The 72,089-nt window shown below is 32.8% G+C and overlaps 2 protein-coding genes and 1 non-coding gene across 3 annotated transcripts; all 3 read left to right on the top strand.

Annotated features, from left to right (window-relative positions):
• Positions 1-11,927: 11,927 nt before the first annotated feature.
• On the top strand, positions 11,928-12,034 carry LOC128041419 (small nucleolar RNA R71). The gene has a single exon (XR_008196440.1). It is a non-coding gene; the product is annotated as a small nucleolar RNA R71 (small nucleolar RNA).
• Positions 12,035-42,963: 30,929 nt separating this feature from the next.
• On the top strand, positions 42,964-55,732 carry LOC128041100 (ervatamin-B-like). The gene is made up of 2 exons (XM_052630428.1): positions 42,964-43,327; positions 55,146-55,732. The coding sequence occupies exons 1-2, from the start codon at positions 42,964-42,966 to the stop codon at positions 55,730-55,732; spliced, it is 951 nt and encodes a 316-aa protein (XP_052486388.1).
• A 1,813-nt stretch (positions 55,733-57,545) lies between these two features.
• LOC105766318 (ervatamin-B) lies at positions 57,546-59,967 on the top strand. Its single transcript, XM_052629973.1, has 2 exons — positions 57,546-57,971; positions 59,271-59,967. Exons 1-2 carry the CDS (start codon positions 57,548-57,550, stop codon positions 59,861-59,863), a joined length of 1,017 nt encoding a protein of 338 aa, XP_052485933.1. The 5' UTR covers positions 57,546-57,547; the 3' UTR covers positions 59,864-59,967.
• The last annotated feature ends 12,122 nt before the right edge of the window (positions 59,968-72,089 follow it).

Genomic DNA, 72,089 nt, shown 5'->3' with positions numbered 1-72,089 from the left:
TAGAAAATGCCGCGAAAATTCAAGATCTTTAGCAGCACTTTTTTATAAAGCGCCGCTATAAGTCATGGCACTTTGCGACGCATTTTTTGAAAATGCCGCTATAGTTCGTGGTCTTTAGCGGCGCTTTTTTTTACAAACGCCACTAATTTGGACAAATTTGCAGTATACATTTTTCATCAATATCCAACTCTTCCTGTATGAAATCCAACCAGAAACAGCAAATATTTTTGCGAAAATCCAACCAAAAACAACAAATCTAGATGATAGAAAATTATATGAAAGATATATGATATAAATTATAATTGAAATATAATTCAAAATATTCTTACAATAATGTTAAAAGTTAGAAGAAAACAAATGTCTAAGATGGCGGCATTTGCGACTGCTGGAACATCTTCATCATAGTCTGAAGCTGTTGCTGGAGTTCATCGTACTTTCTGTTTTGCTCTGCTTCCCTCGCTACTGCCTCCACTCTAAGTTGAGAATTTTCCTCAACTGTGCTAGCTTGCATCTGGGTTATCTGCTCTATTAACCTCTGAACTTCAACTTGAGCTTGACTCCCGGAAGGCATGTATTGCTACGAGCTAGATCCAAAATATTGGGTCAGGGTAACACTAGATCCTTGAAATCAAACTTGACCATACCTTTCAGGACCCAAAACTTCATTAATAATTATGTTATCGATGTCCTCAAAATTAACAGAACTATTAGTTGAAGCAATCACTTCATACTCCGCCTTCTTATCTTTTAGTTTCTCCTAATAAATCAATTAAAGAGTTAGAAACGAAATATATTATAAAAAGGAATGCAACATAACTTAACATTATTTAAAACTACTAACGAAGAATTAAACCATTATAATTAAACATTATAAATATTTACAATAAATCAAATTTTATTAAGTAAATATACCATAATTTCTCCAGCTTCGGATGTCATCGGAGATCTATCTTTCTTCCTATGCGTAATGTCAAAAAGCTGAAGGTGTCCAACTTTTTGACCAGACAAGACTTCCTACAATATAGTAGTAAAAATATAATTTAATAGTAGAAAGTGATTAATATTTGACAGAATTAATAAATTCATAATACCTCGGCCTCAACTACACAAGCAAAACTTCTCGACCTTGCCATATGCGTGAATTTTTGTTTTTGCCTGCTACTTGTTCCAACTCACTCACGGTCCTACATAATAAAATTATTATTACGTATATAGTAAATACTATAAACCGAAAAGTTTATAAGAGTTTGGAAGTACGTAATACCTGTCATTTCTTTGAATTCCATAATCTAACTGCATCTTCCCATTGGTACCTCAGCCTTCTCGGCGGGACATTTCGCAATTTTTCTTCTAGGCTTATGTCTTTCTTAAAATATTCTTTTTTCAAAGTGCTCTTATGGTCTCTCCATTTTTTACCCAATGCCTTCTTGATATAGGCATCCGAGACCTATAAAGCAAATCTCTCCTAATAAACAAAAGTTTAGAAAGTAAATATAAATGAAACTTAAACCAAAGTATTATAAATTACATTCACATTTTGTTACCTTAATATTATCGAGAGCTTGATTTTTGTTGCTATCAGGCATGTGATGCCATGATTCGTAGTTGATGGGCAACATATTGGCATTTCATGCTATAATGCCCAAATAGCCTGCTAAAATTCGAGCTTCTAATCCAACAGGCTGACCATGACTGTTTCTTCTTACTTTGACATGCTCGACAGGATTTAATCCGTATAAATCTTTAAGTAGCGTACGTCCTCAACCTCTACGCGTCCCACCACTTTTAGCTGGAAAATAATATATTATTATATTGAAATTGAGAAATACGAGCAATAATAAAAGTCAACACACATGTAAAATAAACTTAACATTACTTTGAAATTCTGCAGGCTCGTCAAGTGTCTCCGGCACATTCGAAGATCCAATAGCTGTCTGCTGTTCACTATTTCCTTATTCCGAATTTGGAGTATCCTGGACAATACTTAAATTTCGTAATCTTCTTCTACTCATTTTTCCTGCAATACACATAAAATAGTTGAAATTTTAGTAACAAATAACAACAATAATAGTACATGCAAAATAGTTAAATTATATAACATGAGCAATATTAAAATTATAATATTACATATATTTAAAAAATCGTAAAATCTTACTACTTCATAATTCATAAATATCTTCATAATCGTAATATCTTCGTTCATAAATAGTTATGAAATTTGATCTCTAAATTATGTAAGTTATGTAAATTATGTAAGTTATGAAATTTGATCTTTAAATTATGTAAGTTATGTAATTTATGTAAGTTATGAAATTTGAACTTTAAATTATGTAGTAAATTTGAACTTTAAAATAAATTAAAATATTTGAAAAAATTTCCGTCATTAAAATTAAATAAAATATTTAAAATATAACTTTAAATACAAATTATTGCAAATTAACAAGCTCAAATAGTGCAACTAAATGATTGCTTGTAATTGAATAAAATGCACAACTTCAAAATGTACAGTAATAAAATAAAATAGAAGATTTAAAATAAAACTTTAAATACAATTTAATTGAATTAGGTAATTTAAAAATAGATCATAGATTCGACCTTGCAAATTCTGGACAAGATTAGCTATACTGGCTTTCCTCCTTCACTTCATTATGACTAATACGAACGAGCTGAAATTCCAAGTGATCTATCAGTTCATACTATCAAAATCCTGCATAAAAAGTATCAATTAAATGTTATTTGGCTGGAGAATCAAATGTTATTTGGACTTCAGCCCTATGTTGATTAAACTAGGCTGATTTACTTAACATGTGTCAATGGATGAAAGAAAAAATAGGAAGGAGATGGTTTAAAAATGGGTGCTATCGTTGAATGAGGGTCACTGTCCCTCTCTAACGATATATGATAACTAGGGCATGCATGTAACATGTTTGTTTGTAGGCAGGCTATGGGCGTGTATGCATGAGAAATAAATTAAAGATTGCCCACTTTGCTTTGAAAAAGAACCCACATTGCAATGTTCGTAGATCCACCGCATAGATTTTATATTCATCGCCAACTTTAGATCTCCCTGCCACGGACCCAATTTCAAAAAATTTATCAAACATTTTCACCTGTACAGAGGAGTCTTATTTTTATTCATCTTATTAAAGACATATATTAGATTATGGTGAATTTTTAATATGACAAAATAATAATATTTATACAACAACAAAAACAATTCAAAAGATATATAATTTCTCAATAAAATAATCAGATTTGATAAAAAATTTGTAATTACCAACAAAAAAAGAACTTCATATTTAGGTATATTATATTCTGTAAAAAAAAAAGGTTAAAAGTAGAGGATCAATGAACAGGAATTTCCTGTAGCTTTGTTTATCAATAAGTCAGTGTTTGCATCTGTAGCTTTGTTGTTTTAATTTCCTTGGGGGAGATTGAAACCAAATAATAAATCTAATACTTTTCAATCAAGTGTTTTCTACCAAGCAGTACAGGCAAATTTCATAGCAGTCAAAAAAAAATTTTAAAGGCCTATCATCAATTTACCTATGGTTGCGGCAGCAGAGACCGACGGTGATGGAGATGCAGTAGAGGAGACGGCAACGCAGCAGGTGGTCGGCTTGGAATCTTCAACGGCAGATGGAATGCTTGATTTTTTGACGGGGAAAATGAAAGGGTTAGGGGAAATGTTAGGGATTTGGGGAAATTTGGAATTGGGGGAAATGGGGAAAATTTGGGGATTTCGGGTTTAAGTTTGGATAATATGGATGGAAAAAAAACGACGCCGTTTTCGTATAAAAATTAAACCATTTGCTGCGTTTATAAACAAAACGCCACTAACTATAAATACAAAACGCAGTCGTTTCTAAACAATTAACTCAAATTTGTGGCATTTTCATCTAAAACGCCACTAATAACATGGACAAAACGGTGACGTTTTAAGATATCTTAAAACATATTTGCGGCGTTTTAAGAAAAGCGCCGGTAATAACAATAGAAAACGGTGCCGTTTCTTGAACTCCTAATACATATTTGCGGTGTTTTTTAAAAGCGCCACTAAAAGCAAAGCACAAAATAGTGCCGTTTTGCTAACACTTAAAGAATATTTGCAGCGTTTCTACAAAAAAACGCCGGTAATACATCACCTATTGCGGCGTTTCTGGTAAAGCGCCGCCATTGCTACTACAATCACCACAAAAAAACGACGCCATTTTATATTAACATGAAATTGCTTTTTGCGGCCTTTTTTACATAAACATTGCTAATGCCTTTCATACCAATAAATATTTAAAAATTCAACAAAATTTAAAAATTTTGTAATTTATTTTAAATTATATCTACAAGAGAAAATATTAACTAATAAAAAAGGAGAATAATGCATTTTTAAAAAATAAATACACATTTTAAAAAATAAATACATCAATATATTTTTATATTGAATAAATATAAATATTTATGTATGCAATATATAAATAAAAAATGATGTTATTTATATCAATAATTGTGTTAATATTTTACAAGATCTCCATCAAATTAATTAAAAGTTCACGTATACAATTGAACATTAAACCATTGTTCATGTATGCTTTTGGGATTTAACCCATTTTGATGTATATATTTTTTAAATAATAATTTATATTTATATTATTTAGATTTATATTCTAAATAATCCAAGATTAAACCCTAAACCCTAAACATTAAACCCATAGACCACCAAACCCCAAAATCCAAACCCCAATATACCATATATAAACCTTAAACCCATAAACCACAAACACCAACCACTAAACCCCAAAATCCAATCCCCAATATTCTCTAAACCCTTAAACCATAAATCTTAAATTATAAAACCCAAACCCTAAACTCTAAACCATAAACCCTAAATCATAATCCTAAACCATATCTTTGGGAATTCGTGTGGCCAATGTTAGTGTAGTACAAAACATATATTTTATATTCTTATATTAAATAATATAGGTGTAGTACAAAATGGCATGAATCCCAGTAATTAAAATCCAAATGTTATTCTTCAGTTTTCAAATAGTATCCTTAAACCTTAAACCCCTAACCCAAACTCTAAAACATAAACCCTTAACCCAAAATAATAAACATTATACCATAAACCCTAAAAATCTAAACCATAGGCATTAAATCTTAAATTCTAAATCCTAAAGCCTAAAATAAAATAATTTTATTGCGGTGTTTTTATCTAAAACGCCACTAAAGCTCCACAAAACGAAGTCATTTTGCTCAACATTTTGTGGCGTTTTTTGCAAAACACCGTTAATTCTCGACATATATATAGCAGCGCTTTTGCATAAGCGCCGCTAATACCACTAAGCTCAAGATAGAACGGTGCGTTTTGATCAACATTTTTTGCGATGTTTTTATAAAAGCGCCGCTAAATCTCGATCTATAGTGGCGTTTTTGCATAAGCACCACCGCTAATGCCATTAAGCTCAAGATAGAACAATGTGCTTTGATTAACATTTTTTGCGGCATTTTTAGAAAACCGCCGCTAATTCTTGACCTATAGCGGCATTTTGCATAAAAGTCGCTAATTCCACTAAGCTCAAGATAGAACAATGCATTTTGATTAACATTTTTTGCGGCATTTTTAGAAAAGCGCCGCTAATGCTCGACCTATAACGGTGTTTTTGCATAAGCACCACTAATGCCACTAGGCTCAAGATAGAACGATGCGTTTTGATTAACATTTTTACGGCGTTTTTGGAAAAGCGCCGCTAATGCTTGAACTATTGCGGCGTTTCTCTCATAAACACTGCTAATGCTGATCTTTTGCGGCATTTTTAACACAAACACCACTATAGCTCTATCCTTTTGCGGCGTTTGTTCGCTTGCACCACTAACGTACAACTTTTGCGACGTTTTTGGTCTAAATGCCGCTAAAAATGCCGCTAAAAGTCTATTTTCCTGTAGTGTTTGAGTTATTGAACTAATAATTAAAGATAAAAAATAAGTTAATTAAAAGTTGAATATTAAAAATAATGAAAATCAATTCTTAGCAAACTTCCAATCCAGAGGTGTAAGTTCCATCCAATTGTAATTCTGATCATAGACTTAAAAATCAATTTCTCATACCCAAATGCTTAGTCTACATATTCGAAAAAGTCACAAAAAGAATAATTCTCCTGATATAATTTATTCAAACCAAGCATTTAAATTAAAGCGTACCATTAAATAGCTGGGCACAATAGCATTCCATATTAAACTCAATGATAGCATTAAGAATCATGAGGACAAACCAAAATCACTTAATTCAGATAGCTACAATAAAATTAATCTTGTACTTTTATTTCCCTAGAGTCTATCATGCAGGCTATGAAATTGAGGAAGCCACAACAACACACATAAGTCAACTCCTTGGCACTTATATAATTCATTTATGACAATTCAATTTGAAAAGAAAAAGAAATAAAAACTAATTGTTTTTTTCCTCCCTCGACTACTCCCTCAACATACATATATATACTAAAAATAAACCTAATAATAGTAAAGTAATCCTAACGAAACAAAACAAGTTTGTCGCATATAACGTTTGAGTGAAATTCAAATTCAAATTTTCATAATTACCATCTTAGTCCTTCCCAAATTCAGACCTCCTTAATTAGGTCCATAAAGTTGATAGCTACCAAATTGGCTCACGTCACAAGTCCACTATTAAGTTTAAAATTCCCTTGATACACCGATTTAACTAAAATTTAGCAATTTAGTAATTAAGTTTAATATTTGCAGCTCCTACATCAAAATAAACACAATTTCCACAATTAAGCACTCAATATAACTAGAATATAAGGGAATTAAACACAGCAAAGTATATATAATTATAATCTATCACAAAAATCATAATTTTTGTTATGCTATGATATAAAAATGGAAAGATGACAAGGACTATGTGAAAAAAGATATTGAACATGTGAGGTCTAAGAACCTTCTATTATGAAATTAAATCAATATGACACTTTTTAGGGAATGTTATGGGTGTAATGAACCATAAACCATTGTTATGAACATTTAAGTCTTTGTAAGCTTGGTAGAAAGGTTAGGATACGGTTAGCATGCCAATTAGAGTCTCATGTTTATGTTTCATTGGAGTTTTTTACTGGAGATATGTGGGCTTTGGATTTATGTGATATGTTCTTGGAGTTTTGTTGTGTTACCTTTGGTCGAGTATTTTTTTTGACCATTCAACTCATGTTACCTCTTCGAAGGCCCTTATGATATATGGAGCTTTATGTCGCCTTCGACCATAGGACCTCGGTGCTCTTTGGTGCATATGGATTTCCAGTAGTGTATGTTTATTTTTTTATTGTTAGTACAGCGGGCGTCAATCGAAGATATGATAAGAATTAATAGTGGAATGGAAAAATATGGTTATATGGTGGTGATCTAAGTAAGCTATAAAGAAATTGATATGGGTAAATTTGTTTCTATTAATATTATGGCAATTTAGAATCTTGCATGCCTTAGTAAAATAAATGGAAATGAAATTTATGTATGTATGTATGTCCACATATATGTATGAAAATGTTAGGAACTATGCTTTAAAAGAACCTGTGTTGGGTTAAACGCTATATGAATCATTCATGATAGTTTTAAACTTGAATTTCATAATGCGATAGGCTAACAAACCTTAAAAATGTATATTGAGCTATATAAGTCAATTAACTTAAATGAATCCATTAGTAACATTAAAATGTGGCATGAATGAAATGGTGTAACAACCCATTTTTTAGTGGTATAAAAAACGATGGTTTGGGAATCCTGTTTTTTGATGATTAAGTCAGTAAATATTATTAATTAATATTTATAAGTCTATTATAGTGTTAAATTGATTTTTGGTCCTGTAATTTTATTGAATGGATAGTTGAGTAAGGTACAAGTGTAATGACCCTAAAGTTCGTGGTGTCAAAAATTAAGATATCGGGACCTCATTTTTATAAAATTGAACCCGTAATATTTTTATTAAATATTTATGAATTGATTATATAGGTAAATTGAATTTTGGATAGGTAGTTTTGTCGAATTAGTGACTGATTAAGGTATAAGGGCTAAATCGTAAAAATAGTAAAAATTATTTGCTATAGATTTCTAGTTACTAAAAGACTTAATTAGTAATTAAATGAAGGTTGAAATGGTAAATAGATAATTTTCTAATGTGGTGGACGGTTAATATATGTAATTAGCATGATTTTTATAGAAATTATATTAAAATTAAAATTAAAATATGAAAATAAGTAAAATAAAGAAAACTAGTAAAAGATTAAACTAGGTGGAATGAGAAAACTTTTTTTCTCATTTCATCTTCTCCACCAAAAAGTGCATTTTTGAGGAGAAAGAATTCAACCTTGGAGTCCCAAGCTTAAGTCCCTCAATTGGTGAGCTCAATTTAGTCATTTTCATGTAATTTTATGTTTTTGAAGTCTTATGAGCTTGTTTAGCTAACTCGTTTGTTAACTTTTTGAAATTGTTAAAGTTTATAAATGATTCCATTGATTAATGCTTGAAACTTTAGTGTTAAATAGTTAGATTTTAAGCTTAGATATGAAAAATAATGACTTTGTAAAGTGAAAATTGTTAGTTTTGAATGTAGGGACTAATGTGTAAATATTTAAAATTGACATGAAATTTTTATAAATATAGATAAAATAAGGTTATAGAAGGATGAAATTGAAATTGGATTGAAAAACATAGCTTAAATGTGGAAGTTATGTTTATTTCAGTTTTAGGGACTAAATTGAATAAAATAAAAACTATTAGAAACATTAAAAAATAAAATTAAGTTAATATATGCTTAAAATAGACTGTTATAAGAGGTTTGGAATTGATAAATTGAAATGAATTATCATATATATCGGGAATTAAATCAAGTAGAAGATAATTGGAGAAAAGAAAAAATTGTGGATTAGTCTCTGACGTCTTGTTTGCTTGTTGTTTTTCCAGGTAAGTTCATACGGGACTTAATTTATTAATTCATAATATGTTTGTGTTATATTGTTTATTTTTCAAGTTGAATTGTTGTGAATATGATGTTTTTGGTATCAAATGGGCCAAACCATAAAATACGAATTAAATGATAAATTTGATTAAGTACATGGTATTGAATAGATGTGAACAATTATGTAATTGAATAGTATGTATGTGATGATGTTACAAGGTTTAAAATGTATATAGATTGCTATTCAAAAAAATATGAAAAGTGTGTATACAATTACAAGTTTGAAATGGTACAGAAACTGTAATGGTACCTGTATGAACTTAGTAAACGATTTGAATACGAATGGCATGCGGATTCTCGACTACTTGAGTGAGCAGCTTCGAATAAAGTTGCAGAAGTAAACTTGACCTACAGCTTATGTGAGCAGCCTAAATACCATAGCTCGAGTGAGAAAATTCAAATATTACAATTTGTGTGAGTAAATCAATCCCATGTATCTAATTTCATTTTACTTCAGTTCTCCAGGCAAAAAATAGTAGTAATCTCGTCCTACAAGTCTATCTAGCATCTGGTCCAAGAACGGCAAAGGAAAGTGATCTTTCCTAGTCGCCTTGTTCAGCTTCCGGTAATCGATGCAGATTCTCCATCCCGTAACCATGCTAGTAGGTATCAACTCGTTGTTCTCGTTTTCTACGACCGTGATACCTCATTTTTTTGGCACGCACTGGACCGGGCTTACCCATAAACTGTCTGAGATGAGATAGATGATACTCGCATCTAACCACTTGATGATCTCTTTTTTACTACGTCCTTCATGATGGGGTTCAGTCTCCGTTGTCCATCGATCGTCCCTTTTTTGCCATCTTCTAGGATAATCTTGTGCATGCATACAGATAGACTAATACCACGAATATATGCTATGGTCCATCCAATGACATTCTTGAATTTTTTCAAAACTAAGATAAGTTTCTCTTCTTGATTAGTGGTCAATTCTGCTGAAACAATCACAGGCAGAGTAGAAGTGTTACCTAAATAAACGTATTTTAAATGTGAAGGTAATACCTTGAGTTCTAATTTAGGTGGCTCCTCGATCGACGCTTTTGGTTGGCAATAGTCCCTCTTTTCTAACTACAAAGATTCAAACCGGGATTGCGGATTAAATCCCCTTTGATTAGCTTCTAGCAAAGCTAAGTATTCATCCTCCTCTTCATCATTTAGAGGATCCGATGTCAAAATTCTTTCTAGTGGGTCCTCAGTTGAGTTCCTTCTCCACTATTAAATCCTCTAAATTGGACACTGCAGAGCAATCATCCATTGTGTCAGGATATCACATAGACTTAAAGACGTTAAATGTTACCTGATCATCCTGAACACGCATAGTGAGCTCGCCCTTCTGCACATCAATAAGGGTCATTCCAGTTGCTAGGAATGGCCTTCCTAGGATGATCGGTACTTCTTTGTTTGCTTCAAAATCTAGAATTACAAAGTCAGTAGGAAAGATAAACTTATCTACACGTACCGATACATCTTCAATTTTTCCTTTTGGATGTGCTAAGGATCGATCTGCTAGTTAAAGCATAACTATAGTTGGTCTAACTTCTTCTATCCCCAACTTCCTAAATATTGACATAGGCATCAAGTTGATCTTGCACCTAAGTCACATAATGCTTTACTACAATATGTTGCTCCAATGTTGCACGGTATGGTAAAACATATAGGACCCTTCAATTTTGGAGGTAGTTTGTCTTGAAGATATGCACTGCATTCCTTCGTCAGAGCTACCATCTCAAATTTTCCAAGTCTTCGTTTCTTAGACAAGATATCTTTCATGAACTTAATGTAGTTCAATATTTACTCAAGTGCTTCAACCAACGGGATGTTGATGTGAAGTTGCTTGAGTACGTCAAGGAACTTCTTGAATTGAATCTCCTGCTTCTGTTTCTGATGTCTTTTAGGGTAGGGTGGTGGTGGTTTCATTACTAGGACTGATTCTGGTTGATTCGTCTTCGGCAATTCTACATCTAACAACATTGTTAGTTGATCAGAATTAGCTGGTCGTAAGGTTACTTTGTCAGGTTTTACAGATTCTGGTTTAGGTGAAACTGAAATTTCAACACTTGGTTGAACTTCTTCTGAATCTTGAGCATCAGTTGGCTCATTTTCAACTTTGACAGTGTTGGGCTCTAATGTATTTCCGCTCCTCAATGTCAACACTTTACATTGTTCCTTCCTTATATTTCTCAAATTCTCTATGTCACTAGGTAGAGCACCTTATGGTCGATTCCTGAGTTCAATAGCAAGCTGGCCCACTTGATTCTCCAAATTCCTTAGAGTGGTGTCATTTTTCGCCATGTATGCCTTCAATAGATTCTCTAAGTTATTGGATGGTTTCGCTTGGGTTGGTTTCTGAACTTGTTGGGGGAAACTAGGCGGCTGAGTTGGTCTAGGTTAGGCGTAAGTGTTATTGATTCCAGCCCCTTGGTTACTCCAGGAAAAATTCGGGTGATTTCGCCATGATGAGTTATAAAAGTTGGATTGCAGTCCTTGCCTCCCTCGGTTTTAGTTCTGATTACCCATGTAATATACGGATTCAGGGTTCGATGGACATTCTTCAAACAAATGTCCTTCTCCACAATACACACAGGCTATATTCTCAAATTGGTTAGGTGGTTGGGCTGCAAAACTGTTAGACCCATTAGTGGTAAGATTCTTAAGCATTGAGGATATTGAAGATACCTGAGATACGAGTGAAGTGAGAGCGTCCACTTCATGTATTCCAACGACTCATCTTCCTGACGCTGCTCGATTGGTTGGCCATTGATAATTGTTGCTGACAATCCTCTCAATAATTTTGTAAGCCTCATTATAAGACTTAGAAAGGAGAGCACCATTAGAAGAGGCATCCACTACCATCCTCGTGTGAGTGTTGAGACCATTATAGAATGTCTCAAGTTGAATGCAATGTGGGATTCCATGATGAGGGCACTTTCGTAATAACTCTTTTTACCTTTCCCATGCCTCATACAAGGACTCGTCATCCATTTCTTGGAAGGTAGTGATCTCATTCCTCAACTTGGCATTCTTCCTCGGCAGGAAATACTTCATGAGGAATCTCCCGGCCTACTCTTGCCATGTAGAAATGGAGTTCGATGGCAATGAGTTCAACCAGGCATGAGCTCTGTCCCTTAGCGAATATAGGAACAACTTCAGTCGTAATACATCTTCGAGTACTCTGGCTAACTTGAAAGAATTGCTCACTTCCATAAATAGTTTTAAGTGAAGATGAGGATCTTCAGTAGGCATTGCACTGAATTGGCCCACAATCTGAAGCATCTGGAACATGACTGGCTTTAGCTCGAATTGTTGTCCCTCGATTCGGGTCTCCAGATACCTGGATTAAGATCATTAAATACTGGCACGACATACTGTCATGAAGCTCTATCCCTATCATCAGCAATAAGGATAGGATTCTGAGAAAGGTTTACTCCATTTCCTTGATTCATATTCTCAAAGTTTATCTCTTCGGTCCTTTTCTGGTTCGCTTGTCTTCTTCGCTGTCGAAAGGTTCGTTCTATTGTAGGGTCCATAGGGAGTAAGTCGATAACCTGGTCAATACTCATAAACAGTTGAAATAATCATAGAAAGATTAAGTAAGTAAATATTTAAACAGGAAAATAAATAATCCAAAATGTAAAAATAGATTCACAAATAATGGCTTGTTTTTTTAAAACAGTCCCCGGCAGTGGCGCCAAAAACTTGGAACGACGAAAATGTGCAAGTGTACACAATCGTAACAAGTAATAAAGTAACAAGTAAATGTCGAGTTATCGTACCCACATCGACTGTAAAAAGGAATATTTATGAAATTAATGTTAAAACACTTTGGTGATGGAAAATATTTTCGTTTAGAGATGATTAAAAACTAAGTAAAAAAATTTTAAAAATAACAAAGGTTCTAATGTACGATTTCAAATAAGGTTTAATCAAGATGATATAATTGTGTTGGATTAATTACATTCCTTTAACTTAGAATTATTAAACTTATGTTTATACTAGTACGAACAAATTCACGACAACTCGGTAATTTGCTAACTATTGCTCATATATACTTATTAAATTAATCAATATCTTGAACATTTTTCAATGTCAATCCAAGCGATTAATAAATCTTCTCAAGCATATAAAAGATTAAGTGAGGTAACAGAGTATTTCTACCTTGAAACAGTTTAATCACAATAATCTTGCAAGTTATGCAAGATATATGTATCGCCAAATACAATGCTAAATTAACTTCAGCTACCTTAGAAGAATAAACATGCATCGATTAAGTATTGTGTCAATTAATTACAATTTCAATACGATTTAATAATTAATTCATTAGTTATCTAACAATTAATATTGCAAGAATAACTTAGGCATGATTTTACTTAATCAAGCATCTTACCGATGTCTATAACAGCACAAACACAATTTCAATAATTCAAGCAAGCAAAATATAATCAACCCAACACATATTAAATTCAAGCTAAATTTATTAAAATAACCATTTCAATAGCATAAATATTCATAAACATGTTTGTCAAAACAACAACGGAATTTAAAGAGATAGGGAACAAGAAGCAAATCCAGTGTTTCTCCGTGGCTTCATTGATTGCTCCGTTCTTCGTTCTCTGTTGTCCTCAGCTATTAAGGTGGCTTATGAATAATTTAATTGCTTCTCAACAATGGCTGATGAGGACATCTTTCCGAAGAGAAGAAATTGACACTTGAACAAAAAAGGAAATGGAAAGGAAAAGTTGAAAGAAAGTGAGAGAGGAGAAGAGAGAATGAGAGTGTGAGGGATAAATTGAATTATCAGCAAGGGGCGGCGTTTATAGCTGATTGTGGCTGCTAAAAATAGCAAATTCCATCAGCCAAAGAGACCCCCCTTGGCCGGCCACACACATGGCAAAGTTGAGAGATTCAACTTTCCTAAATATAGCCTTGGGCAAATCCATAAAGCCACATTTTTTAGAGGGGTTTAAATGCAAGGTTGAAATTTCTTCAGGGGCTTCTTTGCAAGCTTGCTTAGTCAGCTAAAATGCTAATATGGGTCAGCATATGGACAATTATGGGCAGCCCAATTAGTGGCTAGTTCGGTTCACTAGATTCGGTTCAACCAATGCGGTTCAACTGGACCATTTTTTCCATAATTAATTAATAATAATTTATTTAACCCAAATTAAATTGGGAATAAATTAAAATTAATTATATTATGAATTAAGACACATTTTTGGACCATCTTAGGCTGGAAATAAATTTTCCTCGATGCTTCAAATTGCTTCTCGATTTTATTCTTCGAGCATTGTCTGTCGAGCTAGTTTTTGCCCTTTGTGCGAATCTGTCAAAAATAGTCAAAATTAATCAAAATTAACTATAAAATTAATTAAAATTCGTCATGTTCATATTTTTAACATAATTTAATTATTTTATAATATTTAATTATTTTTCGACAAGAATTTAACCGAAACAGCATGATTTTAAGTTAAAAAGGCTTATAAAAACACATAAATTTTTGTGTTTCCAGTGATACCCTTTCGATTACCTAAAATGAGATATTGTTAGAACTATGATTTGGTTTATGATCATTTATCATATGACATCTTGATGATGTGAATTATCCAAGTATACGTGTTTTCCAAAAGTTGAAATAATAGTAATATGGAATATGATTTGAATTATTGTACTGTGCAATACTCACCTATTGTGAGCTGTGATTGACAGGAACTTAATTTCTTAAATCTCATACATTGTTTATTTATGTTCAATCCGATAAGATTATCTTGTAATCATCGAAGTTACTAAGCTTTTGTAAGCTTACTTTTGTCTTGTTCCTTTTATTGTAGATTACATTTTGTGGAGGGGAGATCAGATCAACTCAAAAAATCACACTATCCTAAAGACTCTTTTGGTAGATTTTGTAAACAATTTGGTTATATGGCATACAATAGGGCAAATGATTTATGTTTGTAATGTTTCACAACTATGTGTGCTGTTTGATATGTTTGATGTTCTGGAATGGTAACTTTATATGGTATGCGTGTTAAACTCAAAGTTGAGCTTGAGTGTTTTGTCCAGGGAATAGTAAATATCATGTATAAGTATGGTATGATGAGATTGACATAGATTAGTTGGTGTATATGTTATGACTTGTAGGTGATATAAAATGATAATGTTGGGTGTCGAAACCGTTTTTTTGAAAACAAAAATAGTATCGACTTTTATTTTGAAAATTAAAAAAAAAAGAATGGGAGTAGTCACCGATATTTTTTTTAGGTGTGATCGGATCACCTTGCGATTCAATCATTTTAATAAAAAATTTTAATTTTATTAAAACAATAATTTTGGTCTACGAAATTCAAGAAAAACGGGTTCAGGAGTCAGTTACATGCAAGGAAGGATTAGCACCCTTGTCATGCCCAAAATTGGTACCTAATCGATTAATTAATGTCTTAATGTCAAAAAATTTGAAAATTTGAAAAGAAATTTAAAACATGATCCTTTTGTTAAAATTACTTAAAAAATTAAAGAAGGGTGTATTTCTTGTTAATTGAGAAAAAGAATTATATCACGTTAGTTAGGACACAATATCTTAAATCCCGAGACAAGAATAAACACCAAAATTTATTTATTCTTTAGAAATTTTGATCATCTTTGTTTCAGAGAAGAAATCACATCCCGTAAGTTGGAACACGGTCCTTTTCTGATTCCCGAGACAATTTTTAAGAAAATGTGTTGTTTTTTTTAAACAAGGGTTCGTATATTTGAAATTATCGAAAAATCGAGACCCCGTAAGTTAGGGGATGATCTTTTCAAAAATCCCAAACACCAAGTGTTACGCTATCTTGGAGGCTGTTGGATAAAATGATTCTAAAACTTAAGTCATATTAAACGTAATCTTTTTTACGAATAAAATGCAAGGAAATGATAATGTATAACGCAGTGATAATTGAAACCAAATGGTACTCTAATGAATGACAAATAATCAATAAATATAAATAAACAATATCATACACACAAGAGCAATAATCTTACGTCACATATTAATATTAACATCATCATTTAAAACCTAATGAACTAAAAGCTAATCTTAAAAGAGGTACCAAGCAAATTAACACAAATAAAATGTAACAAGTTTTTAAAATAACTAAAAAGGAAAACTATAATCAATAAATTATACATTAAAATAAATTTAAAATAAATAATATATACATATATGAAAGTTTGAAATAAATCAAAAATAGAGTTAAAAATAAATACTACATAAAATAATAGTATCCAAATAAATTTTAAAATAAATTTTATATAAGAAGAAAATCAAAGTACATAAAGTAATATACATAATATTAATTTAAATAAATAATACATATGGAATGAAAAACTTCAAATAAATAATAGTATATTGTAATTTATGTAAAAGGTTGGAATAGGCAAATTATAATAAAATAGGGTTTTTAAAAGAAAATAAATCATAGATATAGAGATAGATAAATATATATATATAATAATATGAAATCAACAATAGATTTTGTATGTATGTATAATGAAAATAATTTAATATAAATTGTGTATATATACAAAAAAAAAGAATAGTATTGCGTAAGAATATTATAGTATAAATCTTTAAAGATGAAACATATAAAAGTGGATTTTAAAAGTATATTATAAAATAAAACCATAAAAATATGTACGAATTATATATAAAAAACATATGAAATAATATATATGAAAATTAAAATAATAATATTTAATAAATTTAAAAAAATAATGCATGAAAAGCTAAGAAAAATAATACATATAAAATTAAAATAATAATATACAATAAATTTAAACAATGTTAATAACAAACTTAAAATAATATTGAGCTTGATCATTAAAATAATATTAATTTTAAAATTAAATACATTAAAAATAATGGAATAATAAATATTTAAAGAAAATTTAAAGAAAATCAAGCACATTAAATAGGTAAGGATTAAATTAAATTAAATTAAAAACCAGAATTAAAGGAAAAAATGAAAATAAAATAAAGCAAAGGGGCCGAATGTAATGCGCGAATAACTTGGGGGACCAAGTGGGAAATAATCCCTGTCCCTCCAAAACGCGACATTTCAACCTTGGCTGAAATGAAACAAAAACAAAATGTAGGGCAAAATTTTAAAAAAACTGATTTGAACACGGCACAAAAGAGGGGGGACAAAATGCGCAAATTGCCCAATAGCTGCAAAACGCGTGAATCCTCTCCTCGGGTTGGGTCAACACGCGGGTCACAGGCCAATATGGCACCATTTTAGTGCCACTGAAACAGGCCCTAAACGGTATCGTTTTATGCGCTATATAAATGCCACTCAAAACCCTAAAATCAGAATACTTTACAATTTTATTAAATTATCAGAAAAAAACCTAAACCTCTCTCGCCCTCCGCCGCATCAAAACCCGAAACTCTGTTTGACTCCGATTTGGACGGAGTAAACGGAGCTCCGATGGCGTGCTCGCACAGGTAAGTTTCTTGCTTCTTTTTCTTTCTTTTTCCTTTTTTTTTCACACATAATGAATCAACCACAAAAAAGAAAAGCAACGAAAAAAAAAAATCTCCAGTCACCTTTAGAAAATTTCTGATTTGCCTTTTAACTTTCTCTTCTTTTTTTTTTGAAGTTTTTCTATTGATTTCGTATCCATTTTTTCGACTTACAATCGGCTTTATATAGCTGCATCAAATAAAAATGAAAATTACAAAATTTTTTATATCTGAAATATATGTTATTTGCTGTATTCTTTTATTGTTACGATTTTTACGGCCTCTTCCCTTCATTTCTTTGTTGTCATTTGCGTTTGTTGCAGATGTATGAAAGCCAACTGGAGTGGAGGTGAGCGTGGACCTGGCATAGCGTGCGTGGGAGGGTCGAAGGTGACGGCGAAAACCCTAGGTGCGGCGCACCTAGGGTTTCTGTTGACTTGGTGTTTTGGGCCATTCAGGCTAGTGTTAAAGATTGGGCTACTATAAATTGGGTTTTTTTTAATATTTGGGTTTCAATATGAATTTGGGCCTATGTAAATTGTATCTGGACTTTTTATTGGATTTATATTTATTATTGGTTTTAATATATTTAATTGGGCCCGAGCAAAATGGGTCATTACATTGGGTATAAGCATTATTTTGTAACTTCATGTATGACACCTTGGTTTGGTTTTAGGTGGTTGAAATTGACATGTTTTAGTTTTTTTTTAGGTGTGGTTATAGTCTTATGATCATGTGTTATGAATTGGCTTAGGTACTTATGTAACTGGATGAAAAATAAGCATGATTTTAGTCACTTTTGGGTACACATGACCTGGGACACAGGTTATCACATGGTCCTGTGTCACACACGGGGGTGTGCCCTTAGCATGTTAGGTGCAAGGTTTACACTGGCTGTGACACGACTGTGTGACCCAAGTCAGAGAGTTACACGGCCCTTGCACACGAGCATGTGGGATGGCCACAGGGCCATGTCTAGAGTCACACAGTCTAGGCCTAGACACACCGCCGTGTGACCCTTTTTTTGAATTTTTTTCATTTTTGTCCCAAATCTCCTGTTTTGTTTTAGATTAGTCTCTGATTGTTCCTAAGATATTTTTAGGGCCTCATAGGCTCGATTTAAGTTCTGTGAATGTGTGTCTTGCTTGATTTCGAATTATTTATGAATATTGTTAATAATTAATTTGATGAATTAGATGCTATTGTTATGGAATGTTTCGAATTGTACGGTAATACTCTGTAACCCTATTCTAGCGAAGGAAATAGGTTATGAATGTTACATGCTAATTAGGCCATGATTTTCGTAACAATTTCATCCAAACTAAATTGATCAGAGACAGAAGTGAATTAAGTATTCTAGCATTATTTGATATTAGTAACTCATTTCTTGAAGTACTCATTATTCTGTTGAAATTTTGCAGGATAGAATCATTTAGTTTAATTAATCGCATAAACCCCATTTATAATTGTTTTCTTTCTAAATTGTTCTTTAAATTATTTTCACAAATCTTGACTACCTGTTCAGTCCCTAAGGAGACGGTACTCATATACTTAGTACTTTATTATTTGTTACAATTGTGTATATTTGCACATAATTTGCAATTATTTTTACACACCGCAACAAATATCATGGAAAGTCTATTTTGTTATGAGTACTAGTGTTTGTTAATTAAAGGTATTTCAATTAAACTTAGTTATTTTATCTCCTCAGGATTGTTGGTAGCAGTAGAAGATTTTGTAGAAGGGGACTACATCAGAGCTGCTGATATTTGTGAGCTATTAGTTCTTTTGTTGTTGGTTTCATGCATGGTTTCTGTTGAAAAATATTTGTATCTATTAATTGCAAATATTTACCTATTTTCACTGTTGATGCCTTATAAGATTTTCTTTTATATGCGTACGCCATTTAAAGCTACGGGGATGACTTATAGTTTTCTTTATACATTCCTATTGTTTTCTTTAAACAGGGGGTTACAAAAATCTAAGAATGCTTTTAAAGAGATTTTTCATAGTTTATTTCTAAGAGTTTAAGTCATTTTGAAAAAGGTTGAAACCGTCGATAACACTCCAATTCGTTGGACAGACTGTTGGTTGGTTTTGGCACGTCTTGTTCCCTAACGGGCTAGAGATGTTACATAGGCAGTCACTTCAAAAACTTTTGTCGAAACCAACTTTTATTTTGGAAAAAAAAAAATTAGTTGTCGACTTTAAAAAAACAAAAATTGGGAGTCGCCACCAATCTTTTATTGAGGTGTGATTGGATCACCTAAAAAATAGCTTTGGTCTACGAGTTTTAGAAAAATGGATCCGGGAGTCGGTTACGTACGAGGAAGGATTAGCACCCTCGTAACACCCAAAATTGGTACCTAGTTAATTAATTAGTGTCTTAATGTCGAAAATTTAAAAATATGATCCTTAATAAAAACTTAAAAAGCGTTACTTATTAAGACTCTTATCATTTCGGAGAAAGAAAATGTCACACCCAATGCGTTAGGGTACGACATTCTAATTCCTCAAAAATGAATTAGTCCAAAATACTCGTGTAATAAAATTTAAAAGAATATTCATTTGTTTAAGATTTATAAAGAAATCGCATTGTCGTTAGGGCACAATTTCTCAAAATCCTAAACTTGGCATATTTCCTTTGTTATTATTTTTTTTAAAAAAATCTTTGTCTCGAGAAATCAATACGTCACATCCAATACGTTAGGATACAACATATTAAATTACCGACAACAAGCTTTTCATTTTATTTTTTGATTAATGGACAATTCTCAATTGTTAGATTTAACGAAGAAAATTGGAACCTAATACGTTAGGGCTCAATTTCCTTGAAAATCCTAAATGCGAGTATTATCTCAATTTTGAAAATTTTAAAATCGAGTAAAAATGATGTAATGCTACATTAAGTGTAAAATATAATAATAAATACAACAATGGCATAGAAATAAACGAAATTAATGTACATAAAAACAACGATATGTAAAGTATCAAATGAACAAAATATAAATGAAAACATAAATCAATAAGCAAATGAAGGAAATAAACAAAAAATATAAAGAGAGAAAAGGTACAAAATATATACATGAAATTATAAAGAATAAAAGACATACACATGGGTTTACATATAAAATTTTGGACTATAGAATTTATAACAAAATATATATAATGCATTTATGAAAATAAAGAAAAATATATAAATATACATATATATATTATAACATATGTGTTGAAAATATAAGTTTGTATTTAAGGAAATAAAAACATAGACATGTGCGTATATATATATATATAAAATATTCATTAGAAAAATATACAAATACATACATGTACATATAAACAAAAGTAAAAAAAATTTGAAACTAAATATAAAAGTATATATATGTATATAAAAGTTAGGAAGTAAAATAAAATAAAAACATATGTATAAGATATATATAAGCATCGTATACTATATATATATATATATATATATTACATAAAAAGCGATGCATGCATGAATATAAAAATAAAAATAATAAATAATAATAATAATGATACAAGATTAATGATGCCACATAATAGTATTAATAATATTAAAATAATTAATTTAATAATAAAAAACTAAAATAACAAATAGAGGATTAAATAGCATCAATAATCAAATACCAATGAATTTAAAACAAAGAGTATAAAATAAAAAAAATATAAGGCCAAATAAAATGTAAACAAATTTGAAAATAATGAATTTGAAAATGAATAATAATGGAAAAGAGATTTGAAATCAACAATATACAAATCAATAAATAAATTATACACAATCAACAAAATAGGAATGCAAGAGAGAGAGAAATTTGAGTAAATACTCTTAAGAATTATTATTACTCCCCACTTCCCCCTCTACAATGAAGGGAGAGGCCTCTATTTATAGTTGAGCCTCCCCAAATTCAACGGTACAGATCAATTACATCAATGGCCAAGATTAAAGGGTATCTACAAATTAAATCTCTAAGATTACAAAATCACATCTTCTAAGATTGCATATATCATATCTAAGATTGCACATCCTTGAAGATTATGTTTCCATAAGCTTGTAGATGGACCTTCTACATTTTCAAGTAATGAACCATTCTGATCGGGCCAAATGATATAATTTTGTACTGGACTTAGACTTTATTTTATTATTGTGAGCCCGGGCTAAAATTGGGTATTACAACTTTAATCAACAAAAAATTATTAAAATCTGAGATAAAAGGAGCGAATTGATAAGAAGTGGGAGGAATTAAGAATATAATAAAATTTTGAGAATTTTTGAGAAATCCAATGGGGGTGCAAGCCTCCCCACCCCGGATCCATCTTGTTCATAAATAACATTATAGTTTTGCTATTTATTATTTAATTTATATTTTTATTAAGCAAATTTTATACATTATTATTTGTAATAATTTATTTTAATAGGTATAAATGAGTCATGTATATCATAAACATAAATTAAATTATTTTACATTTATCATTATTATATGTGACATTTTTTATTAAAATTATGATGAATTAATTATTCGAATATATGATATTTTTTAATTGGAGTAATAATAACATTTTACCTTTTGAAATAATGATAGATTATTCTAATATGAAGTGGTTAATAAATTTTAATACATATAAATTATTTTATGTTATTAAATATTATTAATATTAATTTTTTAAAAATATATTGTGATATCATTCAGAGATAACACATGAATTAAAACTAAATATAATAAAAATTGAGCAAGGTAAAATAAAAAGAATTATTTCAATTTATTACCATTTTGAATTGTCACCATCTTTAGATTTTTTTAGGCTTGCAATTGCATGGTGGGATGGCACTAATTATGTTCGTTCTCATCCATGTACCAATCACACAATAGAAATTAAGAAAAAAAAATTGGCGCAAACCCAGCTTTGTCAATATTTGCTGCGTCAATTGAGTAATAAAGTATCGTATGGGTTAGAATTTTCGTCTACTTGGTTCTAAGTAGATTTGATAATGCCATACAAAATATTAGGGGTGAGTGTTCGATTGAATCGAAAGAAAAAATTTCGAGTTAATTGAGTTTACGATTCTTATTTTAAGATCTTAAGTCAATTTAATTTTTTTCGAATCGAGTCGAGTGAAATAAAATTTGAGTCGAGTGAAAATGCACAAATATAATATAAATATGTAAATTAGCAAGTCAAATTCTAATAAAAACTTCCAAAATGAATAAATAAATCATCCCAATCACCCAACTATCAAAGGATAGAAATTAAAGGGAGGGGGAGTTAGGGCATTCTTACTTATCGACATCAGCCAATTAAGTGACGTGCGGGATGTGCTATTAGAACACTTTGTCGTGTCTAAGGCTAAACAAAATTGTCTGAATCTGAACTTCTTATAAGAGAAAAGAATGAAGACCCAGACACTTGCACTAAAGAATTTGGAATTTAAATATAATAAGTTTACATGCAGCAATACGACTGGAAAACAGCAATGAAGGGATGAATATTTAACTCCTGTTTAATAATTTTTTACAATTTCTTTTGAGTTTTTTACAAATATATGTAATACCCAAATTTTACCCGGCCCGAGCCCAACTATTAAAACCCAGATAATTAAAATATATAAATAAATAATAATAAAATGTCCAGTTTTTTTTACAACAGCAAACCCAAAATACAAGCCAAGCCCATTTACAAATGGCCCAGTACAAACCCAATTAGCTTAAACCTAAGCCCAATACCCTGGCCCGACTAACCCAACTAGAAGTCAGAAACCCTAGCAGTTGTTAGCAAGCAATCGAACCAGATCCTCAGCAGATCTGCGCCTCCGCGCCAAGTCCACGCGAGCCTTCTCCAGGCCATACCTGCACACAACAAATGCCACACCTGCAACAGAAACAAACAACACCAACAAAGCAACAACCAGCAACGAAAAAGAAAGAGAAAACAAAAAGCGAAAATGTGGCAATGACAGATCATTTTTTTTATTTTATTTTTTTATGTTGTAATTTTGGCTATAAAGAGCCAAGGCAAACAATGTAAAAGGATCTTCTTCTTTTTTACGCATTCAGAATACAAAGAAAAATATCGAAAGGTGATTTTCGGGGTTTCTTTCATTTTTTTTTTTTGCAGATTGCTTCTCGATTCCCTTTTTTTTTCTTTCTTCGCTTTTACTTGGCTAATGTTTTCTTCAGGAAAGAAACAGTAAAAGAAAGGAGAAAACATACCTGATGACAGATTCCTGGCCTTCTCCGTCGTCATCGGAGTATAGGCTGGGTTGAGGAACCGTTCATATGCCTTCGGTGTGGAACGGCGCAACATTCATCTGATTCAATTTAGGTTTTTAGGAAATGAAAGTATTTTAGGTTTTGGCTTCTTAATGCGGAGACTCACACAACGACGTTTGAAGTCAGTGCAATGACTTCGAAACGGCGTCGTTTAAAGATCCAGACCCGAGTGGTGACCCGATTCGGGTAGGATCCGCGAGTGATGGGTGTCTGGTTTATTTGTCTAATAGGTCCTTGAGCATTTATGGGGATGGCGAATTAATTTCTTTAATTGTTTGAAATTTGTATCGCATATTTAACCTTATTTTCATTTAAATCCAGTTTTAAACGTTGCCGTTTCTATGATTAATTGAAATAATCTTAATGTTTGCGCATAATTACTGATTTGGTCCTTCATTTTAAAATAAATTTTATTTTAATACTAATTTAGTTTTCCTTTCAAAATTCAACGTTATTTTAATTCTATTTTACATATTATAGTATTTAATATTTTTATAATATTTATTTTGATAGTATTTAGGTTTACTATTATTATAGTCCAAATTATAATAAATTATTGTTTTAGTTTGCTTTTTCTTATATTTTCAAAACCATTATATACCGATATTTTGAATCTATTGTAATCATTTAGTTTTGTTTTAATTGTTATTATCATCCTATTTTCGTTTGAAAATTTGGTTTTAAATTTGTAAATTATTATTTTCAATTTCAAAAAAAATGTTTTCTTCATATTTTGTTTTGCCTTCATAGTTTCTGAATAAATCTATTATTATATTCATATATTAAAAAAGCATTTTTTACTATTGGCTTAATATTATTTACAGACCTTTTATACTTTTATTTTCCCATTTGCTACATTATTATTTATTTTATCACACTTAATACATTTTAAGAATTCGATATGTTACTTCATATTTCTCAATAATGTATTTTAGACTATAGCTCTAGATTTTATTTTGACCATGACATCTCGTGATTATTATACTTATATGTATAATTTATATGGAACTATTTTAATACACATATATGCGTATAAAATGCATCATAACTTGTAATTTATGCAAATTTTATTTTTGTGCTTCAAAATTTTATTCATTCCAATTATTTTAGGCGATTTACTTGTGATTAATTTATTTTATATTAATTACTCTCTTTTGTTATTTGTAAGATTGATTATTAGTTTATTTGATTATTTAATGTTGATGTATTATATGTTTGGTTGCTTCATGTTGTAAATCTAGTTTGTTATTTATCATTTGCTATATATTTAGCTATTCAATTATACTGTTTGAGAGAATCGCATTTCATTAAAATATTATAATCATTTTATTTCAAGTCTACTAAAAAGTTTGGCGTTCGTAAGTTCTCGAGAGAATTGTGCCCTAACTTACTGGGCTTTAATTCTTCTCGATGAATTTAGATCATCAAATATTCATTTTGTAAAACCATACGACTGCGAATAATAAAATTCTTTAGATTACAAAATGTTGGATCCTAACTCACTGGATACAACATTTTGTTGTCTCGTTTTAATAAGGGCAATATTTGAGGTTTAAGATTTTGAGAAATTGAACCTAACTTCTCGGATTCGAATTCTCGATTAACTTAAACAATCAAGAAACCTTCTTTAAACTCATGATTTTCTTAAAAAAAAAGGAGCATATTTAATTTCAAGGATTGAATTGGAGCACCCTAACTCACTGAGTGCGAAATTTATTTCTTCGAAATAAGTATGTCTTGTCATTCAATTTGCTTTATTCAAATTTTCTCACCAAGGATCGTATTTTAAAATCTTTTCAACATTTCGACACTAGGATGTTAAGCAATCAATTCGGTACCAATTTTGGGCGTCACGAGGGTGCTAACCCTTCCTCGTGCGTAACCGACTCCCGAACCTGTTTTCTCAAAATTTGCAGACCTAAAATTATTTTCAAGGTGAACCGATTACACCTCAATAAAAGATCGGTGGCGACTCCCATTTTATTTTCAAAGTCGATCCTCATTTTTCAATTTTAAAAATTGTTTCGACAGCTTGGCGACTCCACTGGGGACCTTTAGAGAGTCAAGCCGTAAAATTGATTGTTTTCTGTCTTATTATCGAAAATTGAAAATTTGATTTGAAAATTTACGATCTTTTCTTTGCACTTGTTTGCATGATTATTGTAAATTGAGTTGTATATTTTGGCGTCATATTGCATAAGACTGTTTAGTCTTGTCCTTTTAAGTGGGAGTGAGAAGCTACTCCTTCGTGAGGTTTTCACCTCCGTGCAGGATAGTGAATCACTTTCAGGATACATCCGTACCTATGTCTTCGTGAGATTTTCATCTCTGTGCAGCCATAGGGAAATGTATTCCCCTGAACCGAACTCGGTCTGTATGAGCCTATAATGGGTGAAGATCAAGGAATCAGCTAGTTCAGGTACCTTGACTTTAGAGCCAAACCGCATGTAGAAGACCTTAGGAACCCATCCTAGGTAGAGCCACTGCAAATCCTTAGTGGTTACCCGACTAGGTACTTTTGTTTTCCTTGTTTGCTTCTGTTTTGTACTAACCCATCTTGTTTTGTTTTGATTATGATTGCATTGCATTTGCATCTTAGGAAAGAGATATTGATTCAAATCCAATTACTAAATTAGAAATCTTGTCATGGAATACGGATTCCTTGATAAAGTGGAAAATAATACGGCTGCCTGAATATATTCTGAGAAACATAAGAAGGGCGATGGAAGAGTTCGTAACCTTACTTCGTGGCCCGAGGATGCAAGGCGATTGTCTAAGAGCCTTTGACATTCCAACTCCCTTAAAGAAGCTGACGAGCCTTATGAAGATGGACAGATGATGGATCGCGACCAAGATCAAGAAAAGGAGTTAGCAGTGGCATCAATTGGAAATTGGCAATATTATCACAAACATGCGGATGAAGAAAAAGATCGATGTTGTCTCTTGGAATATAAGGGCAAAGTTGTACATGCATCTGCTTTATGTAAAGGAATTTGCCTTCTAGTAAAGTTTTCTAAATGTAATTGAATCAGAATCAATGTCTCTTTAGGCATTAATTTCATGCATTTACATTACATGCATTAAAGTCCATTGAAAGAGCCTAATTGAGTAAATTTATTTCAGCTAATCTGGAAAACCAACCAACCAAACATCGTTATGGTACTCATCGCAAAACTAAGGAAATGGATCAAAGATTAGAGAAATTGGAGAAAATACAAAAGGATATGCAAGAACGGTTACAAGTACAAATGCAAGAGCGGCTAGATAAAATTCAAAAAGACATGATGGAAAAATTGATCAAGGCTCAAAAAGATGCGATGGCTGAATTGACCTATCTATTGACTAAAGGTGTAAATAAGGGGAAAGGCCCTGTGGTGAATGATGAAGAAGAAGACAAGGATAGACCTATCTATCCTCTAGGTTTTACGCCTTTACATGCGCAGACTCAGACCGAGGTACCTCCGCCCAGATCCTCTATTTTAATTGGGCCTCAGAGGTTTCAAACCGATGTTTCATTACCGATGAACTTTCTGGCCGGATCAGGTTCTAACGCTGGTGGTAATCTGGTTAATATTACCATCTTTAATTTTGATGAAGCAGCTAAGGAATGAAAGGTGAACGCGAAATTGCCAAAACAGTGGGAAGATAGGTGTAAATGGTTGGAGAAAAAATTCAAAGCCCTGGAAAGCGCCAATAGTCACCATGGAATTGATGCAAAAGATCTGAGCTTGGTTCCAGACTTAGTACTCCCTCACAAGTTCAAGATGCCTGAATTTGAGAAATATAGTGGGACTAGCTGCCCCGAAGCCCATATCACCATGTTCTGTAGGAGAATGACTGGGTATATTAACAATGATCAGCTATTAATACAGTTTTTCAAGATAGCCTCATTGGAGCAGCGTCGAAATGGTACAATCAGTTGAGTCGTACCGAGATTGGTTCATGGAGGAACCTAGCACAGGCATTCATGAAACAATACATTCATGTGACAGATATGGTTCCCGATAGAGTCACTTTACAAAATTTGGAAAAGAAATCGAATGAACGTTTTAGGCAGTATGCACAGAGGTGGAAGGAGGTTGCAGTCCAGGTTCAGCCACCCTCTTGGAGAAAGAGACGACAATGCTCTTCATCAACACACTGAAGGCCCTGTTCATCACGCATATGTTAGGAAGTGCAACAAAAAGCCTTTCTGATGTAGTGATGAATGGTGAAATGATTGAGAATGCTATAAGGACTGGAAAAATTGAGGCGAAAGAGAGTAATAAGAGATCAGTCTCAAGGAAAAAAGAAGATGAGATGAATAAAATAGGTTACTCAAGGTCAGTAAGTCATCCAGGTAAAGGGGTCGCTAGTCAACAAGGTTTATTGAGACAAGAATCTGGAGTGAAACCAAGTACTGAGAAGCTCCAGTTCACACCAATTTTGATGTCGTATAAAGAGCTGTATCAAAATTTGTTTGATGCACACGTTGTCTCCTTTTTTTATGTGAAACGTCTACAACCTCCATACTCTAACTGGTATGATGCGAACGTACAATGTGACTACCATGCGGGAATTACGGGGCACTCAATAGAGAATTGCATTGCCTTCAAAAAGCAAGTTGAAAGACTCATCAACATGGGTATTGTGAAGCTTGATCGCTCATCTAGTGCAGAAAGCCCGCTACCCAATCATGATTGATAATGGAGTGAATACAATGTATTAAAAGGTGTTGGAAGTGTCCACATTAATGACATATTTGAAGACAAGAATGAAAAGGGACCTTGCTAGATATCTGCCTTTATAAATATGGAGTGTTCTAAGCAATTAGACTGCGGAAGAAATTCCTATAGTTCTTAGAGCTTATTTAGAGTAATGTTCTGAACATTTTCTTATTCTTAGCCTAGAAATGATAGAAATTCCTTTGTGAAATAGGCTCATGTCTGAACGTTGTTATTTTAATGAAATATATCTTTACAATTATTACTGAGCCAATATTTTCATTCTTTACAAATAATTCCAGATTCTTTCATTCTTTTGGATTTTCTTCTAAATTGTTATTCATAATCATATGGTACAAATAATTATTCATGAATTTGTGCATTCTTTTGTATATCCTTCGGTACTTATTATGGGTCCTTAGATATCAATTACATGAATGACACTGCTACAGATTCAAATTTTCCTCTTGAGCAAGGCATGTGTTTAGAGGGATCTCATGACTTTGAAAATGACAAAGATTGTAGCTTATCTCTGGACTTGTTGAGGATGGTTGAACAAGAGGATAGACGGATACTACCCCACAAGGAATCATTAGAAATTGTGAGCTTGGTGAATATTAGAATTGACCTGATTGCAAAGACGAAGCAAGACCTTGTTGAGTCACCTCTAGGGTTCAAAGATGTTTTTGTATGATCATGCCAGGATATGCCCGAGTTAACCGCTGATAATGAAATCTGCACAACAGCGCGATGGCAAAAATTTGAGTATGAATGATGCAATTCTTTGTCGTGGCAATGCCTTTCTCGTTGGGTCAGCATAGCTTTGTCCATTTGAAGTCGAGTTTTCATCTCTTCAAGTTTTTTTGGATCTCGTCCTGATGAAAGAGGAAGATTAAAAGTTTTCAGTCGTAGTGTCACCCCAAAAGGCTCTATGAAGGAAATCTGATATCAAAGAGGATTCTTCGAAAGGGATAACGAGGACTTGCCTAACCCTATGAGCCCAAAAAAAATAAAAAAAATCAAAAATCAAAATCAAAAAATAAAAAGAAGAAAAAAGAAAAATCAAAATCAAGGTCAAAATGAAAATGAGAGAAAAAGGAAAAATAATGAAAAAAGAGAAAAGTCTAGAAGAAAAAAATCAAAATAAAAATTGATAAAATGAAGTAAAGGAGAGGCCAAAGCGAAAACCCTCAAAGGGCGCTTTGTGACCAAAGGCGGTTTTGAGTTGAAAACCCAAAAAGGGTGACTCAAATTTTAAGCAAATGGGGCATGGTCGTCATCATCATCGAAGGTTTCTAATGGGCATTGCTTCATGTTTGATATCATTAGTTACTTTGTCAAACGGGTAGAGGCTGCTTCATGTGTCAATGTCATCATATGCCGGTATGGAATTATGGAGAAGACGATATCATGAATGTTAGTATGATAGCTGAGGTCTGTGATCAATTCAAAATCAGATACCGTAGTTCATCACTGCAATGAGTTGCAAAAATGACTGAGACTTACAAGGACTGGCATGAGAAATCACCATTTGCCCTCCTTGCTTGCCGAACATCTATCAAGATTTCTACCGGAGCAATGTTCTTCTCTTTGGTTTACGGGATTGAAGTGGTATTACCTATTGAAATCCCATCTCTTCGGGTATTAAAGTTGGAAGGATCCAATCGCGATGTGATCAGTTGGACCTAGGAAAAGGGTTAAAAGCTATTCATCAGGGTCGGATGTATCAGAAACAAATGATACAAGCCCATAATAAATAGAGTCGTCTTAGAGAATTCCACGAGAGGGCTGGATGTTGGAAAAGATCCTTCCTCAACAAAAGGATTCTAGAAGGATATGAATGTTAAGCCGGGGATGTCCCTGTGTTGTAAAGAAGACCTTTTCAGATGAGCACTGATCCTGAGCGAGACTGCCGATCCTATAAACACGGATCCAGTCAAGAAATGCTTCATTTAAAGAAGAAGAAAGGACCAATTCCAAAAAAATAAAAATGAAAAAAATGAAAAAGTAAAAATGGAGAGGCTAAGGGGAAAACCCGCAAAGGGCGCCTTAGGCCAAAGGGGATCTGAGTTGAAAACCCGAAAAAGGTGGCTCAAATATTGATCAGAATGGGGCATGAAGTGATCAGAGCGATTCGAATCTTAATCAGATTGGGGCATGTGGTAATCTTGTTATGCCTAAATCAACAGGAAAGGATAGGCGACATCTTGGGGCATCGACAAAGCACTAAAGATCTCCTAAACACATGAAGGGTCTTCAGAAAGTTTGTACAGAGAAGTTCAAGCTGCGATATCTGGGGCACCCAATTTTCTTACTATTTTGAATTTGTTGTTCCTGGAATACCTCATTCTTTATCAAGAATATTCCTAATCAATTTCTTTATTATCCTTCTTTACTATTTTTGATAATTTATTCCTTTCGAGCTATGCTCAGAACCAACTTTATTCTTATCCATTGTTATGACATTTTTTTGTAAACATGTTGCATTGGAATAATGATTAATGGACTAATAAAACTTTCACAAAGGAAGTTTTGCATATTACTCTGAAAAGTTTCTAAATAATACAGGAACCTGAAACAGGACTATTGTTTAGAACGCACCAAGTTTAAAGGATGGAAATCTGAGAAGGAAGAGTCTAAATTAGGACTTTCTCTTTGGAGTTTTTCGTCAAATGCATTGATTGAACAAAATGACAAGAGGTCAAGTTGATGACAAAGCTTAAATAGACAAGCAAACAATGATCACCAGGCAAGAGGAAGAGGTTACCTCGGAGAAGAGAGCCTTCATCTGTGCATAAGTCTTTGGTACGACACCTTGGGAATGGTGTAAGGGACCAGACAGACTTAGATCTCGTATCCTTGAATTGTGATAGGAAAGGACTGAGGAAAAGCCATATATTTCTACCCTTGGGTTGCAGTGGGAGAAAAATGGTACAAGTTGTGTGTCTCAGTGGATTGAACTTTGAAGTTCATGGTGGGGGCAATATCATTAAGTGTTTCTTTGGAGATGCCAGCCGAGCAAGAAGGCGTTGTAGCACGTCAGTGATAAAGCCTTAATAAACTTCGAACAATGACAACTTAAGCGATAAAGAAAGATCGTTGTCAAAAATGACATTCTGCATTCATGCAAACATCATTTATACATACCTAGTTAGGAGCATTTGACTCATGCTGATCATGACGTCCTAATCACTAAGCATAATTAAGTTCATAAATGAATTATACAGGTCATGTTCCCCAGAGAACAGATCGGTGAAATCACAAAACCTAGCTCCCTGACCAGTAGTGGAATAGGTTGGAAATTACAAATCTTGTCTCCCTAAGCAATAGCGGAGCAGATCGAAGACGGCGAATCTTATCTTCAAGTGTAAGGAAGCAGATTTAAGCCACAAGTCCTATGTCCCTGGTCAGCAGTGGAATAGGTTGGACATTGCAGATCTTGTCTCCCTAAGCAGTAGCGGAGCAAATTGCATCAAATCTTATCTCCCTGAGGTTGCAGTGGAGCAGATTGAAGTCGATAATCCTTGAGGAGAAGACGAATCGAACACAAAAATTTAAGAACAAAAATATTAATATTTAACTATCATTTACACCGAAACACGTCCTATAGCTGACATAACTGAAAGCGTGTCCTATAGGACAAATTTCCATTGAGACAAAATTCTAATAAAGCTTCCAAAATAAGTAAGTCATCCCAATCACCCAACTATCAAAGGATAGAAATTAAGTTAAATCTTTTAATCTTTTAAATTAGTACATAAGTAATTTAAAAAAGTTAAATCTACTTTAACTTTAATTCCTAATCAGCCCATTATCAGTTAGAAATTAATATTTAAAGAAATATTTATTTAAATAAATAGACTTGATTGGCATTTTAGTTGAATTTTCATAAGATGACTTAATTAAAAATATCTATTTCAATAATTTTTTGTAGTATATATATAGGTCCATTGAGTGCTAGTTCTTCACAACTTAGCAATTAGCAAAGAAAAAACCCTTAAATTAGTGTAGTATCTCAGCTTTTATTGCAAAAAAAAATGATGAGTTTAATCCATGTGTTTTTGTTTTTAGTTCTTGGGACATTAGTATCTCTTGCTATTATACAAGATTAAAATAAAACATAAAAAATCGATTCCACTAGAAACTTAACTATTATAATAAAATATTATTATAACGGGTCACTGTTATAGAGAATTGGGAAAATTTAAGAGAAAAAATAGTGCAAATCCTGCTTGTCAACATTCTCATTTGCTTCATCGGCGCGCCAATTATGTAATGGGCCGTAAGAGACCATAATGAAGGCCTAAATTAAAAAAAAACATATAGTTGGTGCACACATTATTATTTTTATGCATCTTTTACTGTACATTCTTTCACATGACTAATTATAATGTTCATAAATCTAACAAGTTCAATTAATCAATATAAGTTATCAAATTAAATTAATTAATTAATAATAAGTTATTAAATTCAAGTAATGAATTTATAAATTTATAATGTTCCAAATTCATAGTAAATATTTAATTAGAGAACTTAATAGTTTATTGAATTGATATATTTAATTCCAGTCATTGAAGATTATTTTCATTTAATAAAATATAATTAATAGATTTTTAGGTGAAATTTAAACATTTTATTGAAATAACATTTTAATTAAGATCATTTTGTATAATAAATTAGAATTGGTAGACTTGTTTATGAGAAATAGTTATAATTGTGCTTCAAATTTTGACAATATACTATTGTTGAGAACTAATTTAATAAGGAATGTATTTCATAACTATGATTGTTGCATGAAAAGCTATTGTACAAGATTAAAATAAAACATAAAAACCCGATTCCACTAGAAACTTAACTATTATAATAAAATATTATTATAATGGGTGACTATTATAGAGAATTGGGATAAATACGAAATAACTTAAAGAGAAAATTTTAATCTATAAAAATAACAATGGACTAAAAAACTCAATTTAATTAATGTAAATGTAGTGATATAATAACAATAAAATGCTAATAGAAATTAATAAAATCTAATTATTGTAGTCGTAATTTTTCTAAAACTGTATGTCTAGTTGGCTCAATCTTACATTATTGCATGTAATGTTACATTCTAGAAGAACATTATCTTCTTTGGATTCTAGACTAATATTTTCAATAGGCTAGGAATCCCCAAATCCTCAAATGTTTTACGCTTGATTCTTGCTCTATCAATTGGTATGGGGTTTTATATGGTGCCTTAGTTGGTACATCATTCAAAATATATCAAGTTGATTGTAATGCAAATCCTCAAAAGAATATCTACAGTTGTAAATCACTTAACATTCAATAAACCATGCCTAGTGAAGTTCTATTCCTTCTCTCTACTATGTTATTCTCTTGTGAAGTACCCGACATAATTAATTAGGATAATATTTCATTTTCTATGAGGTATCCTAAGAAGACTTTTAATAAGTATTCCTCACCTCAGTTAGATAGAAGTGCCTTAATGGGAAAATCTAATAGTTTCTTCACTTCTACACGAAACTCTTGGAATTTATTGTAGATTTTCAAGATTTTAATGAATAATTTTTTAAAAATAAATTTTGAATTGTGATAGCTTGTTTCTATTCTATTTTGTATGGTAGCATTTCGTAACCCTAATCAGGTGACAGAGACGGGTAAGGGTTGTTACAAAGCGTGCTAAGAAAGGCAATGCTATGGTCTCGAGGCCACCATATGTAAGTCTAGATGCTTCTTCTACAACAAGAAAGGACACTTCAAGCCAAAATTTTATACATTATTATTTGTAATTATTTATTTTAATAGGTATAAATAAGTCATGTATATCATAAACATAAATTAAATTATTTTACATTTATCATTATTATATGTGACATTTTTTATTAAAATTATGATGAATTAATTATTCGAATATATGATATTTTTAATTGGTGTAATAATAACATTTTACCTTTTGAAATAATGATAGATTATTCTAATATAAAGTGGTTAATAAATTTTATTACATATAAATTATTTTATGTTATTAAATATTATTAATATTAATTTTTTAAAATATATTGTGATATCATTCAGAGATAACACATGAATTAAAACTAAATATAATAAAAATTGAGCAAGGTAAAATAAAAAGAATTATTTCAATTTATTACCATTTTGAATTGTCACCATCTTTAGATTTTTTTACCATCTTTAGATTTTTTTAGGCTTGCAATTGCATGGTGGGATGGCACTAATTATGTTCGTTCTCATCCATGTACCAATCACACAATAGAAATTAAGAAAAAAAAATTTGGCGCAAACGCAGCTTTGTCAACATTTGCTGCGTCAACTAAGTAATAAAGTATCGTATGGGTTAGAATTTTCGTCTACTTGGTTCTAAGTAGATTTGATAATGCTATACAAAATATTAGGGGTGAGTGTTCGATTGAAACGAAAGAAAAAATTTCGAGTTAATCGAGTTTACGATTCTTATTTTAAGGTCTTAAGTCAATTTGATTTTTTTCGAATCGAGTCGAGTGAAATAAAATTTGATTCGAGTGAAAATGCACAAATATAATATAAATATGCAAATTAGCAAGTCAAATTCTAATAAAAACTTCCAAAATGAATAAATAAATCATCCCAATCACCCAACTATCAAAGGATAGAAATTAAAGGGGGGGAATTAGGGCATCCTTACTTATCGACATCAGCCAATTAAGTGACATGCGGGATGTGCTATTAGAACACTTTGTCGTGTCTAAGGCTAAACAAAATTGTCTGAATCTGAACTTAGGATAATATTACATTTTCTATGAGGTATCCTACGAAGACTTTTAATAAGTATTCCTCACCTCGGTTAGATCAAAGCACCTTAATGGGAAAATCTAATAGTTTCTTCACTTCTGCACAAAACTCTTGGAATTTATTGTCGATTTTCAAGATTTTAATGAATACTTTTTTAAAAATAAAATTTGAACTCTGATAGCTTGTTTCTATTCTATTTTGTATGGTAGCATTTTGTAACCCTAATCAGGTGACGGAGACATGTAAGGGTTGTTACAAAGCGTGCTAAGAAAGGCAAGGCAATGGTCTCGAGGCCACCATATGTGGAAAGGAAGAGAACTAGGAAGCCGAAAGACTTATCTAAGTCTAGATGCTTCTTCTACAACAAGAAAGGACACCTCAAGCCAAAATGTAAATAGTTGAAGGAATATTTGACCACCAAAGTTAAAGGCATGGAACTCTTGATGATAGAAGCTTGTTTAGTGAAGGATTCAATAGAGCACTAGGTCATTGATTTGGGATCCTCTAATTATGTTTGTGTTTATCTATAGGGGTTCGAGGAAAGAAAGGATCTTAGGTATAAGAGCTTATCATTGTGGTCTGGGAACAGGACAAGTGTGGCAGATGAAGTAGTGGGAGATGTACATCTTTATTTTGAAAATTTTAGGATGATTATTTTAAGAGACGTTTTCTATGTATCAAATTTCAAAAGAAACTTAATTTATGTTGCCTCGTTATATAGTGGAATTGCAATATTTTGGAATCGCAATCTTAATTATAATGGGTGGATGTCAATAATCTTCATTTAATCCAACCAAAGATGTACACATTACTTGAGACTAAAATATCAAATAAAAGACTTAAAACTTCTCACTCTAATGCATATATTTTGCATTTGATACTTGGTCAAATTAACTGAGAAAAACTCACTAGGCTTGTCAAAGATGACATCTTAAGTTCGCTTAAAGAAGTTGATCTTCCACAATGTGAATCTTGCTTGGAATGTAAGATAACTCAGTGATCTTTTAATGCAAAAGGAGAAAGGGCTAGAAAACCCCTATAACTTGTTTAAACTAACTTATGTGGCCCCATGAGTATTAATGCAAGAGAAGGTTACAATTATTTTGTACACTTTGATGTAAGTAAAAGCCCGAGTTTAAATAGATACGGAAGTGAAAGCTGGTTCATTGGGTGTAAATTTAAGCTTACATTTTGCTTAAAAATGATCGGAAGAATAAGCTTACATTTTTTAGCTATTTTGAAGCCCAAAAATGAAAATAAATCATTTAGTCGCGGTGAACATGTTGAGTTATGAAATATTGAATATATTTTCTCGAACATTTACCAGGAGTAAAATTGCCAAAAATTCAGAGAAATCGAAAAGAAAAGAGTTCGAAAGGTGATTCCTCTTTGATTTTTCAGTGATTTTCCTGTTTCCTTTTTAGATTCGTCTTCTTTTTTTATTACTGTGAAAAAAGAGTAAAAAAAAGAAAGAAGAGAGACTCACCTTAGAGGTGGGAGCGTCGGATCCTGGTTCACTCCACCGTAATCAGAGTTTGGACCGGATGAAAAGAGGGCTGAGGCGGCACGACTTATGAATGAAAGGAGATTGGTTTTTTTTTATTAGGGTTTTTTTCTTTTCCTTTTCTGTTTAGACTAATGGAGTTTTAATGTTGGCTTAATGTGGGGAATCATGAAACATCGTCGTATTGCCTGATACAGTGGCTCTGAAACGGTGCCGTTTTAGGCCACGACCCGATGACCCGACCCAAACGCGGCTAGATCCAAGTGTTTTGGCGTAGGGAGGGATATTTGCGCGACCGGTCCACCCCTCTTCTGGTGTATTCGAATCGGCTATCTCCCTTCTTTCTAATTTGGCCCCGTATTCTGCTTTTGTTCCATTTCAATCCAGCTTGCAACACTACGTTTTGGGGAAGCGGGATATTTCCCAATCAGGCCCCCATGTAATACGCGTGTTGCAGCATGGTCCCCCACTGTTCTTTAATACCAGTTGTTCCCTGTTAATTTGAACTTGTTTGTGATTTAATCCTTCTTGTTATTTAGTTTTTTATTAGGAAGTTTATTGTTATTTTTATTATCATACTTATTCTTATTATCGTATTATTATTTTTCTTTTATATATTTGTTATTTATATATATGATTAACTTTATATTTTTATAGAAAGTTAATTTCTAATAGTAATACTTTATATTTTTATATATTATGTATATGTAATATGTTTTTTTACTATACGTATGTATATATACAATAATACATTATTAAATTCAAATAATATATTTTATGTATGGAAGCCTTATTCCTTTTAAATTTGTTGTTTTGTTTTAACTTCTATATATATTATTATGTATATACTATTATTTATACTAGATTTTATTTATATAAATCAAAATGTAGGTACTCATTTTAAGTTATTCACTTTTATTTCATTTTGTTTTTTTAATCTTCCATTAAAATTCATTGAAACCTTTTATTTGTTTCCTTAGTTCCATTACCAAATTGTATCAAATATTCATATTACTTATTGTTATTATTGTCCTTTTCTGCTTTTTAATTGATTATGAATTTATGGGTTGCTTAATTTTTAATATGGATGTTTGTATAATATGATTAAAGTCAACGTTTTTATTTGCCTATTATTTGTTAAATTGCCTCTAGTTTAAGTTTAAATTGTTATTTATCTTTTACATTATATGTATCGTTATTTAATCATGTTCTTTTTGTAAGAGTTGATTTTTATTAAAGCTCCATAATCATTTTATTTCATAATCCTTAAAAAAGGAAGCTTGGCGTTCATAGGTTCCCGAGAGAATTGTGCCCTAACTTACTGGGCTTCGATTCTTCTCGATGAACTTAGATAATCAAGCTCCCATTTTATTAAAACCATTCAATTATTAAAATAAAATTCTTAATATTTCAAAATGTTAAATCCTAACTTACTGGATATGACATTTCGTTATCTCGATTTTAAAATAAAGGCAATGCTTGATGTTTAAGAATTTCGAGAAATTGAACCCTAACTTACTGGTTTCGAATTTCTCGATTGACTCAAATAATCAAATATCCTTCTTAAAACACATGATTTTCTAAAAAAAAGGGAACAAATCTAATTTCAAAGATTGAATTGTTGCACCCTAACTCACTGAGTGTAGCAATTTATTTCTACGAAATGAGTGCATCTTATCTCCAACATAGTTTATTCAAGTTTTCTCATCCAAGGATAGTATTTTAAAATCTTTTCAAAATTTCGACATTAAGACATTAAACAATCAATTCGGTACCAATTTTGGGCGTTACGAGGGTGCTAACCCTTCCTTGTGCGTAACCGACTCCCGAACCTATTTTTCTCAAATCTCGCAGACCTAAAATTTATTTTTAATGGAGAACCGATCACACCTTAATAAAAGATCGGTGGCGACTCCCATTTTATTTTCAAAGTCGATCCCCGTGTTTTTAAAAATTGAAAAATGGTTTCGGCATCGTCAAAATTTTATTGGGGTAAAATAAGGATGAGAATTTTTTGATATAGAATATTAAAGTTTATTTTGTGAAATAGAAAAACCAAATCTGGTTGGATCACATTATAGAGTACTGAGTCAAAAGGTCCAAGAAGTACTCGTAATTGGACCCGATGTGAGAGAGGCCCAAAACCCCTCATATAACATAAGGGGGTGACAACCCTAGTAAGAATACTAGGGTGTGTCATCCACCCCACTACTACTCTAATTAAGAAATTATTTTTCTATTTGAAATAAACCACTACAACAAAATAATGGTTCTTCTACCTTTTCTTCTTATAAATAGATGACACTAGTAGGACATTATATACAACTTTGAGAGATTGTTATTCTACCGAAAAATAAAGAGAATTTATTATCAACTATTAAACATATTTTTCATGAATAAGAATTCTACCAGTTTCTTTTAAAGAAGAGAGAATTTTTGTTTTAACCCTAAATAAAAGAGAAAACTTTTTATAGTTCTGTGTTTCAATTCAATTGGTTCGAGCCCACACTCGAAGAAGCTCGTTGTACAAGAATAGCAAAGAACATCATTTAGTTGAAAGTCAAGAACAACGAACATTCGCTAGGCTGAAAACCCAGATATGAATTTGGTTAGGGCTTATTGCTATAAATATCACAAACTGAGTCGATTCTCAAGATTTTAATTTCCCGTTGTGTAAGAAAATCGTTTTCAAACCAGAATTTTTTTTCCAATAGTACACACACTACTGAGCGTCGAAATTTTATATTATATAATAAATTTTATTTTTTAGGGAAAACACATAGTTTCCTGTTATAAAATTTTCCTATTGAAAGTTAATAAAATATTTTGTTCTATGAACTTGGTTCGATTAATTTCAGCCCCCACTCAAACCAATTTGTGTTCGAGAATAGCGAAGAAGATCATTCGGTAGAAAGGTGGCATTGACTTTAACCTCCTCGTTTAAAACACAAATATAATTTCAGTTATGGATTTATTACTATAAATATAAAAAGGGCTCAATTTAAAATAAAAGCAATCTTTTGCTATGCTTAAAAACATTATTTTCTAGACTAATATTTCGAATAGGCTAGGAATCCCCAAATCCTCAAATGCTTTACGCTTGATTCTTGCCCTATCAATTGGTAGGGAGTTTTATTTGGTGCCTTAGTTGGTACATCATTCAAAATATATTAAGTTGTTTGTAATGCAAATCATCAAAAGAATATCAACAGTTGTGAATCACTTAACATTGAATAAACCATGCCTAGTGAAGTTCTATTCCTTCTCTTTGCTATGTTATTCTCTTGTGGAGTACCCGACATAATTAATTAGGATAATATTTCATTTTCTATGAGGTATTCTAAGAAGACTTCTAATAAGTATTCCTCACCTCGGTTAGACTGAAGTGCCTTAATGGGAAAATCTAATAGTTTATTCACTTCTGCATGAAACTCTTGGAATTTATTGTAGATTTTGCTCTTGCGGTGTATTAGGTACACCAAATCATATTTGGAATAATCATCTATAAAAGTTACATGATAATCGTAACCATATCAAGCACTAATGTTCATGAGACCGCATACATTAGCGTGCACAAGTTCTAAGGGTTGAACGATTTGTGTATCTTTTGCATTAAAAGGTCACTTGATCATTTTGCCTTTAAGGAATGACTCTCATTATGAAAGATGTAGTGATTCTATCTTCATTAATATGATAAAGTCTTAGATGCCATGAGTATGCTTCATTAGAGAGAAGTTTCAAGTTTCTTATTTACGAGTTCAATTTCTAGCAGTAAGTGCACATTTGGTTTGATAAAATAAATATTATTTTGCATCCCTCCATTAGAGATAAGAGATTGATTTCTATGAATTGCAATACCATTACAGTAAGTCACAGTATAATCGTCTTTAAATAAACATGCAACATAAATTACATTTCTTCTAAAGTTTGGTACATAGAAAACATCTCCCAAAGCAATCTTCCTAAAACTATCAAAATAAAGATGTACTTCTCAGATTGTTTTTGTAGCCACATAGCTCCCATCTCCGGCTCGCAATGGTAGATTCTTATCTTGAAGATCTTTCATTTCCTTAAACCCCTACAAAGAAATACAAACATGACTAGTGACTCTATAATAAATGACTTAGTGGTCTATTAAGTCTTTCGCTAAACAAGTTTCAATAATCAAGAGTTTCATACCTTTACGCTTAGAGGCTAGGTAATCCTTACACTCTTTGCATTTTTCCTTGCAGTGATCTTTTTGTTCTTACAAAAGAAACACTTGGACCTTTTTTGGGGTATTATTCATGTATGTTTTATGGTCTATGTTCTAGGTTTATGACTGTCCCTTCCAACAATGTCGTCTGCAATGCAATATACTTTACCATTGTAACCAACACTTGTTGATAAAAATAGTTAGATTTTAATAAGTTTTTATACTTCTTTTGTTCGCTTTGGGATAACTTGAAGTTTTAACCATTTTCTTATCCTTAGATTGCTTGTGCTCCCTACAGAGGAAACAATCACTGGGTTTGCTTCTGTTTTATTTATTCCTCTTTCTTAATATACGAATATGTATTATTCTACGACTCATGATGGTGAAGTCTAAATGTCCCACTACCATTGATGAAATAACTTTTGCAAACCAGAGGAAATTGTTCGTATCTTAATTACCTTAAACTCAAAATACTATAATAACTGAATCCACAATAAATTTTGTTTTGTCCGTTTTTTAATAATAATATTCAAAATAAATTAATAAAAAAAATCATCCTGGCTCTCTTGCAAATAAGGGCAGTTGACCGTGACTTGCATCTGGTCTATCTTTCTATTCCACGCAGCAACTATCAAACATAAGAAATTAAGAGAAAAAATAGCGCAAATCCTGCTTGTCAACATTCTCATTTGCTTCATCGGCGCGCCAATTATGTAGTGGGGCGTAAGAGACGATAATGAAGGCCTAGATGATTTCACTAAAGACTTCATGTAATGTTTAATTGGCTCAATCTTACATTATTGCATGTAATGTTACATTCTAGAAGAAGATTATCTTATTTGGATTCTCAATATTCTAATCATCCCTTAATCTTACATCTTCAAATAGTATCAAGATATCGTAATCTTAATACAATTCATTTGTTAAGTTATCTTAGATTATGGATATAATCTTGAATTTCGGGCATATTTACTCTTTGTTTTATTATTTTAATAAAATTAAAGTTTTTAATAAATCGTGAAACAACAGTTATCATACTTTAAAACTATAATTACTATATTTACAGTAATGACTTATTTATTACTATATTAATTATAGTTATAATTATGATTGGTGACGTAATTATTTTTCATTAATTATTATAATTATGATTTATAAATTTATTTAACTATTATATACTTATTAGTATATAGATTGTAATAAAAATATAATAATTTATTATTAATTTCTGAAAATTTAGACTAAAACTATTAAAGAAACTATACTTGTTAAAAAATTTATAACAAATATAATTTAATAAAATGTGCTTCTAAATAATCTTACATTCTGTAAATCAACCATTTGAATCTTATATTCCATTCAAATGAGCCAAACAAGGAATTACTCATCATCTTACATTCCCTAATTATATTACAAAACATAATCTTATTAAAATAATTAACGTGTATATAGTTTCACAAAGTTACAATTCTAACAAAATAATAGAGATTAGAAGGTCCAAAATGAAAATATGTAGTAGTAATTAACATAATGTGAACTTTGGGTGATTTCCTAAAATCGATTTTCAATTCAAGAGAAAGAAAATAGAAAATATTGTGAGTAGGGTTCATCAATTAGAAAGATTACAATTTTCTCTTTCATATTATATTGTGAACAGAGTTTTATTTGTCAAATTTGGATTTTGCTAAGAAAAAATACTGTTGTTCTTTTTTTAAAAAAATAGACTTGATTGGCATTTTAGTTGAATTTTCATTAGATGACTTAATTAAAAAATATTTATTTCAATAATTTTTTGTAGTATATATATAGGTTCATTGAGTGCTAGTTCCTCACAACTTAGCAATTAGAAAAGAAAAAAGCCCTTAAATTAGTGGAGTATCTCTGCTTGTATTGCAAAAAAAAAAAATTGATGAGTTTAATCCATGTGTTTTTGTTTTTAATTCTTGGGACATTGGTATCTCTTGCCATGTGTCGAACAATTCTTGAAAGCACCATTGTTGACAAACATGAGCAATGGATGGTTGATTTCAGTCGAAAATATGAGAGACAATTGGAGAAGGAGAAGCGTCTTGATATATTCAAAGACAACTTGGAATATATTGAGAGCTTCAACAATGGCGGAAATAGGAGTTTTAAGCTAGGCCTCAATGAATTTGCAGACATGACACAGGATGAATTCATTGCAACTCACACTGGATACAAGATGCAGAACAATCCCACATGGTTGGAATCAACATCGTTTATGTATGAAAACTACTTAAACGCTCCGAAAAGCTTCAATTGGAGGGACCAAAATGCCGTTACTCCTATTAAGAATCAGGGTAAATATGGTAAGTCTCAATAATACATATAATTAAATTGGTGTTACGAGAATATTTTAATAATTTCACAACTGCCACTACACCAAAACAGGATTTTAGCGGCGTTTCTAGCGGCGTTTGAATAACAAATGCCGCTCCAGATCAATCATTAGCGGCGCTTAACGGAAAATGCCGCTGAAGAAAAAGCATTAGCGGCGATTTCTATAAAGCGCCGCAAAACCTCAGCCCAACGACGTCGTTTTCAGGGCATTCGGGGATTTAGCGGCGTTTTTGATAAATCGCCGCAAACAAACCTAAGACCAACGACGTCGTTTTCTGAGCATTCGATAATCTAGCGACGTTTTTGAGGTAGCGCCGCTAATGTTCAGTACTTTAGCGGCGTTTCTACGAAAGCGCCGCAAATAAATATAAGCCGAACGACATCGTTCTCTGAGTATTCGGGGTTTTAGCGGCGTTTTGGATAAGCGCTGCCAATAACATAAGCCCAATGCGATCGTTTTACTTAGTATTTGGGTGATTTAGCGGCATTTATTGATAAGCGCCGCAAAATAATTATTTTTCTATTTGTTATTTAATTGATTTATTTATATTAATTATAATTAGAAGTTTTCATTTAAGTTACCATTAAGCTGTTAAAATCGATGCCGACCATATTGCTTTCTCAAAACCCTTAAACTCTAAAAACATAATCTTTAAAACCCTAAACCCCTAAAAATTTCATGTGGATATTGATGTACATGTATATACACATAGATATATATATATATATTAATGTAAAAGGTCATATATGTTTATAAAGAATTGTGGAAGCGATACTTAATATTGATTAAAAAATTTTAGGGTTTAAGAGGGTTTAAGGGCTATAGTTTAAGGGGTTTAGGGTTTAAGGTTTAATGTTTAGTACTATATTAATATATTGTAGGTTAAGGTTTAGGCCGGTATGTTATATTGGGTTTGGGATATTTAGTGTTTTAAAGTTTATTGTTTGGAGTTTAGTTTTTATAGTCGAGTCTTAGTGTTTAATTATGGTTTAAGGGTTAAGTTGGTATTAGGGTTTAAGTAGGGTTAGGGATTTGATAAAAAATATAAAGAAAAGTTATTTTTAGGGTTTAAACAAGCAATATCGATTCTTTTAATTACTTTTAATTGTAACTTATAATATATATTTATGGTTTAAATTAAGTTTAGGGTGTTATAGGGTATATTACAGTTTAGGGTTTAGTGTTTTAGGTCGATGGTTAATGTTTATTATTTAGATTTCGGGTTTACGATTTAGGGTTTAGTTTTTTATTGTTAATGTCTTACTATTTATGGTTCTAAGGGTTTAAGGTTAATAAAAAAGGATAGAAATTAAATTTATTTTAGTGTTTATGCATTAGTGGCATTTTAGTAAAAAATGCCACAAATATGGATTAGTATGAAAAACGATGCCGTTTTACTCTGTTTTCATGGTGGCGTTTATATAAAAACGCCGCAACTTTGTTTCAGAAATGGCAAAACGTTGCGTTTTGATCAGTGTCCTCAGTGGCGTTTTCAACCGCACGCCGCAAAAGGTTAGAAATTCGTGGCTTTTTATAAAACGCGCCGCAAAATTTGTGTCTGATACTGTAAAACGTTACGTTTTATATGTTTTATTTTAGTGGCGTTTGTTTGGAAATGCCACAAGCTTGAGTTAAATGTTGGGGAAACGACATTGTTTGATCTTATATTTAGTGGTGCTTTACATGAAACGCCGCAAAATTGTATTTATGTTTATCAAAATGTTGTCGTTTTGTCAATGGTATTAGTGGCGTTTGTTTGGAAACGCCACAAGCTTGAGTTCAATGTTGGGGAAACGACATCGTTTGATCTTATATTTAGTGGCGCTTTACATGAAACGCCGCAAATTTGTATTTATGTTTATCGAAATGTTGTCGTTTTGTCAATGGTATTAGTGGCGTTTGTTTGGAAACGCCACAAGCTTGAGTTAAATGTTGGGGAAATGACATCGTTTGATCTTATATTTAGTGGCGCTTTGCTTAAAATGCCTCAACATTATTCTAACATTTATAAAAACGCTGCCGTTTTTTAAATGTTATTAGTGGCGATTTTTTTAACGCCACGAGTTTGAGGTAAGTATTGATGAAGCGACTGTGTTTTGATTTATAGTTAGTGGCGCTTTAATTAAAACGCCGCAAAAATGTTTTAACATTTATCGATACGAGGCCGTGTCGCTGTATTATTAGTGGCGTTTATTCAAAAACGCCACAGGTGTGCGCTATTTGTTGATGAAACGACTGCGTTTCGACTTATAGTTAGTGGCGCTTAATATAAACGCCGCAAAATGGTTAATTTTTTAGATGAAAACGGCGTCATTTTTTTCCATCATTCTGACCAAAATTGGAACCCGATCATTTTTTTTCATCCGTTATCCCAAAATTCTTTCTCCCCCTGATTTCCCCCAAAATTCTTTCTCCCCCCAAATCCCTAAAATCTCCCCTAATCCCTATGACTCCCCAAACCCGACCACTTGGTACTCTGCCGTCTCTGTCTTTGCATCACATTCTCCGTCCGTCTCGGTCAGCAACCATCGGTAAGTTCGTCCTTTTAAGCAACTAACTGTTTTATTTTTATTTTCCTTTCCTCTCATCCGCTTCCGATGAAGGCTAAACGGCTCCTTTCTTTCACTACTGACGATTTGAAGCTTCAACTTTCCCAAGCTTTTGGACTCCATCTTCAGTTTTGGCCGATACACTTTCCAAGGTATAAAGCTCTTGTTTTGAATCCACTTATTTGGTCTGGTGACTGTCAGTGATTTAATACTTGTTTGGTTGAGTTGAAGCCAATCCATTGTTTATACAGTAGACATGAAAATGGTGATTGCCAATCCATTGTTTGGTTCAGTTCTCATCCCGCATGTTAAATTGCAAAATAAATTTTTAATATCTTTTTATATTTTTAATTTAACGTTGAGGAAATAGTTTTAAACATTTTTTATAGTACTATATAATGTATTTCAAGTAATAACAATAATAACAAGTTTATTTAAATATTAAATTTTATTAATAAATATCAATATCTAATCCAATAACCATTCGCTCAATTTCAATTTATCATCTACCTAAATATTATAATACAAATTTAGATATGTTTCGTAATAATTTTTTAAATTTTAGATGGTAAAATATGAAAATGTAAGAATGTTTGCAATAATAAATTTTAGTTATAAAGCAATATCTCTACCAATAGGAATGGTAAAATATGAAAATGTAAGAATGTTGTAGATTATATGATACATACAGGAGGATACCGTTAAAGTAGCAATTCATCATGTAGTGTATATAATATGATTGTTTAATTTGCAAACGTGAAATCTGCGAGTGGATGGAACCCAATATTTTCTAAGTATTTGAATTTTTTAAAATTGGTAAAGTTTTAAGTCGCCATTTAATGTTTCCAAGTAATATTTGGTTGTGATATCGATAAACTTTTACATATTTGATAGCTAAAATGAAAACATATTTGCTGCTAACTGATCATGGTTCATCTATTGTAGGCAGAATTAATATTTGGTGCAACTTAATACATATCTGACCATTGACATCTGGTTTGCTGCCTGTGTTTTGGCTGAACTATTGTTTCGGCAGGTACATGTTAAAATTTGACAGTTTTTCCCTTATTTATATGCATTCTCCCAAATCAGTTAACAAAATTTATAATTCTCACAGCAGTCTCTATTTGCTGGTGAGAGTGAAGTAGACAAAGTTGAGTGAAATATTAAGGTATATTTTAGTTCATAACTTAAATCAGTAATAGTTTTATCATGATGTTTAGGGAAAAATGTTTCTTTTGGGGCTCTTGTTTTGTATATATGTAATTGGTTTTGGATGTTTTCCTTTAGCTTATGTTTCATTTTACTTATTTTACTTTTGCCATGTACTTTTCTGACTTATGTTTTCTGTTATCATCCATCAACGAATGCTATATATGTTGAGCAAAATAGAAGCAATTTAATAAATTGTATTGGGAATTGGATTAAATTTGTTTATTTTAAAATTATTCAAATTTCTTAACTATACGTTACATTAAAAACAAATTAATCCACTTTCTTTTCACATCTAAGTTTCATTGATATCAAATATGCTTATTTGTTGTATACATATTATTCCATATCGCAACTAAATTATTTGAAAATGAAGGTTATTTATGTCTAAATAATATAAACATTTGGCTAAAAGCTTGTATATAGTTTGCAAATATTTATATGTTTTCCTCCAAAATTTTGGTTTTCCTTTAGTTGCTATTTTAATCACGGAAATTTACTTTGTTTTGTTTTCTTTTATTTAATTTGAATCATGGAAAAAATTTCAAACTTTCAATTTTTTTAAGTTTAATTTTAGATAACTTTCAAAAATTTAGTTAAAACTAACATAACATATATAAGTTAATTCAAAGTTATTTTTATTTGTTTTGAAGTTAAAATTCACATAACATACATAAATTAAAGTTAAAATTCAAATTTATTATATTTTTAATATATTTTTACAATTTCATTTAACTTATTACTAATATATATATTAAATTTATTACTCAAATATGTTACTTAAATACATTACTTACATAACTTACATAAGTAAGTTTACTTATATGTAAAATTTAAGTATGTTATTACTTACTAAAATTTAAGTAAGTTTACTTATATGTAAAATTTAAGTAAGTTTACTTATATCTAAAATTTAAGTATGTTAATTAAATACATTACTTACTAAAATTTAAGTAAGTTTACTTATATGTAAAATTTAAGTAAGTTTACTTATATGTAAAATTTAAGTATGTTACTTAAAATTATTACTTACTAAAATTTAAGCAAGTTTACTTATATGTAAAATTTAAGTATGTTACTTAAAATTATTACTTACTAAAATTTAAGCAAGTTTACATATATGTAAACTTACATAATACATTACTTTTAACTTACATAATACATAACTTATAAAATTTTTAATATAAACTTACATAATACATAACTTATAATTTTTTTATATAAACTTACATAACTTACATAACTTACATAAATTAAATAACTTACATATCTTACATATCTTACATAACTTACATAAATTAAATAACTTACATAACTTACATAACTTACATAACTTACATAATACATAACCTTCCTAACTTACATTATTGTTTAATACATAACTTAGTACATAACTTACATAACTCATTTATAGTTATAACTGGCGTTTTGACTAACCCGTGCAAATTTACGTCAACGTTAGACTTCAAGAATTAAGAAATGGACCGGTCTTGGATGAATTTGTCAAGGGTTAGCAACAGTTATCGAAATGGGGTGCAGAGTTTGCTAAATTATGCATTTCAATATGCAAGCCAAGAGAACATGATTCTTTGCCCATGTAAGAAGTGTGTCAACATAAACTGGCATTATCGTGAGGTTGTATACGAGCATCTAATTGTTGATGGGTTTGTTAAGGGTTATAAGCAATGGCTTTTTCATGGAGAATGCCCTAGAAGTACTTCCTCTTCAACGATGGAGGTATCTTATCCTGGTACTGCTTACCATCAGTCTGATAGAGGAGATGACATGGAAGGTATGTTGCGGGATGCATTTAATATGCACAATCATGGTGTGCAATTGTTCCCAGGGGATTTTATTCGATCTGATGATTGTAATATTGGTGGAACTGCTTTTACCGAACCGGGAAGTAGTGTACCTCATGAAGAGCCAAATGGAGAAGCGGCAAAGTTCTACGCTCTACTTAGTGACATGAACGAAGAACTGTATGAGGGATCAAAATTTTCAAAAATGGCCTTCTGTGTTCGTCTTTTTCAGTTAAAATGTTTGGGAGGGTGGACCGGAAACTCGTTGACAATGCTATTAGAGTTTTTGAGAGAGATGTTCCCGTTTGCAAAAATCCCTCAGTCATGCAAGGATATGAAGAAAATGATAAAAGATTTAGGCCTTGGGTACAACAAAATCTATAGTTGCCCAAATGACTACTTGTTGTATTGGGGCGATCGAAAAAACCAACAGTGCTGTCATGTATGCGGCCAATCCCGTTGGATAAATAGAAACACAGAAGACGGAACGACGATGAAAATTATGCACAATGAGGAAGAAGCCGTTAAGATTTTGCGGTATTTTCCGTTGATACCAAGGCTTCAAAGGATTTTCATGTCATCGAAGACAGCGGAGTCAATGACGTGGCACCATGATGGACGAACCGATGATGGATTACTAAGACATCCGGCAGATTCTTTAGCTTGGAAAGCATTTGACAATAAATTTCCAAACTTTGCAAGCGATCCTAGGAGTGTGAGGCTTGGGCTAGCATCTGATGGATTTAATCCTTTCAAGATCATGAGCACTGCCTACAGTACTTGGCCAGTAGTGCTTGTTCCTTACAATCTGCCTCCGTGGATTTGCATGAAGCAATCTTCCCTTATCTTATCTATGATTATCCCTGGAGAGAAAGGGCCCGGGAATGATATCGACATTTATTTACAGCCACTTATTGAAAAGTTAAAACAATAATGGGCTGGTGTCGAGATGTACGATGTGCTGAGAAAGGAGAACTTTAATTTACGTGCAGCTTTGATGTGGACCATAAATGACTTTCCTGCTTATGCCAATTTATCCAGTTGGAGTACTAAGGGTCGTTATGCGTGTCCTTGTTATGCTACACAAACATGCTCGCAATGGTTGTACAATGGGAAGAAGTCCTGTTACATGGGGCATCGTCAGTGGTTACCGAAAAATCATAGATTTAGATTTCAGAGTTCTGTATTTGACGGCACTGAAGAGTTCAGAGAAGCTCCTTCCTAGACCAGTGGCTCTAAAATCTTGTTCATGTTGGAAGATATGAATTTCATTTATGGGAAGATGAACCAACCGCCAAACACACAGAGAAACAGAAGATCAAATGATGAAGCCGATGAAAGCTCCGACGAAGAGGACGATCCTAATGAGGCAGACTTGTGGAAAAAAAGAAGTATTTTTTTAGTTGCCTTATTGGGAGCATCACCTTTTACGACACAATCTTGATGTTATGCACATTGAGAAAAATGTCTGCGAGAACATTGTGAGTACAATTTTGAACGTCGATGGAAAATCAAAAGATAATCTTCAGAGTCGACTTGATTTAGTCCAAATGGGAATTCGGCCTGATCTTCATCCCAATCCACTTCCGAATGGGAAATATCGGTTGCCGCCTTCTATTTTCTCAATGTCCAAGACGGAGAAAGAACTGTTTTGCATGGTGTTGAAGGATATAAAGGTTCCGGATGCATATGCATCAAATATATCTCGATGTGTTAGTGTTAAAGATCGAAGATTATATTCGCTAAAATCACATGACTATCACATCTTGATGTAAGACTTAATGCCAGTTGCTCTACGATGTTGTATGTCCAAGAAGGTGACGTCTTGTATCATTGAACTATCCAACATAATGAAAGCCATTTGTGGCAAAGTTTTGGATGTTCAAGAACTTCAGAAGGTATAGGATCGATCCGCTTTGACTTTATGCAACATGGAGAAAATCTTCCCACCTTCCTTCTTCACCATTATGGTTCACTTGATAATTCATCTCCCGTACGAAGAAATTCTTGGTGGACCCGTTTCCTATCGATGGATGTATCCCATAGAAAGGTCTTAAAGAATTATTTTTAAAATTTTCCTTCATTCACCTCAATGCCTTTAGTTACAACTTTTGATAATGTTGTATATTGTGTTTAGGTTCCTATCCAAATTAAAGTCTTACTGCCGCAACAAGCGATATCCAGAAGGATCGATTCTTTGAGGCTACTTAGCGAGGAATGTATGACCTTACGCTCGAGATATTTGGAAGATGTCGAAACAAGGTTGAATGCACCAAATAGGAATGTTGGACTCACGGACTATGACTTAACCGATACTTATTTGTTCCAAAGTTTTGGACAACCAATCGGCAAAGTTGAAATTGCGAATTAGATAATTTATCGTGGGTACAAGCACATCGATATGTTCTGCTTTCACCACGAATCATTGGAACCTTTACTGAAGTAAGTTCTACAAATTTTATAAATATTTATCAAACTAAAAATTGTTTATCTTCTAACAAAGATCACATTTTTTTAACATAGTGAGTACAAACAAATATTGAGATCTCGTGCGCGCTCCCGAAGAACACAACATCGAGATATCAATAAGTTGTTTACAGAATCTTTTTATGAATGGTTAAGCCAAACGGTATGTGGTTGGAGCTTTAAACACAAATTATAATGCTTTCTCATAACATTTTTAATTACTTAGTTTACTTTCCATTCAATAGGTTTGGAATGGGAAGAGCGTAAACGACGAAGTTAAATGGCTCTCCCAAGGTCCAAATCGAGTGGTTAAAAGATATAGTCGTTCCTCATCAACGGATTCGATTTCATACAAAATATCGCGAGAGGTTGAGGAGAATGCAAAATTGTGGAATAGTTGTTAATTACGCAATTACAAGTTATGCTAGCACAGGACAATAATCCGCCGAGGAAATGTGGAATATTTCGGACGACTTCTCGACATAATTGAGTTGGATTACTACGACAAATGGAAAGTTGTCTTATTTCGAGTGATTGGGCGATGTTAATACATTCGTGGAATCAAGCAAGATCAATTTGGTTTTACAATGGTGAACTTTGACCGATTGATTCACACAGGACAACAAGCGATAGATGAGCCGTATGTATTCTCAAGACAAGTCAAACAAGTTTTTACTCAAAAGATCCAACGATGAGGGTTGGTACGTTGTACTCGTAACATCCCTAGAGACTTGTTTGACATGGGCGTGGGAAGTAGAGATAACATCGACGACATGATCGAAACTTTTCATTTCGAACAAAACTTAAACGATAATATCCCTAGTACTAGTGCACAATTTCAATGGGTTCGTCAGATACGGATGAAGATATTTACTGAATAATGATGTAGTAAGATTTTACGATTGTTTAATTATATGTAACTTACATTAGTATTAAATCTTGGTCTTATTATATAACTCAACTATTTTATATGTGTTGTTATTGTTGTAACTAGTTATTAAGTTTAATTACATTTTATGTGTCTTGCAAATAAAATGCCTAGAAGAAAAATTATAAGGAAAGCATTGTTCAAAATGATCCAAAATCGATGAAACAAATAATCTTGAACAATGACAACAATTGGATCTTCGAATGTTCCGATTACACACGAGGATCCTACGGAAGTTCAAAGTAACTTACATTAATTCCATGCGTGTTGACTTATAATTGATTTATTTTTCAAATTCTTATATTATAATATACCATTTGTAGCTGAAAATGGTGGGACGCGTAGAGGTCGAGGACGTGCGATACTTAGAGAGTTATACGAGTTAGATCCAGTCGAGCGTGTCAAGGTATGTAGAAATAGTTTTGGTCAGCCTGTTGGATCAGAAGCTCAACTTTTAGCAGGATACATGGGCATTTTAGCACGAAATCCGAATATGTTGCCTATCAACTACGAGTCATGGCGTCAAATGCCCGATAGCAACAAAAACCAAGCCCTCGATAATATTAAGGTAACAAAATGTTAATGTCATAACCAATTATGGGAAATAGTTTCATTTATATTTACTTTATTAACTTGTATTTTTTTGTAGGCGAGGTTTGCTTTAGAGGCCTCCGATGCTTATGTAAAGAAGGCATTGGGAAAAGGATGGAGAGACAATAAAAGTACTTTGAAGAAAAAATATTATAAGAAAAAAACCACCCTCGATGAGAAATTGCAAAATGTCCCGCCGGGTATGTTGAGGTACCAATGGGAAGATACGGTTAGATTTTGGCATTCTTAGAAAGGCGAGGTACGACATACTTCCAAACTATTGTAATTATTTTGGTTTATAGTATTTACTATTTACGTACTAAAAATTTTATAACGTAGGATCGTGAACGAGTTGGAAAAAGCGCTGAAAGAACAAAAATTCACTCACACAGTAGGTTGAGAAGTTTTTCATGTGTAATGAGGCGAGGTATTTTAATTTTTAATATTCTCAAATGTGTATAAATTTATATTAAATAATATTTTTACTACTATATTATAGGAACGGTAGTCCGGTCAAAAAGTTGGACGCCTACAACTTTTTGAAATTACACATAAGAAGAAAGATGGATCTGCTATGACTCTTGAAGCTGGTGAAATTATGGTACGTTTACTTAATACGATTTCACTTGTTTTAGTTATTTATAGTGTTTTTATCTAATGGTTTAATTCATTGCATGTAATGCGACATTGTTATATTGCATTTTTTTTACTATATATTGCGTTCCTAACTATGTGATTTATTTATTAGGAAAAACTAAAGGAAAAAAATTTGAGTACTGAAGCGATTGCTTCTAGTGATAGTTCTGTTCATCTTGAAGACATTGATAACCGATTATTCTGAAGTTTTGGGTCCCGAAAAGTATGGTGGGTTCGATTTCAAGGATATTTTATCATTAACCCAATATTTTGGATCCATTCGCACCAATACATGGCTTGGGAGTCAATCTCAAGTTGAAGTTCAGAGGTTAAAAGACCAGATGGCTCAGATGCAAGCGACCACATTTGAGGTTCAAAGGAAATATGAAGAACTTCAGCAGCAACTTAAAGTAGAGGCGGCAGCGAGGGAAGCAGAGGCTACAGCGAGAGAAGCAGAGGTCGCAGCGAGAGAAGCAGCGAGAGAAGCAGCAATAGAAGCAGAGGTTCAAAAGAAATATGAAGAACTATAGCTACGACTTCAAAAAGATGCGGCATCGAGAGAAGCAGAGCAGAGCAAAAAGTACGATGAACTTCAACAGCAGCTTCAGATTATGATGAAGATGTTTCAGTAGTCGCAACTTCCATTGTCATAGTGTATGTTGCATAAATACTTTTAACGCTTTTGTAAAGAAAAGTATGAATTCACTTTTATTTATCAATTAATATTATTTTAGTCATTTAATTTGAAATATTATATAAATTTATTGTTTTTGGTTAGTTTAGATTTGGTTGCTTTTGATTTGCTGTTGCAGGAGGGTGAAAAAATAAAAATTTAATTTTAAAAATTCCAAAATTAGTGGTGTTTTTTAAAAAGCGCCGCTAAAAGTCATATCAAAACAAAGTGGCGTTTGTGAAATAAGCGCTAAAGAACACTACTTTTAGCGGCGTTTTGAAGAAGCGCCGCTATAGAACATTACTTTTAGAGGCGTTCTTCAAAGCGCCGCTAAAGAACATGAGCTTTAGCGGCGTTTTTTTCTAAGCGCCGCTAAAGAACATGATCTTTAGCGGCATTTTTTCCTAAGCGCCGCTAAAGAACATGATCTTTAGCGGCGTTTTTTCTAAGTTACCGCTAAAGAACATGATCTTTAGGGGCGTTTTTTTAAAGCGCCGCTAAAGAACATGATCTTTAGGGGCTTTTTTTCTAAGCGCCGCTAAAGAACATTATCTTTAGCGGCGTTTTTTTAAGCGCCGCTAAAAAACATGATCTTTAGCGGCGTTTTTTTCTAAGCGCCGCTAAAGAACATGATCTTTAGCGGCGTTTCTTTATGTAAGCGCCGCAATAGTTAGCGACGTTGTCGTTAGCGGCATTTTTTGTGGCGCTTGTAGAAGCGCTGAAAATGGAGTTAGTGGCGTTAAAAAGTGCCGCTAAAGACCTAAAAAACCGCCGCTAAAAACCTGTTCTGCTGTAGTGTGCGTTAGTTTTCAGTTGATAGGTAACACTAAAATTAATTAAAAATTTAAAATAATTATATATACTGCTCCCCCGAGCATTTATTTATTCACTAATACTTGAAAAGGGTTATTTGTTGGTTTACTTTGCAGGATGTTGTTGGGCATTTTCAGCAGTGGCAGCCGTTGAAAGGTTAATCAAAATCAAAACTGGTAAATTAATCCCATTATCTGAGCAACAACTGTTGGATTGCAGTAGAAATGGAGGAAACCAAGGTTGCAAAGGAGGATGGATGATGAATGCTTTCGATTACATTAGCCAAAACCAAGGAATAACCACTGAAAAAAGGTACCCATATCAACAAATGCAAAAAAATTGCGACACACAGATAAACAAAGTTGCCACCATCAGTGGCTATCGAATGGTACCGGAAAACGACGAAGAAGCATTGCTTAAGGCCGTCCCGAATCAACCGGTGTCGGTTGCACTTGAAGGCCATGGACGAGACTTTCAGTTTTACAATGGTGGAGTGTTTACAGGAGATTGTGGAAATTCTCTCACCCATGCAGTCACCATTGTTGGATATGGGACAAGTAAAAAAGGTTTAAACTATTTGCTAATTAAGAATTCATGGGGACAAAGTTGGGGTGAAAATGGGTATATGAAGATTCAAAGGAATGTGGAAAGGCAAGGTGGCTTATGTGGTATCGCCATGAAAGCTTCGTATCCAACTGCATAAGTTCATATTACTACAATTAGTTAGCCGTGTCAAATGGTCTAAGATATATGTTGTGTTTTTCTTCCTTTCATATGGTGTTGATGTTTGTGGTTTGTTTGGAACTATGAGTCCTGCACTCTTGCCAACCTTTTATCTATATAATGAATAAATGATTATTTATTTACAAATATCGTATCACCTTCGATCTTTTCTGCTATCAATATATCCACAATTCTTCCAAATCTCTCACATCTTATTTCAATCCAATATCTGCCAACATTTGGAGCTAAAATCTCTAACATACAGAGATTACAATTAAATTTTATATCAAAATTATACGCATCTCACATTCATTAAATTTATTTGAATAAAATAACATCATAAATGCGAAGTAAGCCAATTTTAAAATTGACTTTACAAAATTATGAAATATCTACATAAAATGCCAATCAAAGTCAATAATTTAATTGCCTAACTTAAGAAATATATAAATTAAATGCAAACCAACCATTTTTTAAGATACAAAATTTAATAAAGTAAAATTTGTTTAGTCAAGAGCAAAATAAAATACAAAAGCGTGCTTAAATCTATCGATTTTATGAGATCTTTGAATTTTGTAGTTTTAATCTTTTAAATTAGTAGATAAGTAATTTAAAAAGTTAAATCTACTTTAATTCCTAATCAGCCCAGTATTAGTTAGAAATTAATATTTGATTCATATTTTATTTAATAATTAAAGCTCAATAAATTTTAATTAAATTAGATCACTTTTAATTTAGATTAACTTTCTTAGGTGGATATTTTTCCAACAATCCTTTTCTCCTTTAAAATATCTCTTCACTTGTGTGATATTTTAATCGTACATAGTGGGGAAGTTGGAAGGTTGATGGTTAAATCCAAGTGAAGTGTTTGCATGCACCAATACAACTGGAAAACAGCAATGAAGGGATGAATATTTAACTCTGGTTTAATAAGTTTTTCTCTCAGTTCGTCCTCAAATTACGTGTTAACCTATGTTTAAAATAATTGTAGGCGAAGGTAATGAGATTTCCCCTTATCAATTGCAACACTTTAATCAAATTGGTTTTATTTAAAAAAAATCATTTTAAAAACAAGTTTTTACAATTTATTTGAGTTTAAAAAAAAATTATAAAAATCACAACTGTCTACAAGAAATTGAGTAAGCTCGTCCCTCTAAAAAATTTGTGCAATTTAATCCATGTCAATTTTGAATGTCAGCAACTATGAATAATGGGTAAACTAAAAATATAGTCATCCAACTATGCACTTGGTTCTATTTTGGTCACCCACCTATTAATTTTTTTTATTTAGTCACTTGATTTTTTTAAATTAAATATTTCAATCACTCACTTATTAGTTATCGTCAACTCAGTAATGAAAGTCAAATGTGGACTTTTTATTGGTCTAATAACAATGTCTAGATGTTGAGGGTTAAAGTTATTATTATGCCAATTAGCCGGCTGGTGATAGAAAATGACCAAAATTGAATAGTCGAGCGATTATTTTATAAATTTTCATAGTTGGGCAACCAAAAACGAAATTTATTAATAATTTGGTGACTATTATGCAATTTACCCTTAACATAATGGGAGTGTTGAATTTTTTCAACTCAAGGAAGAAAAACAAATACAAACAAACTTGTAGTAGGGTTAATCAATTAAAAATATTTATTTAAATCAAATATTTTATTGGCCTTTTATTTGGATTTTTCATAAGATGACTTCATTAAAAATAGTTATTTTAATCAAATTTTGTAGTATATATAGATTCATTGAGTGCTAGATCTTTCAATTAGCGTAGTATCTCTGCCAAACAATGATGAGTTTAATCCATGTTTTTTTGTTTTTAATTTTTGGGACATTGGCATCTCTTGCCATGTCCCGAACAATCCATGAAACCTTCATTGTTGACAAACATGAGCAATGGATGGTTGATTATAATCGAAAATATGAGAGCAAATTAGAGAAGGAGAAGCGTCTTAATATATTCAAGGAAAACTTGGAATATATTGAGAGCTTCAACAATGGCGGAAATAGGAGTTTTAAGTTAAGTCTCAATGAATTTGCAGACATGACACAAGATAAATTCATTGCAGCTCATACCGGATACAAGATGCAAGGCAATCCCACACTGTCCGAATCAACATCTTTTATGTATCAAAACGTCTCAGATGTTCCAACAAGCTTGGATTGGAGGGCCCAAGGTGCTGTCACTCCTGTTAAGTTTCAAGGTCAATGTGGTAAGTCTCAATTTACATACAACCATTTATTAAGTTAACGTTACAAATCAATCGAACACAAATGCAGTCGAAATTAATTAAAAAGTCATCTTTTTACAATCTAACTTGTATTATTATAAGAGTTTTTTTGTATATAAAATCATTAAAAGTACCCATTATGGGATTTAAGCTTAAAGCATTAGTTTTTAAACCTTTAATTTTATTATTTTAATTAAAATTTTATTTAATTTTTATATAAAATTTTAGTTAATATATTTTTTACATAAATATCTTTCATCGACATCATAGATATCTCATAATCTAATGTATATATATGTAGGGAATTCACTTATATTACTATAAAACTAAGAGTGAGTTTGGATGGGTGGTGCGTTTACCTACCATTACTATAAAAACAACAGTGACGGTGAGATTAGATACTGTAGCGATACTGTAGTATGAGACAAAAAGTAAGTTAAACACACAGCACCCAATCACCCATTTAAACCCACCCTAAGTTAATTTTACATCATTGTAGAAAAGAAATAATTATCTGCAATATATTTGCTTAATTCAACATCATATGTGATGTTGTATTAACATAAATAATATTAGTCAAGGTTTAAGTAAATTAAAATGTCAAATTATTTAATTAATATACAAATCTTTCAATCCTTCGATATATTTTGAAAAAAATTAATTTTTAAATGATATGATAGAAATATTAGATCGATTCCAAATTAAAACATATATCATATAAAGTGGTAAGAAAATGCAAACTTACTTTAACATTGATGTATAATTATAATATTTAAAAAAGTATTTTTAAATAAAAGAGGTAAAAGTTTATGGAGACTCTTATATTAGGAGTCGAATTGCATGTTGTCCTCTCTACTCAAAATATGGGCAAATGAATCCTCGCACATTAATCAAATAGCAAACTCGTCTCTTAAAAATTTCATTCATTTTTATTATGAAAAATTGGTCTTTATATATCAACACACATGGCAAGCCATGTGTCATTATTTGGTTATTTTGTCAGTCACGACAGTTTTTAATAGTACAAATGAATTAAATTTTAAACACAAAAAACTTATTTACTTTTTAATTCAATATATAAAAATTAATTTTGCTCAATAAGACTTATTTACTTTTTAACAACCACGTGTAACTATTTAATTTTTCCGTACAATATGTTAGTATGCTAACCCAACTCCTATAAAATATTTTATAAATATTGCTCAGCCAAGAAGCATTCATTTATTTTTTTCAGTAATTGTTTTATACTTAACAAAGGGTTATTGTTGGTTTACTTCGCAGGATGTTGTTGGGCATTTTCAGCAGTGGCAGCCATTGAAGGGATAGTCCAAATCAAAACTGGTAGTTTAATCTCATTATCTGAGCAACAATTGTTGGATTGCAGCACAGATGGAGGAAACAGAGGTTGCGATGGTGGACAAATGGTAAATGCTTTCGAATACGTTATCCGAAACCAAGGACTAACTACTGAAGAAAGCTACCCATATCAAGAAACGCAAGAAACTTGCGACACTGAGAAACAGATAAACAAAGTCGCCACCATCAATGAATATCAAATGGTGCCTGAAAACGACGAAGAAGCGTTGCTTATGGTCGTCGCAAGTCAACCTGTCTCAGTTGCAATCGAAGGCCATGGACAAGACTTTCGGTTTTACAGCGGGGGAGTGTTTACCGGAGATTGTGGCAATGCTCTCTCCCATGCAGTCACCGTTGTCGGATACGGAACAAGTGAAGAAGGTTTAAACTACTGGCTGGTTAAGAATTCATGGGGAGAAACTTTGGGTGAAAATGGATATATTAGGATTCAAAGGGACGCGAATACACCAGGTGGCTTATGTGGTATCGCCATGAAAGCTTCGTATCCCGTTATGTAAGTTCATATAATGGACATTTCTCTACCTATATATATATATGTGGTTGTACTGCTTGACTAATTTTCGAGCATACTGATAGGTAAGTTACGATAATTAATTAGCAGTGTTAAATGGTCTAAGATATGTGTTGTATTTTTTCTTTTTACTAAAATGCCATTTCATTACTTCGGGAGGACGAAGTTTACAAAGATTAATATATATTAGATTTTATTAAATCTCATAAAGGATGACAAACCAAATTAGAGAAAAAAAAAAACAATACATCATGCCTAAATATTAGGGTATTCAAATTTCAGTTAAAATCGAGTTAACCTATTGAATCGATCTAATTCGATTAATTAGTTGATTAATCGATTTAATTCGGTCGGAGGTTGGTTAATAATTTTTTAGAAGTTCGGTTATCAGTTAATTCGGTTTGAAATTGGGTAATTAACTTAATTAATAATCAATAATACAAATTATATGTAGTTTTAATTCGGTCAATGAACGTTATCAATTTATTTATTTTTTATATTTTTTTAACAAAGAAAACAATAAACAAATAAATTTCGGTTTGGTTAATATTTTTTGAAAAATTTTCGATTCAATTAATAGTTAAAAGTAAAAAAATTTGGTTACTTAAATTAATACTAGTTCGGTTCGGTTCGGTTAACCGTTTGAACATCCCTCCTAAACACAACAACAATACAATCACCTACAAACACACACCAACACAAAATTACATATTTCACCTTTTTTTTCAGTAAAATTGGAAATTTATAATTTAGTCTTTATATTTTCCCATCTTTTCAATTTAGTCTTAAAAAAATTTTCATCTTACCAATACATATCCCCACCTATTCTTATATTTGTCAATTCATCACCAATAACTTACTTTTTTCATTTTGGTCATATTTTCATTTTAATCCTGAACTTTTCAAAACTTGTAATTTAATCTTTTTCCACGTTTTACTTAACTTTATTTCCATAATAAATGCTTTATCAATTTCATGGTTTTGTCATTGAAAAAGTACCACGTATCTAATAAAAAATTTCCCACACCAATAAATCAATGAGAGCTACTTCTTAGTCCTTTATCTACTTCTAGCCTACACAAAGTAATATAAGATATACTAATTTCCAAACAGATTACACATTGACAGCCACTTCCTAATCCTTTTCTTACTTCATCTGCATTCTAGTAAAAGTCCTCTAGTAGTACTTTGTTCTCACAATGATAAGATGGAAGGAAGCTATAAAACTATTCAATTAAGCTCAGTTGAATAGGATTACATAATCATGCCTTCCTTAGTCTATAAGAGTCATCCCTTCACATTGACAGTCACTTCACTAATCCTTTCCTTACTTCATCTGCATTCTAGTAAAAGTCCTCTAGTAGTATTTTGTTCTCACAATGATTGTCGAAACCATTTTTATTTATTTTTTTAAAAAAACGAAAATTAGGTGTCGATAAAAATTTGGAGTCGCCACTAATCTTTTATTAAGGTGTGATTGGATCACCCAAAAAAACGACTTTGGTCTACGAGTTTCAGAAAAACGGATTCGGGAGTCAGTTACGTACGAGGAAGGATTAGCGCCCTCGTAACACCCAAAAATTGGTACCAAATTAATTAATTAATGTCTTAAAGTCGAGAGTTTAAAAAATACTATCCTTAGTTAAATTAAATTATTTATCAAGACTTTCTCTTTTTGAAAAGAAAAATATCACACCCAATGTGTTAGGGCACAACATTTTATTCTCTTCAAGATGAGTTGGTCCAAAAAACTCGTATAAAATTTAAGAAAATATCTAATTGTTTAAAATTTATGAAGAAATCGCAACCCAATACGTTAGGGCACAATTTCCTAAAATTCCAAACATTCAATATTTCATTTATTTTTTTAAAAAAATCTTTGGCTCGAGAAATCAACGTGTCACATCCAATATGTTAGGACACAACCTATTGAATTCTTGATGGCAAGTTTTGTTTTGTTTGACTAAAGAGCAATCCTCGATTGTTAGATTTTACGAAGAAAATCGGAACCCAATACGTTAGAGCTCAATTTTCTTGAAAATCCTAAATACGAGTATTATCTCTATTTTGAAAAGTTCTATTTCTAAATTTGAGTGAAAAGATAACGTAATGTTAAATTATATGTACAAATGCTACTAATAAATACAACAATAATAAATACATCAATGGCATAAAAATAATATAAACAAATAAATAAACGAAATGAAAAGACAATAATCCATGACATGCAAAATATTAAATGTAAACACAATTATATAACGAATGAGGAAAGCAAACAAAATAAATGAAGAAAAGAATATGTATAATATGAACATAGAAATTATGAAGATTAAAATATACATATGATTTACAAATAAATTTTTGGGTTATGGAACTTATATATATATGCAATACATAATATTTATGAATATAAAGAAAAATAGATAAACATATATAGATTATAAAATAGGTGTTTAAAAATATATATATTTGAGCTTTTTTAAAAAGAATAAATATCCATATGGATATAAATAAAACATTTGTTAAAAATATATATACACATGTACATATAAAAATAAAATAATAATTACATTATAGAAAATATACATATATAAAGGAAAATAAATGGATACATAAAAGTATATATATGTATATATATATAAATATTAAATAATAATTACAATATTAAAAATAAATATACGTACATATAAAAATATTTGTTTAAAAATATATAAATAAATAAATAAAAACAACAAATATATATATAAATAAAAACTAATTACGAAAAAAGAAATAATTACATTACGGAAGTTAATTAATTTAAAAAAATGAAAAAAAACTAAATTGAACTGAATATGAAAAATCTGGGGGCAAATCTGCAAATAAATAAAATCCAAAGGATTAAATTGAACACGCGATTACATAGAGGGGCTGGAAGGGAAATTTTCCCTTCTCCTCTAAAACAGCGTCGTTCAGGTAGGGTTAAATTGAAATTGAAAATAAATAAAAGGGTGAATTTAAAAATATAAAAACTTAATTATAAAAATACTAAAAAGCGGAGGGGCTAAAAGTGCAATTTGCCCCTCCGCATAAAAACACGCTGATCGTAGGACGGGTCGGGTCAGATTCGGGTCGGCCTCCCCAAAACGATGCCGTTTTAGCACTTGGGGAGGCCTAATGAAACGACATCGTTTCAATAGCCTATTTAAGCCAAAATAATTCCAAAAAAATTTATTCTTTCGTGTCCCTTAAAAAAACAGAAAAAAAACCCTTCAAAAGCTCTCCCTCCTCCTGTTCTCCGACTAGGGCCCGGTCATTGATCGGTCATCAGCCACCGCGCCAGCCGCCGATCTCTAGCGCCGGCACCGCCGTCTGCGATGGCCGAAAAGAGAGAAAATGACCCTTTTGGCCCTCTCGACCCTTCCAAGCCCAGATTTGAGTTCAAATCTTCCAAAAAATCCACAAAAAGCCTAAAAAATGTCAAGCAACCTTTCGATTTTCGGCCATTGATCCTCGGGGGTGGCTCCCTCGACCGTTTGAGAAGCAAACATGTTGTTTCTTTCCCTTTATTATTTATTTTATTTATTATACGAATGAAGAAAGAAAAAAAAGTAGATTAAAATAAAACAAATAAAAAAGCTGTAAAAATAAACCTTTGGACTGATCTTTGCTCTGTATTGAGTTCTCTGTTTTTGATTGAAAGTAGTTATTTCTTTATTGATTTCAAATTTGGATCCCTATTACAGTATGTTCATGGCTTTTTTATAGCGAAATGAAAAATAAAAGAAAGAAACAAATCTTGTTTGATTCGATTTACGAATCTTTGATTTTTCTTTCTATCTTTTTTGTTTATTTCTTTCCTTGTTGTGCAGGTGAAGATCGCATGAAGATTCGGCTCTTGACTGCGGCGCGGATGAGCTACGGCACTGATGCATTCCGTAGAAACCCTAGGGTTTCTTTATTTGTTCTGGGCCATGGCATTTGGGCCTCTATTCATTTTAGATTTTGGGCCACCTAAGCCCATTTGTAATTTGGGTTCTTTAGACCCGGCCAAAATAGGGTGTTACAGCTGCCCCTCTTTGCTCATTTTCGTGTAACAGGAACGAAGCAAAGACTTTAAAACGCCCAATTTTGCCCGGTCGTACTGGACTTTGGTACTCTTCTTCTGCAAGTAGCCTCGTTCCTCCACTGCATCTTCAGAGGTATAAGCTTTGATGCTACAATCCACTCCACTGTAACTTCAGGGAGATAAGACTTGTAGCTTCAACTTGATCTGCCGCAACTTAAAGACGAATTTGATACGATCTGCTCTATTTCTGGGGTCTACTCCACTGCAACTTCAGGGAGATAAGACTAGATGCGATCTGCTCTCTGTAACTTCAGAGAGATAAGATCTAAGGTTTTAATCCGCTCTACTGCAACTTCAGGGAGATAGGATTATCGACTTTAATCTGCTCCACTGCAGCTTCAGGGAGATGATATTAGATGCGATCTGCTCTCTGCAACTTCAGAGAAATAAGATCTGTGATTTTAATCCGCTCCACTGTAACTTCAGGGAGATAGGATTATCGGCTTTAATCTGCTCCACTGCAACTTCAGGGAGATAAGATTTTCCATCTTCAGTCTGTCTCACTGCAACTTCAGGAGGATAAGACTTGCTTACTTAGTCTGCTCCACTGCAACTTCAGGGAGATAAGACTAAATGTGATATGCTCTCTACAACTTCAGAGAGATAAGATCTGATTTTAATCCACTCCACTACAACTTCAGGGAGATAGGATTATCGGCTTTAATCTGCTCCACTGCAACTTTAGGGAGATAAGATTAGATGCGATCTGCTCTCTGTAACTTCAGAGAGATAAGATCTGTGTTTTTAATCTGCTCCACTGCAACTTTAGCGAATAGGATTATCGGCTTTAATCTGCTCCACTGCAACTTCAAGGAGATAAGATTTGCCATCTTCAGTCTGCCTCACTGCAACTTCAGAAGGATAAGACTTGCTTACTTAGTCTGCTCCACTGCAACTTCAAGGAGATAAGACTAGATGCGATCTGCTCTCTGCAAATTCAGAGAGATAAGATCTGATTTTAATCCACTCCACTACAACTTCAGGGAATAGAATTATCAGCTTTAATCTGCTCCACTGCAACTTCAGAGATATAAGATTAGATGCGATCTGCTCTCTACAACTTCAAAGAGATAATATCTTTGTTTTTAATCTGCTCCACTGCAACTTCAGGGAGATAGGATTATCGGCTTTAATCTGCTCCACTACAACTTCAGGGAGATAAGATTTGCCATCTTCAGTCTGCCTCACTGCAACTTCAGGAGGATAAGACTTGCTTACTTAGTCTGCTCCACTGCAACTTCAGGGAGATAAGACTAGATGAGATCTTCAATCTGCTTCACTGTCAATGTAGGAAAGCAAGATCTACTATCTAGACTTATCTATCCTCTGGGGAACCTGACCTGTATAATGAGCCTAATTATGCCTAGTGATTAGGACGCTATGATCAAAATGAATCAAATGCTCCTAACTAGACATGTATGAATGACATTTGAATGAATGCATAATGTCATTTTTCGAGAATGATCCCTCATTATCACCCAAGTTATCATTACTCCAAAGTTTATTAAGGCTTTATCGCTGACGTGCTACAACGCCTTTTGCTCAACTGACATCAAATTGCCCCCACTGTGAATCTCAAAGATCAATCTACTGGGATGCAAAAATTAGCTTTTCCTTAATCCTCCCTCGAGGATGCGAATCATGAAACACCTTGGTTATTTACACCATTCCCCAAGTATCATACTAAATTCTTATGTGCAAATGAAGAGTTTCTTTTCCAAAGGAAACTTCTTCCTACTCCTTGAAACGTTGTCACCAATCAAGATTTCTTGTCGTCTTGTCCAATCAACATTTGGATAGCAAAATCTGAAAGAACAGTCTTGATTTAGACTTTCCTTCTTTGACATTTCAACTTTTAAAATTGGTACGTTCTAAACAATAGTCTTGTTTCAGGTTACTAAACTATTTAGAAATTCCAAAAGTAATATGCAAAACTTCTTTTGTGAAAGTTTTTTAGTCCATTAATCATTATTCTAATGCAACATGCTTGCTCAAAGATTAAGATACTGACTAAGAAATGAATTAATTCAATGGATAACTCGAATAATAAAAAAAGAATTTATTGATAGCAAATGTCTTGAAAAGAAAAAGTATTCAAGAACATCGAAGAATGAAGTATTTACAAGAAAAAACAAACTCGGTACAAGTTATATGAAGACTAGGTGCCTTGGATATCGCCGCTTGAACTTCTCCGTGCAAACCAAGAACCATTCTGAATTGAACATGTGTTTAGGGGATTTACAGCACTTTGTCGATGCCCCCAAGACGTCGTATATCCTTTCCTTGTTGACTTAAGTGTAGCAGGATCACCATATGCCCCAATCTGATAGTGTTTGAGCCGCCCTTTTCAGGTTTTCAATTCAAACCCCCTTTAGTCTTAAGGCACCCTTTTCGGGTTTTCGCCTTGGCCTCTCCATTTTTTTAAGGATCAAAGCGCCCTTTGCGGGTTTTCACTTTGATTCCTCTTTTGCCATCAAGTGAAATATTTCTTGACTGAATCAGAATTTACAAGATTCGGTAAGCTTTTACCATCCATTTCATTCAAAATCAAAGCACCTCCAGAAAAAGCCTTTTTTACAACATAAGGTCCTTCCCAATTTGGCATCCATTTCCCTCTGACATCCTTTTGTAAAGGGAGGATTTTTTTCAAAACCAAATCCCCCTCATGAAATTCTCTTGGATGAACCTTCTTATTATAAGCTCGCATCATTCGCTTCTGATACATTTGACCATGACGAATAGCTTTTAGTCTTTTCTCTTCAATCAAGTTCAACTGATCATACTGAGATTGGATCAATTCGACCTCATCCAACTTTAGCTCAGCCAATACCCAGAGAGAAGGAATTTCAACCTAAATAGGTAAAACAGCCTCCATTCCATAAACCAAAGAAAAAGGTGTTGCCCCAGTAGAAGTCCTGACAGATGTTCGGTAAGCCAGAAGAGCGAACGGTGACTTCTAATGCCAAACCTTGTAAGTTTCAGCCATTTTAGCCACAATCTTCTTAATATTTTTGTTGGCCGCCTCTACTGCACCATTCATTTTTGGATGATACGGTGATGAATTATGGTGTCTGATATTGAACTGTTCACAGACTTCTGCTATTGTGCTGTTGTTCAAATTCAGTGCATTGTCAGATATGATCCTTTCAGGCATTCCATATCGACATATGATCTCTTTCTTCAAAAACTTACTGACTGCTGACTTCGTGACATTAGCATATGAGGCTGCTTCTACCCACTTAATGAAGTAGTCAATAACCACAAAAATGAAATGATGTCCATTAGAAGCCTTCGGCGATATTGGCCCAATGACATCCATCCCCCACATGGAGAAAGGCCATGGGGAAGTCATAACATGAAGAGGTGAGGGAGGCGCATGCATTTTATCCCCATAAATTTGGCATTTATGGCACTTCTTGGCATAATTAATGCAATCTCCTTCCATGGTGGACCAGTAATTTTCGAACCTCATGATCTATCTAGCCATGGTGAACCCATTGGCGTGTGTTCCACAAATATCCTCATGGACTTCTTCTAAAATATCCTTAGCCTCCACAGCATTCACGCATCTCAACAGTACTCGATCCTTTCCCTTTTTGTACAGAATCTCTCAATCTAGGACATAGTCAATAGCTAATCTCCTCAATGTCCTCTTATCATTCTCCATTGCCTAATCAGGATATTCATGATTCTTCACATATAGTAATATATCTTGGTACCAGGGATGATCATTACTCTCCACTTCTTCAATACTGTAGCAGTGGGCCGGGATCTCATAAATACTAATTTGAATGGTCTTCATGTCCTCTAATGTCTTCACTTTAATCATGGAGGCTAAAGTGGCAAGAGCGTCAGCCATCTGATTTTCTTTTCGTGGGAGATAACAAAAGATAATGTTGTCAAACTCTTCGATCAATTCCAGAACCAATCTCCAATAACGGATCAACTTAGGGTCTCTTGTCTCCTATTCCCCTCTTAGTTGGTATATTACCAATGCTCAGTCTCCGTACACTTCTAATGTCTTAATTTTCCGCTCTATGGCTGCCCGTATACCCATGATGCAAGCTTCATACTCAGCCATGTTATTAGTGCAATCAAAGTCCAATTTACTGGTGAAAGGATGATAATCTCCATTCGGAGACACCAGGACTGCCCCAATCCCATTGCCTAACGCATTCGATGCTCCGTCAAAGTTTAATCTCCAAGAATGATTTTCTTGGGGATCCTCTTCAACATTTGCCACATACATTAAATCTTCATTCGGGAAATCGAAGTCTAGAGGCTCATAATCTTCTAAAGCTCTGCTAGCCAAGAAATCTGCTATCGCACTCCCCTTGATGGCCTTCTGACTTACATATACGATATCAAACTCAGAAAGCAAGATTTACCATCTGCCATTCTTCCATTCAATGCCGTTGATTCCATCATATACTTTAAAGGGTCTAATTTTGAAATTAGCCAAGTCGTGTGATAGAGTAAGTATTGCCCCAACCTCTTGGTTGTCCAAATCAAGGCGTAACATAGTTTTTCGATAGGCGAATATCTCATTTCACAATCAGTGAATTTCTTACTGAGATAGTATATCGCCTTTTCCTTCTTTCCAGTCGCGTCATGTTGACCTAACACGCATCCCATGAAGTTATCGAACATCGTCAAATACAAAATCAATGGTCTATCTGGGCTAGGTGGTGACAGCACTGGATTGTTAGATAAGTATTGATTTATCTTTTCAAAGGCTTTCTGGCATTCTTCATTCCAGACATCAGGATTATGTTTCCTCAATAGGCGAAATATGGGATCACATTTCTCGGTCAACTGTGAAATGAACCGAGCAATGTAATTTAGTCTTCCTAAGAAACCTCGAACTTCTTTCTGAGTACGTGGTGGTGGTAAATCTCGTATTGCCTTGACTTTGTCTGGGTCAATCTCGATTCCTCTTTCACTGACTATGAAGCCCAATAACTTTCCTGAGCTGGTTCCAAAAGTGCATTTTGTCGGATTGAGCTTGAGCTGAAACCTCCTTAGTCTTAAGGACAATTTTCTTAGGACCTGTACATGCTTCTCCTCTGTTCTGGATTTGGCGATCATATCATCAACATACACCTCAATTTCTTTGTGCATCATATCATGAAACAAGGCTACCATGGCTCTCTGATATGTTGTTGCCGCATTCTTTAATCCGAATGGCATTACTTTATAGCAAAATGTTCCCCACAAAGTAATGAATGTAGTTTTTTCCATATCCTCCGGATGCATCTTTATTTGATTATATCCTGAGAACCCATCCATGAAAGAAAATAGCGAATATCCCGCCGTATTATCGGCTAGAGTATCAATATGTGGCAATGGAAAATTGTCCTTTGGGCTTGCTTTGTTCAAATCTCTGTAATCCACGTACATTCATACTTTTCCATCTTTTTTGGGAACTGGAACGATGTTGGCTACCCATTTAGAATATTTGACCTTCTGTAAAAATCTAGCATCAAACTGCTTCTTGACCTCCATTTTTATTTTAAGCACAATATCAGGCCTCACTCTTCTGAGCTTCTGTTGAACTGGCTTGCAATCTTCCCTTATAGGTAAGCGATGCACTACAATGTCAGTACTCAATCCGGGCATATCCTGGTATGACCATGCGAAGACATCTTTGAATTCTTGGAGTAATTCAACGAGGTCCCGTCTTGTCTTTGCGGCAATCTCAATTCTAGTTTTCACCTCTTTTCCTTCTTCCAAGCTCACAACTTCTACTGATTCTTTGTGAGGTAGGATTTGTTTTTCTTCTTGTTCTACCATCCTCAACAAGTCTAGAGATAAACCATAATCTTCATCACCTTCAAAGTCGTGCGATCCCTCTAAACACATGTTTCGTTCAAAATGACACTCTAACTTCATAACGGCGTCATTCACGTCGTTGATATACATGGACCTAATATGGTTGCAAAAGAATGTATGAATTTATGTATAATTACTTGTGCAATGTGATTATAAATGAAAGAATAGATTTATTTGTATGGAAAGAATAAAAGAATATCTGCTCGAAACGATTGCAAAGATGTATTTTATTAAAATAATGATATTTAAACGTAAGCCTATTTCACAAAAGAGTTCTTGTTATTTCTAGGCTAAAACAACAAGTTTGTTCTGAATATTACTCTGAGATAGTTCTAAAGACTTCAGGTATTTCTTCCGCAGTCCAATTATTTAGAACACTCCCAGGTTCATAAGGACAAATGTCTAACCAGCTCCTCTCTTCATTCGCATGCTCATGAATGGCATTGATATGCATATTTCCCAACGTCTCTTCGATGTTTTCCTTAATTGGCATCTTTCTCTCAGAATGAATAACTCCTCCAAATACGAAAGTTTTGGACACGTGTGGAATTATCATTGGCTCCCATTTAGTTTCCTCCCCACTTAGACGCGCCCTTCTTCTATCCTGCATTTTTTCTAACTTCTTCTTTCTCTGTCCTCTGTTTGGCTTGTATCCTAAGCCGAAGTGATCTTGCTTTTCTTTCAGCACTGGAACCTCAGTCCTCCCTTGAAGATATCTCCCTAGGCCTTTTCCAGGTAAAGCTCATTTTCCTACTAACAACTGCAAACCCATCTTTGTAGTTTTGGATAATTTAAGCACCAAAATTTTGCTCCCTTCAGGAACAAATGCTGCATTTACAAACTCCAAAGATCGAAATGAGCATTCTACCGCCTCGTCATTAGTCTCCACGTAAGTTATCTCACTGGATACAGTTGCTATTATATCCTCTTCGGCGTTTATTGTCACTAGCCGACCCTCTAACACTAACTTCAGCTTCTGATATAATGATGACGGTACTACCCCTGTCGAATGTATCCATGGTCTTCCTAAAAAACAATTGTAGGAAGGTTTGATATCCATCACAATAAAATCTACCTTATAAACTGTTGGGCCAACCAGTAAAGGTATCTCAATTCTTCCCATGACCTTTCTTTCTGTACCGTCAAACGCCCTCACTATATTTTGGCATGTTTTCATGTGCGAGCTGTCTATGGGAAGCCTGTTAAGTGTGAATAATGACAACACGTTCAAAGTTGATCCATTGTCAATCAATACTCCTGGCAAAATATGCCCCTTGCATAGTACAGTGATATGCAAAGCCTTAGTAGATCCCACGCCCCCAGGCGATATTTCATCATCGTTGAAGAATATGAAGTTATCAGCACTGATATTATTGACCAACCGATCCAATTTGTTGACAGAAATATCGTTGGCCACATAAGTTTCGTTCAGGACTTTCATCAACGCACTTCGGTGTACTTCTGAATTCAAGAGCAAGGTTAGTATGGATATGCGAGTTGGTTGTTTGTGCAACTATTCGACAACATTAGACTCGCTGTACTTCAAGAATTTAAGGAATTACACGGCTTCTTCCTCCTTTACTGGCTTATTGATAGACAACACAGGCTCAGCTATTCTCCCTTCTTGTTCCACTATTACGGCCCTTCCTTTCACATGTTCTGGATCAGCACTCACATCATGGTCCTTTGTAGTCTCCATTCCAGGGACAGTTGTATTGCACTCGTAGCTCCATGGAATCTTCCTATTATCTTGGTAAGAAAAGGTTGCAAGTTTCTTTATTATGATCCTTGGCATTACTGGCGTTCTCACTTTATCATTCTTTGGTCGCGAGATGATGACCACAGGCTGTGTGCTACTCTTGGAACCTTCGTGGATTTAGATGTGCAGATACTCCCCTCCTCCTTAACTTCTTCATAAAACTCCATTTCCTTGTTATCCATCAGGCCTTGAACCAAGGCTCTGAATTCTGTGCATTCCTGAATCTCATGTCCTTCCTCATGATGGAACCCACAGTAGTTTTCCACCCCTTCAAAGCTTCTTTCTGAATTCAATACAAGCAACCCTCTTTCTACCATATTCTTCCAGACCCATCTCAAAGGAATCTTCACTTCTGCAATATTTCCCTTGATTTTCCTACTCGTGTTCCCTCTTATCATGTTTACTCTATTTTCATTGTGATTAGGTAATGGATTCTCTGTACTGGGTGAATCATCCACTTTAACGACACCCATGCTTATGAGTCTTTCTACCAGCTTCTTGAACGTCGTGCAA

The sequence above is a fragment of the Gossypium raimondii genome, chromosome 5 (assembly GCF_025698545.1).
Source record: "Gossypium raimondii isolate GPD5lz chromosome 5, ASM2569854v1, whole genome shotgun sequence".
In the NCBI taxonomy this organism is placed as follows: domain Eukaryota; kingdom Viridiplantae; phylum Streptophyta; class Magnoliopsida; order Malvales; family Malvaceae; genus Gossypium; species Gossypium raimondii.
Note: the sequence above shows the minus strand (reverse complement) of the source record. Positions and strands in the feature narration are given on the sequence as shown.

Bases quoted from the DNA above. Each gene is read 5' to 3' on its own strand.
- LOC105766318 (XM_052629973.1), top strand. From the start codon at position 57,548: ATGATGAGTTTAATCCATGTTTTTTTGTTTTTAATTTTTGGGACATTG. The intron at 57,972-59,270 runs GTAAGTCTCAAT...TTTACTTCGCAG, and splicing joins TAAGTTTCAAGGTCAATGTG to GATGTTGTTGGGCATTTTCA.
- LOC128041100 (XM_052630428.1), top strand. From the start codon at position 42,964: ATGTGTCGAACAATTCTTGAAAGCACCATTGTTGACAAACATGAGCAA. The intron at 43,328-55,145 runs GTAAGTCTCAAT...TTTACTTTGCAG, and splicing joins TAAGAATCAGGGTAAATATG to GATGTTGTTGGGCATTTTCA.